The sequence below is a fragment of the Dendrobium catenatum genome, unplaced genomic scaffold (assembly GCF_001605985.2).
Source record: "Dendrobium catenatum unplaced genomic scaffold, ASM160598v2 fragScaff_scaffold_629, whole genome shotgun sequence".
Taxonomy (NCBI): domain Eukaryota; kingdom Viridiplantae; phylum Streptophyta; class Magnoliopsida; order Asparagales; family Orchidaceae; genus Dendrobium; species Dendrobium catenatum.
This window is the reverse complement of record NW_021319091.1, coordinates 353,497-425,585: the sequence shown is the minus strand read 5'-3', so window position 1 is coordinate 425,585 and position 72,089 is coordinate 353,497. Positions and strand designations below refer to the sequence as shown.

The 72,089-nt window shown below is 33.8% G+C and overlaps 3 protein-coding genes and 1 non-coding gene across 4 annotated transcripts in view; 1 reads left to right on the top strand and 3 right to left on the bottom strand.

Moving 5' to 3' along the window:
- Nucleotides 1–14,708: 14,708 nt before the first annotated feature.
- Nucleotides 14,709–32,715, bottom strand: LOC110094436 (transcriptional activator DEMETER-like). The gene is made up of 7 exons (XM_020819669.2): nucleotides 32,312–32,715; nucleotides 31,309–32,229; nucleotides 30,320–30,410; nucleotides 28,958–29,663; nucleotides 15,519–15,598; nucleotides 15,104–15,195; nucleotides 14,709–14,943 (listed from the first exon to the last, which is right to left on the bottom strand). Exons 2-6 carry the CDS (start codon nucleotides 31,592–31,594, stop codon nucleotides 15,171–15,173), a joined length of 1,188 nt encoding a protein of 395 aa, XP_020675328.1. The 5' UTR covers nucleotides 31,595–32,229; nucleotides 32,312–32,715; the 3' UTR covers nucleotides 14,709–14,943; nucleotides 15,104–15,170.
- A 9,221-nt stretch (nucleotides 32,716–41,936) lies between these two features.
- Nucleotides 41,937–42,043, bottom strand: LOC114579783. The gene has a single exon (XR_003700963.1). It is a non-coding gene; the product is annotated as a small nucleolar RNA R71 (small nucleolar RNA).
- A 28,044-nt stretch (nucleotides 42,044–70,087) lies between these two features.
- Nucleotides 70,088–71,220, top strand: LOC110094476 (trihelix transcription factor ASR3-like). The gene is made up of 2 exons (XM_020819728.2): nucleotides 70,088–70,860; nucleotides 71,066–71,220. The coding sequence occupies exons 1-2, from the start codon at nucleotides 70,251–70,253 to the stop codon at nucleotides 71,125–71,127; spliced, it is 672 nt and encodes a 223-aa protein (XP_020675387.1). The 5' UTR covers nucleotides 70,088–70,250; the 3' UTR covers nucleotides 71,128–71,220.
- Nucleotides 71,221–71,629: 409 nt separating this feature from the next.
- The window catches only part of LOC110094447 (trihelix transcription factor ASR3-like), an 892-nt gene continuing 432 nt past the window's right edge, over nucleotides 71,630–72,089 (bottom strand). Inside the window, exons 1-2 of the mRNA XM_020819687.2 lie at nucleotides 72,029–72,089; nucleotides 71,630–71,823 (exon numbers count right to left, since the gene is read on the bottom strand). The exon at nucleotides 72,029–72,089 is cut by the window's right edge and continues 432 nt beyond it. Coding sequence (XP_020675346.1) covers nucleotides 71,762–71,823; nucleotides 72,029–72,089 — 123 coding nt within the window. The 3' untranslated portion in view covers nucleotides 71,630–71,761. The remainder of the gene's footprint in view (nucleotides 71,824–72,028) is intronic.

Here is a 72,089-nt window from a genome sequence, read left to right as displayed (position 1 = left end):
TAGGGAGCTTATCTCCTCTATCCCTTTCATTCAATCTTGTTCCAAGTGACTCTTTTGGGAAAAATCAGCTCATGCTTTTTTAAAGTTTTTTATTTGGAATTTTTTAAGGTTGATGCAAATTTTTATTGGCATTGACTTGTTTGGCATAAGCAACATTCATTGAGGTATTCAGTATTTTCTTGTTTGGCTATTCGTGGAAGTCTAAAAACTGTTGTTGCTCTAATTAGAAGGAACATTGAGGTGGGAGATAGTACATGCTCTCTTTGTTATAACTATTTTGAAAGTCATACTCGCCTATTTTTTCAATGTGACTATTTGTTTTTTATTTCGGTTGGTATAATTTATGTGGTATAGGAATTCTTTTTTAGGCCAAATGTTGTGCAAGCCTTAGATTTCATTAGAGGCATTACCTGTGAGTTAACTAATCTAAAAACCCTTTACTTACCATCTTTGGCATGAAAGGAATGAGAAAAAGTTTAGTTCTTCTGTTGGTTGTGTTGTCTATTTGTGTCATAAAATCGAAAGTGCTATTATATTGAAGATCTCTAAATGGAAAAATAGGGAACTATTGAGGGAGAAAGCCAATTTTTGAGCTTGTTTGGTGCTCTAGCCTATGTTAGTTTTTGTTTGGTGCTGCTTTATTGTGCCTTACCTTGTAGCTATCCTCATATGATACACTTTATTAGTAAATAGTATTTTCTTAGCTAGGATGTTCATTTTATCGATCTACCATGTTCTATGATACATCCAAGTTGCGTTTCAATCTTTGATCTAGCGGGTTTTATTGATTTGGGCCTTGGACGATGATGAAATCATTGTTATGAACCCTATTATTAGGTCATGGTTATGAACCCTATATATATAAGAGCAACCAATAATTATATGAACCTATTATATAGGTACTTTTGAAATAGAAACAAAAAGGAACAATCAATAAATATATGAACTTATTATACAGGAACCATATAAATATAGAAACAAAAAACAAAAAAGAAACAAAAGAACAGCCAATAAATATAGAAACCATATATATATATATATGTGGTTTCTATATTTATTGGCTGTTCTTTTGTTTCTTTTTTGTTTTTTGTTTCTATATATATGGTTCATACATAATAAGTTAAAATTATATATTTATGAAATATAAAAAATCCAAATTAAATATATTGATTTTTTATATTAAAATATTTGAAAGTGTGCATAAAATTATTTTTTTCTTTCTATTTTTGCTTATAAGACACAAGTAATCAATTGCATGTAATTACAGTGCTCCTACTGTTGAGATACACTTGTACATGTAACCTTTTTGAGTTTAATGAAATTGGGCTTTCGCCCTCGTCATTCCCAAAAAACGGTATTTCATGATTTTGGCTTGCGCTTAATAGACCACAAAAAATTCACCAAAACGATATCGGTAGATTGAATTGATGGGGAAGGATTAACTTATAGTAGACCTATGGTAATGTAACTATAAGACCATAAGTTGATCCAAAATAGTAAGTAGCTCAAAAATTCCTCATTATCTAGTTATTCTCCATTATTTTTCCCATTTCTTCTCTTTTCTGGCATTATTATATGCATATAAATATTTGTACTAAAAGGACAATTTTTCAGCCAATCTAGAATTATATTCAATTAGAATGAAGTTTATATTTGATTTATGGGCATTATGAGTCCTCTTTCTGTTTTTAGCCTTTCCTTTTTTTTGCTACTTTGGTGATTTTGTGTTTTTGAGCATTGCCCTTTCTTTCTACATGGATTAATTCTGCATGTTGAATCTCATTTCTTTCTATTTTATGAGTTGTAAATTGGGGGTTTCCCTTCTTGTGATTTCCATTATAATGAACAGATTTGGTTTGCTAAAGCAAATGGTAATAAGTGAAGAAAAATTAAACCTACAATAACAATAAGGGAAGAGAAGAAAAGCAACAAAAATTCATAGTATATTTTTCGACGTACATTGCTGTTTGAGCATACTGGTATAATTTTATTGGGCAGCTTAATCATTGTTTAATTTTCAGGCAACTAATATAACTTTATTTCACTACTATTTTTTTATTATTTTATTATTATTTCCTTGAAATTCTTATGATAAAAATTTATTTTTTATAACTACAATTATTAAAATTTTATTGGGTAAATAGAATAGTCAAAGTTGACATAACTAAGTCCTAACCCTTGAACACAACAAATTAATTAAATATTGCATAATTTCACAAATCATCTTAAATAAGAAATCTTAAGTAACCAAATAGTGCAATGTATCTCCAGTAGAGAGCAACTTTAACAATTCTATATATACACTAATAAAGATTTGTTGTTATAATTAAAAAGTAAATTTTTATCATAAATTTTTTTAAGAAAAATAATAATATTAAAATAAAAAATAGTAGTCAAATGAAATTATATTAGATGACTAAAAAATCTAACAACGATAAAGCTGCCCAATAATCCCTCAATCTTTTTATCAAAAGTTTGATGAGAACGTCCTTATTACCATTTGCTTAAATCATATTCATTCATTATAATGAAAATTACAAGAAGGGAAATCCAATTTACAACTCATAAAATAAAAATTAGTGAGCCTTAACACGCAGAATTCCATGTAGGAAACAAGGGCAATGCTCTAAAACACAGAATCAACAAAAAGGGCAGTGCTCAAGAACACAAAATCACAAAAGTAGGAAAAAAAAAGGAAAGGCTAAAAGTAGAAAAAATACTCATAATGCCCAAAAATCAAATATAAAATTCATTCTAATTAAATATAAGTCAAGATATTCTAACTCAAAAATTTTCAATTTAGGAGCATCACTATTCTTGGACAAAAGAGCAAAAATGCTCGAATAGTCGCAGACCAAGAACAAAAAAATGAGCACCACTCTAATTTGGGATAAGGGCACTTTCTCTCTGTCTTCTTAATTTATCTCTAGTCCTCCTGCTAACATTATACCTGGAGTGCACATCATACATGGATGCTGATACTATCTAATCAATCTTTATTAGTTTATCTCACTTAATCAACTAAAAAAACTCCTAAATCTACAACTGAACTTCCTGTTCAACCCTTGTTGAATTCTATAACACTTTTCTTCAATAGTAAGGATCAATTGAGAATCATACCTAACCAATCAAGTAAACTCTATTTTATGCTACATAACTGTCTTTCATCCCTATTGCAATCTGATGAAAGCTTCCTACATCTATCATCGAGCTGAAGGAGGTACATACCACATTTTGAACACCGTAGAGAATTCATTCTAAGTGATCACAACATTGATCTTTTCCTAAATTTTTTTTTTCTACTTACTCGCCTACCATCTATTTGCCTGTCATTCAAATAAAAAGTTTGCTAGTAACACTTTCCTATTATCTGGACAATATATTTTTGTCAAAGATATTATTTATATTCAATGGCTAATATTCTATAGCATAGGGTCAACAAATCCTTTGAATAAGGGAGGCTTTAGTTTATAAATTATTTATAAATATTTTTCACCCTATTCTTCCTTACTCCCAACTGACTTGCTCTATATATCCTCCATTACCTATGTTAATAAACTAGCTAATTGCATAACACTATCAGATGGTATTAGAGCTGCACTATGTTACTCATTTGACACATTTTACTCTAATAAATCTTTTTTAATTATGCACTTATACGATTCAGTATGATTTGAATAATTCAGACATGCATTCAATTATGTAAGTAGAACAATGCACCTTAATCTACCCCGTACTTATCTTAATTAATTCCTGCATATATATTTGGTAATAATTAAATTTTTAAAAAAACTATGCTCTAATATCAATTATAATGCTCTAAAATTATCTAGTTACCCTCTAAATTTAGATTTTAGATTTTAAATTTTTAAAAAATTGAATATGAATGTGCGTAGACTGAAGAGGTGTTTACAATCAAGACTTATACTTGCTTGAACTAATTTGTCGGCTAACAATCATAATACACAATCAATCGCCTTAGATGCAATGCATGATAGCCTAAGATCTATCCTAATAGATCAAAGGATGAATAAGACTCTAAAATACATTGCAAAAATAAAATGCATGCATGTATGCATACATATATAAAGTGGTTGGTATATATGATACCCATTACCGTATCGTCCGAGAACGAGTATACATGTTCCTACATAATTTGAAATATATACACTGAAAAAAAACATAGAAAAATTTCTACCCACTAATACAAACTACCACTTATATGAATATAATGAATTTAAAAAGTAATTTACTTATTTATTTATTTGATAATTTACAATATACTCAAATTATGCAAAAAAGAAAGGCAATCATGCTCCACCACGACAAACATGGATTTCTAATCCTACCATATATATATATATATAAATCTCATAAGGCTTTTATATTCCTTTTATAGGCTAGGTGGTCTGTCAGAACTTACAAATGGGGAGGTGCCTAACAATGAGGAGAATAATTTAATATGCATATATGTGAACTCTAGATGATCCCAAGCTTACTTCTTAAATTATTAGAATTTATTTGTGATCATAGATTTTTTTTTTTAATTTAAGTAGAAAAAAGTTTTTTAATCATACCCTCATAAGCCTCCTAATATTTTCAGGCTAAAACAAAAGCGGTATGCAAAAAAAAAAAAAACTAGAAAAATAGACATTTCTATTACACAAACAATTTAAACAATCTACCAATCAATTAAATAAATATAATATACATGTGGCAAGTGCTATTTAATTTATAACCAAGTCCTGCAGAAATTAAAAGTGGCAAGGTACCACTCACAACAACCCAAATTTTAATCCTAAAAATGACATAAGAAATTTTAAAAATGGGATATTCTTATTTTTTTCACTTCTTCTTCCTCCCTTCTACTCCTTCTGCAAGTTCCTTAGATTCATCAGGTACAGTCATACAAATGGAAAAGAACTCCTCCCCGAATGGGTATTTATTTTCTCTTTAGATTATTCAAATCATCCTAATTTGAATGTGTGTAGTAGGTTGTGTGACTTGGATATATTTTATTTTGGGTAATTTGTTAAAGTTGTCTAGTTTTTTTATTTATTAAAGGTCAAAGAAAAATTTTTATTTGAGTTTTTATATTAATAATTTGAAGTTGATTTTAAGATGTATTTCAAGTGTTAAATAATTATTATCTTTATTTACACCAGGGCTATGAAATTTATTTCACATTCCTTGGGACTAAGTTAATAGCTTTATACGCCCTGGTTATCCAAAACTAACCAGTATTGTTATGTTTATTTAATTGGTTGATGATTAAGGAAGTTGATAATTTTTAATTGAGTTGATTGATTTTTAATTTTTATTATTAATTAATGTCTTCTGAAATTTAAGTCAATTATTGACTTTTTTTAAAAATTTTGAATTATTTTAATTCATTAAATTAAGGGATCAAATTAATTTAAGTTTTTTCAATTGAGTTAAAATCTCCCTGGTTATCCAAAACTAACCAGTATTGTTATGTTTATTTAATTGGTTGATGATTAAGGAAGTTGATAATTTTTAATTGAGTTGATTGATTTTTAATTTTTATTATTAATTAATGTCTTCTGAAATTTAAGTCAATTATTGACTTTTTTTAAAAATTTTGAATTATTTTAATTCATTAAATTAAGGGAGGGATCAAATTTAAGTTTTTTCAATTGAGTTAAAATCTAGTTTTAATATGTTTTTTTTTTTTAAATATTAGAACCTAATATGAGTAATTAGATACTAAGTTTGTTGGATTTAGATTTTCTAGATTAAGTTATGATTTTTTTTTAGTTTTTATTTAAATTTGAACTACAATTGACTAAAATGTTGACATTTTAACTTTGACTGATTTCTGATGATTTGAAATTTTAAATAAATATTAGACCATTAATGGAGTCTAATGCCTTTGAGTTTGTTCAATTTGGAATTTTTTGAAATTTTTTTTATGAATTTTCAATCATGGTAGCATGATATTTTGATGTGTAGCAGTAATATGAGGCTCACTTAAGTGAGTCAGCGGTCAATTTAGACCGTTGGATCGACTACAAGTTAGATGGATAGCCTAGATGCAGCCACATCACCACTCGCGGTCTGGATTTAGATATGTTATTCAATTCATTAGGTAAGTTGTGACGTTCGATGCTTTCTGGATTGTTCGATCACATGTGTATCATGATTGGATGATTTTTCTCTGAATTGAGCATTTTAGATCATTTTGAACTAAAATTTCAAATGGCCGTAACTTAAAAAATTATTGTCCAAATTTGATGAAATTTGAAACATATGCTCATTGGGTCATTTTTTTTTTCATTGCCTGGAGTTTGGGGGCTCCATGCAATGAAATTATTATGCAATTTTAAATTAAAATTTAAAGTACAAGTTTAGTTTTCTCACCAACCAGTGGGTGGATGCTAGAGTACTTATGCTTATTGGAAAACTAGATGGATCCTTTTTAATTTCTTAGAAGACTCCAAGACTTTGTTCTGACTGGATTAAAAGTTGTGTTAAAAAGTCTCCTTTCTCTCTTGATCCACCTATCTTCACCAAAAAAAAGGTTTGGGGGCTTGGAAACAGTGGGGAAATGATGGGAGGAGGTAGAGAAGAGGATGGCGAAGCTTGGGGAAGAATTTAGAGGGATGGAGGTTGACGAAGGATTCAAAAAATGAGTGAATGAGGGTCCTAAATCTTCATTTAGACCTTTTTTTTCCAATTTAAATGTATTGGCCTATTTGGATGGCTAGGATTGATTTGTAAGGTTTCTAAGATTGTTACTAAGTTTCTCCGAAGTGGTTGGAGGCCTGTGCAAAGGAAAATAGAAACGACTATGACTTGGAAAGGCAATTTTATTCTTATATGATCATTTGGGACCCCTTGGCTTATTTAGAGCTAATCTGTGTTAATGCTCATTTAAGAGAGGTTTAGGAAGCTTCTAGAAGAGGTTTAAGCTATTGGAGTGATTTTGTTTGGAGTGAAATGGGTTTGATCAAGTGATTTGATCATTTATACCCTTATTTTGCTCTTTGTTGACTGAGTTGACCAGTAAACCATTAAAGTTGACTACTGAGGTAGTAGAGGAGAATGTGATTTGCTATTTGGGTGGATGACCAAGGGTTTGGAGCAATGATTTTGGAGTTTTTTATGAAATACGTGGAAATGGAGATGGGTTTTCACCCCTCCAATTTAGTTGACCAAGTCAAATCAAGAAGGATTTAACTTGGAAAAAAATTGTGCATCTGTAGGATGTCCAATTGAAGAATTTTAAAGTGTTAAATTGGTTTGAAATGGCTTGAGAGATTGAATTTGACAATGGTGTAAGTTAAGGGTTGATTTGGTCAACCAAGTCATACCATGTGTTGGGTTTTGGTCCAACAAGTACAAATGAGTGACTTGGGACCAATGGATATGGTCTCATGCAATGGAGTGGTCATTTGGATTTAAATGACCATTTGGACCCTTAAGGGGCAATTTGGTGAACATGAGTTGACTTAGTCAACCATGCATGACCAAGGCTTAGATTTGAGTCTAATGCACTGCTAATGATTTTTAGGATGTAATGGAGGAGGTTTTAAGGTTTGATTTTATTGGGCCTTATTGAGGTTTGGAGAAGTCAAATTTTTCCCTTAAAGATCATTTTGATAATTTGGACCCCTGGTAAACTAAGGGTCAAATTGGGCCAGCCAAAATAAAATTTAATGTTCAATATGTCATAACAAGAGTAATGGACATGATCAAGGGTTTTGTGAACTCAATGTTAAATCTTACCAAGTGAAAGGTCTAGTAGCATAGACTATAAATATTTGAAAGTTTTGTAGCCTTTAGATTTCAATTGAGTTTTTAGAGTTAGAGGCCTCAGAGGGTTGTCCCTATAGACATTCATAATAAATATTTAATTGATAAATCGTGAATCTAGGGTCATTTGATTGCGTTTTGAGGTGATTGAAAAATCGCCCATAAATGGTTATAGGATAAAGTCCCTTAACTTTTAATTTTGGCCTAGAATTTTTTATTTGAACTTAATTCTGGATTTGATTGATTAAATTTGAATTATTGATAATAATGATAATTAGTTATGTGACATTTAATGATTGAATAGGGGAAATCAAGTAGTGATCCCTTGGTGCCAGTGCACTAAGCAAGGCAATGTATTGAGTCACCTAGCTATAGTGTAGAGCTGCAACTTTAAGTGATCATAGGTTAATAAAGACTAAATGATTAAGATTGATTGAAGATTGATATGGATAATGGATTAAAATTTGATTGAAGACTAGACTGAAGTGTGATTAAAGATTGGATTGAAGTGTGATTGAATTCTAGATTGAAGTTTGGATTAAAGTTTGAATTGAAGTCTTGATTGAGGTTTGGATTGAAGTTTGTATTGAAGTATAGATTAAAGTCTAGAATTGAGGTCTGGATTAAAGTCTAGTTGAGTTCTAGATTAAATTCTTGATTGAGGTCTGGGTTGAGGTATGGATTGAGGCTTGGATTGAATATTAGTTTAAAGTTTTGATTGAGGACAAGATTGAAGTCATGATTGAAGTTTAAATAATGGTCTGGGTTTATGTCTGGATTGAAGTCTGGATTGAGGTCTAGGTTGAGGTATGGATTGAATTCTAGATTGAGTTCTAGATGATTGACAACTAGATGATTTTCAATCATCAGATTAACTTGCTAGAGTCTGGATGGATCCTAATGACCTCATACAAAAATGAGGTGAACAGTTTTATACTATCCTTTTTTCTTTAAAAATGCCTTACTTGAAGATTTTGTGAAGGAGAATATACTTAAAGAGCTAAAAAAATGAACAAATATGCCTAGTAGGATAACATTCAAGCTCTAAATATGGATCAAGAAAGAGTTCATGGCGCTATAGCATGCCAAATGACAGTGCCATAGTTTCCTCCACTAGTTGTAGTGTAAGATCTCCAAAAACCTTGCCACATTGATCTGGTCACCACAGTACCAAAATTTCCTGAGCGTCATTGCATAGCAGTTAATTTAGTTATAATATGAGAACAACTCATCGATTTAGTCAAAGCACTGCGATAGAGAAGAATATCAGCGTTATAGCTTTAGCTCAAATTGGGAATGTCACAGCACTACCATTATTAGGATTTTGGCACTATGGCAGTTATGGGTCATAAATTTAAATATCATGGTCAAACTTTTTTATGTTGGCTAGCATATTTTACTATTGTAAGCAATCTTAGGTAGAGTTTAGTGGAGTGGACAGTGTGCGTGTGTAAGCCAAGGAAAGTGGAGTTTGTGTAATGAGAGTTTGTTATAATAAGTGCTTGAAAGATATTCATAGTTATATCTATGCTTTATGTTCTCTTATAATTTTTGTTTGAATTATACTAAAGACTACTTTACTTGCTTTAATTAGAATGTATGACTAAAATATTTCTCAAGACATATGGTGGCTTGAAATCTTAGATCCTGAAGGAGATTGAAAAATCTTCGTGAAGTGTATCTTTATTAAAAACTCTAATGAGCTTGATAGAGATATGGAGTTTCTCATGCTTGATCCAAAGCAACAAAAATAAAATATCAATCTAAATGACCATGAATTCTTAACTAACATAAGTTCAGGGCTATCTTAATATATCATTTCTTCTAGATAGATTTAGTTGATAGCTTCCATTAGCACCATCTTTTAAATTTCATGGTCAGATAAATTAATTAAGCAATCCATAAGTGTAGTAATGAAGTAATTTTTATATCACAATTATCCTCATGGGAATGATACTTTACTCACTATTATTTTACTTGACATGGCATATGCACTTGAGAAGATTCTAGTGAACTCCCTTAATTGACATAGAGTGCTAGGGTTGTGAACACACATCAAGTTTTTTGCACCTTACTAGGGATAGTGATAATATCTCACTATATACTTTATATTACTTAAAGGATTTTTTATTTACTTGTTTCTTCATTCTTGTTTAGCCTTTTTTTGTTGTATGGTTATTTGCATTTGTTATACTAGTGTATTATTGCTTTGTTAGTTATAAATTGGGTTGTGATTTTCATTAGCATATAATGTTTATTGTTGTATGCACAGTAGAACCCAGTTAAGAAGTGTTTTCTAACCCATAAATAAAAGAAAAATCATTAAAAAAAGATTAAGCTAAAATATTAATAAAATTATTTAAAAACGGACAACTAATTAATAAGAATTATAGCCCAGACCTTTTAGGGATTTTGCTAACCCATTAGTAGATAAAATTTATCAGAGAATTTGTAGACCCAACATCCAAGCTAATAATTTTGAGCTTAAACTTGCAATCATTCAGATGGTACAAAACTTACAGTTTGGTGGAACCCTTGTAGAAGATCCAAACTTGCATATTACTAGTTTCTTTGTGATATATGTAAAATAACAAACTCTATGATGATGATGTTAGACTTAAACTGCTCCCATTTTCATAAAGAGACAAAGTAAAGATGTGGTTTAATTCCTTAACCCCAACTCCATTACCACCTGGAACAATTTGGTCCATAAGTTCCTAGTAAAATACTTACATTCATCTAACATAACTAAGCATAGGAATGATATCACATCTTTAACCAATTAGATGGAGAATATATTTATGAAGCTTAGTAAAGGTTTAAGAAGTTGCTTATGAAATGCCCATATTATGCTTTTCTTGATTGATTATTATCCTAATCTTTTATAATGGGTTAGTATGTTCCCTTAGGTCCATCATAGATGATGCTGTGGGAGGTTCTTTAATGTGCAAGCCTTTTTATGAAGCTTATGCTTTAATTAAAAAGATAACCACTAATAATTTTTAATGGCCTTTAGAGATAGCCAATATGAGACCTCCAAATTTAGAATTCTGATCAAATCGATCTGACCCAATTTGAAGTCAAGAAGCCTATTGAATAACTAGTATTTGAACCCATTTGCATGTGTTTAAAATTATTTTATTTCTTGAAAATGGTTGCATGTGTTCTAGAATAAGTCCTAAGGGTCTGGAGTGAATTTTGACAAAATCTGAGAAATGTTGCTATTTGAGTGCCCAAATGTTGAGTGTTTGGGCACCTCAGTGTTGTACCAACACCTAGGCACCAAAGAGTGAAATTACAATGTTGTAAGTTATGGAATTTAGATTTTTAAACTTGCACGTCAATGCTAAGTGGTAGCACCAAAGTGCTAAGTCATTAACAAAACTTTAAATATATTTTAAAATCACTAATTAATTCCATTTAATTGAGTGAGCCATCCAAATAGGGGAGAGAAAGAAATGAATTTGGAAGAGGAATAAGGGATTTTGAGCTAATTTGGGCTATTCCAAATTTGGAAATTTTTTTGGATTGAGGTACATCATATTATGCCAATCTTAATTTTCAAAAATATGATTTTTTTTTTGAAATTTTCAATTAAATTTCTATTTCCATTACCAAAAAATGAGGATAACCTTGTATTAGTAAAAATTTAGTGTATAACTTTTTATATGTTATAGAGATCGATATTATGTATATTTTAAGTATTTTCTGGAAAGCCATGTTATGGTGCCTACTACATATTTTGGTGCTACAAACTACTCTATTGTAAAACTTTTAGTTTATTAATATGTTCATAATTATTATTTAAATTATTAGATAACTACTGTGCTCTTATTAGTTTTTTATCAATCCCCAAGACAAGGGTATGAAGCATTATTAGGGTTAGAGGTGGTGTTTAGGGAGAAGGATATGCTGGAGGAGGAGAAACCTGAGGAAGCATTTGTATAACCCTCTAAATTGGTAGAATAACCTAAGTTAAAAGAGAGAAAAGAAGACTATAAAGAATGTTGTAGAGAGGCCACCACTAACCTTTCCTAAAAGATTTCTGATACAAAACCTATATAAAAAAATTATAGATTTCTAGAAATGTTTAAAAAATTGACCATTAATATTCCATTTGCAAAAGCCTTAGATCAAATACCTAGCTATGCCAAATTCATGAAGTTCATCATTATTAAAAAGAGAAACTTAGGAAACTATGAGATTGTTGCTCTTTCCAAGCAGTGTAGTGCTATTATATAAAAGAAACTCTTTTAAAAGCTTAAGGAACCTGATCATTTTACTATTTCTTGTGCTGGAGGGGATAGAATTTATAGGTGAGTACTTTGTTATTTGGGAGCTAACATCAATCTCATACCCCTATATATCTTTAAAATGCTTAACCTGGGAGAGATTAACCCACCACTATTACCCTTCAACTAGTAGATAGATGATTTATATATATTGAGGGTGATAAAGGATGTGTTAGTTAAAGTGGATGTAGAGGTAGGATTTAACCATGAGGGTGCAAGATCAAGTGGTAACTTTTAATTTTTTGAAGTCCATATACTTTCCAAAAGATTATAATGAGGATCTATGTTATATAGTTGATTTGGTGGATGATTGTGTGGAGTATTTTATGGATAAGATGTTGATTTATTATACAGTGGAGTTTTCATTGCTTGAGGATGACATAGGAGATATCAACAAATATACTATGCATATGGTTAGTGAGGCCCCCTAGAATTTTTTTGAAGAGGCATTGATGGGTGGTGTGGGCATGAACACAGATGAGCTTGGTGGGTATGATGTGTCTAGCTATTTTTACATTGGTGAATAGTGTATATATAAACATGAATATGCTTAAATTTTCTTTGATATTAAAATTGCCAACAATATACACAAGTATACATGTTGATCAAGTAAAAAATTGATTGAGGGAGTGTCAATCCAATGAGGAAATATTATGCTAAATTGCAATCAACTTGTACTATTTACTATAGATGCACAATTTATCCTACTAAACAAGAATAAAACATTTGAGTTTCTACCAATTACAAAGAATACAAATAGATGAGGTGATATTAATCTATAAATATGTTTTGGAGTAATACATGTAAATGAAAATATTTTCCCAATGATTCTCTTAACATTACATGTGGTTTAGAGCATACGCATCCCTATATTTCTATCATGATTATAGATTTGAAAAGGAACATTTAAGGCCTTCCTATAATTTTAACATCTCCATAGAACCTAGAATGTTAAGCATGTTATGCCTATATATGCTAACTTTCCATTCAATATTCCCATTTATTCAAATATTCCTCCATCGATGTAATATATCACACTAAATATTAAAACATCCATAATTTCATTCAAGGTACTAGAGTCTATATTAGTACTTGCATTATGTCTATATCATTAGCCAAAAACTCATAAATTAATAACATAGATAAATTTGAATGCGAACTAATTTTCATTTCTCCGTAGAAGAAAGGATACACAAGAACCAATAAGAAAAACTTCATCATGATAGTACAATTGACTTCTCAAAACTCTTTGCTCGCCTAATGGTAAAATTGCTTACACAAGATAAGCTAAGATCTTCAATAAAAGTATCTTATACTTAGCCTCACTTAAACTTTACTCTAAGAGTAAATTAAGGAACTAGACTAAATATTATAGGACTCTACTAAAAGTTACAAAACTCTCTAACAAGTGAACTAAAAAACTATTTGTAACAAGTGAAAAAATGGGCTCAAGCATTGCGACACTTGACACAGTGAAGCTGCAGCATTATAAAATGAACAAGAACCTTCATACTATTAAGCTTGCTCCGCTATGGCGCTGTATTGACTTAATGCATCTATTGGTTGTATCAGTATATTTGTTGGTTGAATTGATGGGGCTACATATTTTCTCAACTACTCCATTATCATGCTATAAAAGTTGAGATTAATGATGCTTGAATATTTAAATAAGCATTGTGGTGCTCGGATGATCAGCGCTATGGCATTCAAATTCTTGAGTCTCAAGTACTGCAGCATGAATTTTTATTGTTGCAGTGCTATGGAGTGTTGTGAAAATGACCTTGGCTCTTCTAGGGCACTGATTTGCCTTAAATTCTAGAGTGGCCAGCGTTGTAATGTTTGAATTAGGCGCTAGGGCCTTATAGATGATGACGTTGTGGCACGAAATTTACGGGCGCTAATGCACTCGTTCAACACTTGTGAATTTTTTTCTTGAACATTTCCTTTACAATGACAATTAAAATGTCACATTTTCATTGAATTTTAACATAATAAAAGGTACATAATTTACAATTAACATGTATGAGCTATTAGGTATATTATCTCTTAGGAGATTATTGAAACCTTCTATTTTTAAGGCACTAGTTCTTGAGGTTAAAGGCTTACATGCCCATTTCAAGTATGCATTTTCCAGATATGATTTAATCTTACTTGTTATCATTTCTTTTGAGTTGGAAGAATATCATAAAGAAGTTGATTAGGGTTCTTAAAACATATAAAAAAGTATTTGGTTCAATAATAGCTGATATTAAGGGGATTAGTTCATCATTATGCATACATAAGATTTTGATGGAGAAGACTCCCAACAAAAATCTAATTCATAATGAAGATTAATCCATGCCATGGAAGAGATTATAAAGAAATAAATACTTAAACGGTTTGATGCAAATATCATTTATCCCATTTTTATTGTACTTGGTTTAGCCCCATTCCTATTGTGCCGAAGAAGGGAGGTTTGACTATAGTGACCACCGAAAAGAATGAGTTAAAACCTACTAAGATGCTTAAGATGAAGGATATGTATAAACTAAAAGAGGCTAAATACCCTAGGATATGTAAAAACACCACAACTATAAAAGAATTACTAGCCATATTCCTGCCTTTTATAAGTTTATATCTTATTTGATTGGCACCGAAATTAATATACATAATTAACTTTATATAAGAAACTAATAGTCAAGAACCAATTAAAAAGAAAACAAAGTTTCTCAAAAAGAATTAAAAATCATTTTCTGAATCAATGTACTACAATAGAAGCATTTTTTGGAAATGAGTTTTTTTTTTTTTTTGCAGTAGGTTTCTGAAATTTGCAACTCCTGATGATCAAGCTTGCATAAACGTGGCCAAATATATTTCTGCACGCTATCCATTATACCTATTAAAATACCATGAAAGATTAGATTGATTGCAATGGACAATAAATTAATAATGTTTTCAAATTCATAATAACTTTTGGGATGGAATCTGGAGTCGGACCAAAAGATAATTAATAATCTCCAATAAAATATGTCATTAGGAAAGATTAGCACACTTACTGTTCTAAGAGATGTAGTTGAAGGAACTCTGGTAACGGCTTGAGTGGCAACCATCCTAATCTTACACTTATGCGGGCAACATTGGTATCAACCTTAATAGTAAAATGAAAAAGAACTTTATAATATTGAGTAAAACCCATATTTGAAATTAAATTGTTCTATTAAGACTTTGTTTGGGACGGCTTTTTAACTGCTTCTAGAAGCAACTTTTTAGTATAAAAATTAATTTTTTTGTACTGGAAAGCTGATTCAAGAAACAGTAAAAAAGCCATCCCAAACGAAGCCAAAATTTGAACCTTACCGGGGAAAGCCACATATGGCGCCCTTTGTTATAGAACAAAAATTTAGGATAGTAATTATAATAATCCATAATGTAGGTCATCTCAACATAAAATCAATAAGCAAATGGTCTTACTTGGCTTCATCAGGGCATACGTTTCTTAACAATTCAAGGTCAATGCTTCCATGGTCTCTAAACAAACGATTGAGGAAATCCTGCGAGGAATAAATTATTTATGCATTAGAAAGTATTTTCCACAAATTTGATACAAAAAAAAATTGTCAGATACTTCGATACAATTAAATAAAGTAATTTAAAAACTCTTTGTTAATGGTCTCTAACTCAAAACTCTAGAAGAATCCAAAAGGGTTGTATACATAAAGATGAATTAAATAAATCCCATTATTTATGAATGGAATTTATAGTCATATATCATGCTTAATTGGTTCAGTTTGGTTTATTTCAATTTTGCAAAACTAGCCTAAATCAAACTAAATTAGTTGGCAAAGAAAAAAAAATTTAGTCTTCAAACCAAACCAAATCAATAGGCTCAGTCAGTTTCTCTCAAATTTTCAGATTAACCTATTTTTTTGCACACATCATGTCATAGCTAATGTACAGACCCCGCACATTAGGGGAGATTGTCAATGCACATAAGAGTATTGGGCTTTGGTAATACATCTTGTGTACAAATACCAAGTGGTTGACACTCATCCATAATCTTAAACTTTGAATTGAATTAGTTTGATTTTTTATGTTTTAGGCCCAAGTTTGCAACTCCTGTTGCAGATCTGGACCCAAGTACTATGATTTTGATGGTAACAAACATTATTGTTCCTTGACTACTGTCATTCATGCATATATGTTTTATGTGCCTAGCTCACTAACTTTTTAGGTCCACAAGTTTGTTCAGAATGTCAATCAGCTCAAGATCATATAGACTAGGATTGAGTGAGTATGTAATTTCTATTTCAATGCATTTTTTACCTTTTCTTGAGTCTAATGTACTTTAGTGGATCCTGAAGCTAAGTAACCTTGCACACACACATTGAGGGAGAGAAATTTAGTGAGTTAGAGTTTTCTTGTTTTTGATCATATCGTACAGGACGATTTTATATCATCATGGATGATAAGTCAAAAACAAAACCCTAATTAGGGCATCTGGGTCATGTAAACTTGCTTAAGCAAATCATCATGGACGATACGCCTATCGTCCTGGACGATATGCTCAAATAAAAAATACTCAACGGCCAAACTCATTTAGGCAAGATTTTATTTTTAGAATTTTGTTCTAATCGTACAGGATGATCTCATATCGTCCTAGACGATTCATTACAATCCTGCCTAAATTAGTTAGGAAATTAAGGGAAGTAACTAAGGTTAAATTGATCGATCATATCGTCCTAGTCGATCGCATGATCGTCCTGGCTGATCACATGATCATCCTGGATAATCTGTGTGAAAAATCTTAGTTCTCTCCTGAATCTCATGGATGTCCTAAACAATCTGCTGGACGATAATCACTGATTTTGAACTAATCATACATGACGATCCAAGCATCATCTTAGACGATCAGTTATATTTTTATTTCATCCCAATTTATCTCTTGGACATCACGAACTATCTGCTATACGATATTGTATGATTTTGAATTAATCATACGAGACGATGAACAAATCGTACTAGACGATCAGAATAAATATTGTGTTCTAATCGTACAACAAACCCAGAACGTCCTGGTTGGAATGGTTGAAATACACTAATCATCTTGGATGATCTGTCGTTCGTCATGGATGATCTTTGATGGCAAGTTAAAAATTAGGGCAATTTTTAAGGCATTCTTTATAAGATCTTTCAATTTCTTATGATAATATCTTTTGTTGTTGTCTTGACCTAAGAAAGTTTAGAGAATGAGAACTTGGGAGAGAGAGAGAGAGAGAGAGAGAGAATCTTGCGAGGGAGAGTTTGTGACGTGTTCACAAAGGTTGCTCCAAATAAGAATTCAAGTCGTCTTCTCCAATCGTCATCCTTGACTCCTTTGTGGCTCTTGGGAGAAATTTGTCAGCACTAGATCAAGGTTCTCTGCCTGTTTCAGGAGGAAGCAAAAAGAGTTGGGGTTTTCTGCATGCTTCAAGAAAAAAGCAAAAAGAGTCTGGGTTCTCTGCCTTACCGAGGTCGGTGAAAATAATTATGTAAGGGCTTCTCTGCCTTGATGTGAGAGCAAAATGAGAGACATTATAATTTTAGTGCAATACTCAGAGGGTGCCTCCGGGAGTGGGACGTAGATCAAGTTGACCAAATCACTATAAAAATCTAGAGTATTCTTTCTGTTTTATTTATGCACTTTAATTTTCACATATTAATTTTCTATAGTTGATTATATGGTTTAAAATTCCTGATTGGTTTTGTTAATCCTATTTGTTATAAAATATTTAAAAAGGTTTCAAAAAGATTTTTCTTTTTGTTTAAGAATATTAAAACCACCAATTCACCCCCTCTTGGTTAGCCTCAGGCTTATTCACAAGGGCTTAATAATCCTAACAAACTTTCAAGTGATATCAGAGTGGGATTCATAAAATCAAGTTTTAGAAAACTTTTGAATTTTGATTCATAGCTAACTTTGATAATTGAAACACAACGAATGAGAATTCCATTACTCGACTACCCTTATTTGATAATATACATTTTGATTTCTAGAAAAATTGCATGTCCACTTTTTTTACAATCTATAAATTATCGCATGTTAATGCTTGTAAAAAATGTTATTCTGCACCAACACGTGAAATAAATGGCATCTGCACCAACACGTCAATTAAATGGCATCAAAACTGAACTTCCGTTTTCTGAATGGACTTTTGATGATAGGAACATACTATAACTTAATGCAAAATATTTAAACTGTTTTTTTGTGCACTAAAATCAGAAGATTACATGCGTGTTTCAACATGTGCAACTGGTAAAAAAATATGGGATAGATTATGCATTACTTATGAAGACACAAGTGAAGCTAAGCAATCTAAGTTAAATAATGTATTTCATGACTATGAACTTTTTTGCATGAAACCTACTGAGTTAATATCTGAAATGTATAATAGGTTTACACAAATAGTCACCTCCCTACATGCCTTGGGAAGAGAGCTAACTATGAGAAAGCCAACAAAATTTTGAGATGTTTACCTTCTTTTTTTGATACTAATATTACTGTTATTATTGAATTCCAAGATTTAAATGTTTACTCGATCGATAACTTACTTGGATCAGTAATAGCTTATGAGCAAGAAGTGAACCAAAGGCAGCTTGATGTAGATAAGAAAAAAAAAAGAAAAAACAGTAGGCTTGAAGGCTAATGAATCAGACACTAATTCTTCTGGTTTTAAAAGTGATGACGTTGCTTTAATTACTAGACAATTCAAGAGTTTATTAAGAAAAAAGCAAAAGCATCATCAGAAATAGAACAAATGTAAGAACCATAAGAATTCTAAAGTTTCTTCTAACGTTGTCTGTTTTGAATGCAAGAAGTCAGGGCATTTGAAGGCTGATTGCTTAACTCTGAAAGCTCATTTAAGCAAGGAGAAGGCTGAAGAAAATCCTAAGTTCATGAAGGACAAGAAACGGATCCAAAAAGCTTTCTAGGTGGATTCTACATTTGACTCCTTTGAAATTGAAGCTGAAGAGGAGACAACAAACTTATGTTTGATGGCGGATAATCATCTTGGCCACTCTGACCAAGAAGATGTATGTGAATTAATATACGATTAATCCCTTGATATTTCTGAAAAATTCATTCATCTTATAGAAAGCTTAAAAAATTCTATGCTAGCATGAAACTGAAATTTATGAACTTATAAAAAGAACATGAAGTTTTTATTAAAAATCATTTTACACTTGATAGCAATAACTTGATATTATTAGATGAATTTGATGCTTTGAACAAAAAGTATTCTGAATTGACTGAAGAGCATGATTCCTTAAAAAATTTACATATTGAGCTAGAAACTGTATAAAAGGAATTAGATACTCTTGCAACTGATTTAGATCGTAAAGAGCATACTTTGAAAATAGAAATTTCAATTTTTTGAAAATTCAAAGAAAATAAAAAACCACCTACAATGCTTGAGTTTCATAATCCATTAAATCAGCAAGCTCCATTCAAACCTAGGAAGAGCCACTATAACCTGAGTATATTAATAAATCATTTTCCTGATGTTAGATGTTTTTCATGTGGCATACTAGGACACTCCCACACATGCACCATTCATCATAAAACACATTTGATGTGAGACCCAAATTGCATGATTCATAGCATAATACATATTCATTACATTCTTCTTTCCATAAGAAGATATCCAAACTTGTTTGAGTTCCTAAATCTAATATTTGATGATTTTGTAGGTATGCTCTCACACAAGACCTCATGAGAGAAAATGGTGCTTGGACAGCGGATGCTCATGCCATATGACTGGAGATGCAAAGCAATTCAATTCACTGGAGGTCAGGGCTAGAGGCAAGGTCACTCTTGGAGACAACACCACCTGAAAGTAGTGGGCGCAAGTATAATAAAAAATTTCAAGAACCTTTTGATTGAAAATATTTTACTTGTTGATGGCTTGAAATATAACTTGCTTAGTATTAGTCAGCTCTGTGATAAAGGCTTCAACATAAAATTTTTATCAAACACCTATATTATAAGCTTAAATAATAATACTATTTTACAGGAAAAAATGATCAACAATGCCTACATGCTTGATTTAAATAATATTGAATGTGCTGCTTTATTTTACTTAAAAACTATTGCTGATGAGTCTTGATTGTGGCATAGGAGGTTATATCATGCTAGCATGAAAACACTTAAAAAAGTAACCTAAAAAGACTTACTAAAAGGAATCCCCAAGCTTGAATTCACTAAGGACCACATGTGTGATCCCTGTCAACTAGGAAAATAAGTCAAATCCTCTTTCCATTCTATTAAGGACATTAATACCTTTAAACCTTTAAAAATCCTATTTATTTGGACTCGTTAGCACTGCAAGCTTAAGGTGATAGGTCTTTGGAATTGTAATAGTCAATGACTACTTGAGGTTCACTTGTATTAGATTTCTGTCATATAAAGTGATTCATTTGATGAATTTAAATCATTCTTCACTTAGATTAAAAAAAAAAACTAGGTTGTGGATTATGACCATCCATAGTGATCATGGTGGAGAGTTTGAAAATGAGATATTTAGATTTTTCTGTGATGAGCAATGAATTAGTCACAACTTCTCAACTCCTATGAGCACTTAGTAGAATGGGTAGCTAAAAGGAAGAATAGGACCTTAGTGGAAGCCAATAGAGCCATGCTTGTTGAGTATTCACTTCTAAAATACTTTTGGACAAAAATGGTGAACACAACTTGTTATGTGTTAAATAGGGTGAATGTTAGATCCAAACTGAATAAGACACCCTATAAGACCACTCTGTCTTCATCTTAATTATTAAAATCACCAACATTAATTAAGCCCTTTCTGATAAATTCTGGATACAGGCTATGTAAGAGGAACTGAACCAATTTATTAGAAATGATATTTGGGAGCTAGTAGAAAGACCAAGGATTAAAATGTAGTAGGAATCAAATGGGTCTTTTAGAATAAAATGAATGATTTTAATGTGATGGTTAGAATAAGGCAAGATTTGTGGACAAGAGGTATAATTAAATAGAATGGATTAATTTTGAGAAAACTTTTACCCATGTAGCTAGATTGAAAGCGATTAGAGTGTTACTAGCCTTGCATGTTATAAGAGATTTAAGCTTTTTCAAATGGATATCAATATTGCCTTTTAAATGGGGTAATAAAAGAAGATATGTTTATAGAGCAACCCCAAGGCTATGAGAATTCTCAATTTTCAATTCATATTTTCAAATTAAAAAGACTTTATATGGATTAAAACAGATACTCAGGGCATGAAATGAGAGGCTTAGCACATTCCTAATGGAAAGGAAATTTGTTAAGGGGAGCGTAGACACCACCCTTTTTCTAAGAAGAGTAGGAGATGAATTACTTATTGTCCAGATCTATATTGATGATATACTTTTTGAAAATTTTGATAAAAATTTATATGATGATTTTTCTAAAATAATGAGTAAGAAATTTGATATAAGAATGACAAGAGAATTATCCTATTTTTTGTGATTTAGCATAAGGCAAATGAATGATATAACTTTTCTTAATCAATCACAATATATTAAGGACATCTTGAAGAAATATGAAATGGATAAAGTCAAGCCAATAAAAACTCCCATGAGCTCTAGTGATCAATTAGATAAAGACTCAAATGAAAAATCAGTTGATAAAAATAAATACAGAGAAATCATTAGATCGCTCCTTTATTTGACAGCTAGCAGATATGATATAATGTTTAGTGTGTGAATCTGAGCTAGATTTCAAGCTGATCTAAAGAAGTCCCACCTAACTATAGTTAAGAGAATCCTTAGATATCTCTTAAGAACTCAAAACTTAAGAATTTGATATTCTCAAGGCATAACACTTCTTTTGATATTATAGGATATTATGATTCAGCTTTGTAGGGTGTAGGGTGGATAGAAAGAATACCTCCAGAACGTGTCAATTTATAGGATAATTCTTAGTCTCATGATCCACTAGAAAATAAAACTCTGTTTTACTTTTAATTGCTGAAGTTGAGTACATAGCCTTAGGAAGTTATGTGACCCAGATCCTTTGGTTAAAGCAGCATATTCTAGATTTAGGATTACTTGTAGGCACAATGTCAATTATATGTGATAACACTAGTGTCATCTGCATTTCTAAAAATCTCATCCAACATTCAAACACATTGACATAAGACATCACTTTATTAGGGATCATGTTACTAAAGGAGACATTGAGCTACATAATGTAGAAATTGAAAACCAACTGACTAACATTTTTACTAAATCACTGTCCTTTGAAACTTTCAGCATCTTAAAGACCAGATTAGGTGTCATAGACATAAATGCATGAACTTAATGATTACTCACCTCTGAATTTTCTATTTTTTTATCTTTCTTCTATTTTTGTTTTCTTGTTTGTTTTTGTTTAAGTGAACTTGATGTTTATTGAACTCTGAATTATGTTTTCTAATCTTTCTTATGCTTTTGTTTAAGTGCTGCAGTATTCCATATTTTGTTTTTATGTTATTTTTCCCTTCAGTTTTTTTTTTTATTGGTCATTACTAGAATGACATTTTTGCCTTATTTTTGTTATTGAAAATTTATAAACAATGATTGACATCCCTAAATCAGTTAAAGGAAGAAACACTGTTGATTGTTTCTTTTCCTCTAACTCCTTTAGTGGCATAATTTTCTTTTCAAAGCAAAAATCTATTTCAAATTAACAACTGGACTTTAAAATTGAGATATTTTCTATCTTCCTAAAATAATCTATCTCATATGAAAAATGTTCAAAGTCATTAAATCACTTTCGAGCTTTCTTGATCAAGTTGTTATATTTATCAAATTAATATGATTCTGCTTTATAGCCTACTCCTTATATTCGAGAGTAAGTTTTTCTTCTCTTTTATCTGAAAGATGTACTCATAACTGAGAGTATTTAAAGGTTTCGAAAGGGAGCTAGTTCGTAAAAATAATAAGATGCATAAAATGAGCCCAAAAGAAAACTGAAAAGATACGCGATAATCACCAAAACTTAAAAAAAAATATACAAAGTGTATCAAAAATTAAAAGATGTGCAAAGTGCGTCAAATAATTGACAAGAGGAACAAAATGATCCCACAAGAAATCAAGCTTTCTTCTCTTTCAAACATTTAAATCTTAGAAGAAATTATGTATCAGTTGATATTTTCAAAGACATGATTGTAACTCATAATCGTGTGTAATTTCTTTGTTATATTATTGTATAAGATATTTTTCTGAAATGAAGTTTTAAACATATCGTTTTTCTTAGCTGATTTCTTTTCTGAATTAGATTTTTATTTTCAAAAGATTTTTACCCTGTAAAGAGTCTGAATTAGGACTAATAGGATTGATTATTCTGTCATTTTTTGGATTTCAGTGATATTAATTCATTTCTTATTAATTTTTAATTCAATCATATGAAAAATTTATCATCTTCTAGTATTGATTAAAAAAACTCAATTTTTTTTTGCTCTTTTTATTATTTTAATCGTCTTCTTATTGTGTTTTTTACTTATTTTTTATTAAGTTTTACTTTTTTTTTGGACCTCTTCTGATCATATTTATCCATTATCAAAATTTTTAATTTTCTATTCACATCGTCCTAAATGATTTACTATCGTCCTAAATGATATCATAAATTCACCATTCATCATCCATCTGACGAATTATCTGACTCTATTATTTGAGATCGTCCTGGATGATCCACATCATTCTGGACAATATAATTGAATTCTACCTCAATTATTGGTGATCTTCTTGGATGATCCACATGGCAAAATAATTGGATGTTTTAAATTCGGCCGGTAAGATCCATTATTGCCAATTGTCCTGGATGATCCACATGTTCATCCTGAATGATCTTTATAGTCAAAGATCGTACTGGCTGACTCCTTGGAACGATCGCTTGTCTCTAATCATCCTAGACAATGTCCGATCATCCTGGACGATAGGACCGCCTTTTTGACCAATCATCCTGAATGCTATTATTGCTCTTGATCATCCTGGATGTTCCACGATCATCCAAGATGATTTGTCCAACTCTTTATAAATAGCTGATTTGAACTATTTTCTTCACTCCAAAGCCCTTCAAATCCTTCTCCCTTTCAGTCAAGCTCTCAAAATGGCTGGTGGTAAGAGTTCTAGAATGCTTACTAGAAGCTCCTCGAGGGCAAATGTAGACCCTTGATTCACTGAGGCATCAGATCAGGCTGCTTATCTCTGGTACAAAACTGTATAGATTACATCCTCTAAGATTGTCAATCCTCGCACACTTATCCAGTGTTAGATATGTTTGCTCATACTTCCCTTACTTTCATTCTGACCCTCGCATTCTTTTTCCACTCTGAACTTTTATATGAATTATTTACCAATCTTTGGCTTAACTCTACCTACACTGCCCATCAATCTTATGTAAATAAAAGACTCGTAGAAATCACTTATCAGGGCTGTCAGGAACTTCTTCAACTCTCCACCACTGGTGACAAACTTCATATCTTAGCTTTATATCCTGATTTCAACTGGAGCCCTATCAATCAATATTTAAGACACACTAATGCCACTTTTCATGATGGTGCATCTAATTTATTAGTCAAAGATGTTATGACTATTCAACATGTCATTTGAACCTCTATAACCTAAAAGCTAGTGACTGTATTCACAATATTCCTCTACTCTCCCTCACCACCAAGTATATCATGGCCTGTAGGGATTTAAATGCTACTGATCTTCTTTTTCAATACATTGAACACTTGACTAGTATTAGAGATTCCGGACATAAGAGGAAGCCAAATATGACCCTATGACACATCATTACATATGTTCTTGAAACAAAGTACAATCTTCAGCATTCTACCCTACCAAACTACTAACCTGCCTTCTACACCAATAGCTCCTTCCATGTCATTCACAGCACTCACCTCCATTTGGAGCACGAGGAGGCTGAGGGAGCAGAGGAAAAGGCTATTCCTGAACCTATTCCTATCCTCTAGTAGTCACAGCTGGATCATTTGGTAGAGAGGTTTGACCAGTGAGAGGCCAGGTTTGACTCCTACATCATTGCACAGGAGCAGTAGCATGCAGCGCATGTTGATCGTTTCAATGCATATGAAGCCCAACAACAGCAACAGCACGACTAGGATATGGCCTGGTTTGGGGAGCAATTTGTTTCATTTACAGTGTTTTTTAGCCATCACCAACACCTCCTTCATCTGATCAGGGTCCTTCATAGTAAATTGCTTGTTATTTTTGTGTGATGTTTTGTACTTGTTTGTACTATGTTCTGTTTAGTGGTTTTTTTTTTTTGTTTACTCCTTTTGGTGATGTCAAAAGGGGTGTAATGTTAGTGTTGTAACGTTTGCTTGTTTTAGTAAAATTTGCTTTGTTTTGCTTATATTGTTCTCCTTTATTTTATATTTTATTTTTTGAAAAATAAATTAAAAAGAAAAATATATTTGTGATTTAAAATGTTCCAACAACAATGTTTGTCATCATAAAAAAAGGCAGATTATTGCAGATCTAGACCCAAGTACAATGATTTTGATGATAACAAATATTATTGTTCCTTGATTACTACCATTCATGCATATATGTTTTATGTGCCTAGCTCACTAATAAAAAATTCAGGCCCACAAGTTCGCTTGGAACATCAATCAGCTCAAGATCAGGTAAACTATGATTAAGTCAGTATGTAATTTCTATTTCAATGCATTTTTTATCTTTTCTTCAGTCAAATGTACCTTGGTGGATCCTGAAGCTAAATAACCTTGCACACACACACTCAGGGGGAGAAATTTAGTGAGTTGGAATTTTTTCTATTTTTAATCATATTGTACAGAACGATTTTATATTTCTTGGATGATCAATCAAAAATAGAAATCATAATTAGGGTATTTGGGTCATGCAAACTTGCTTAAGCAAATCGTCCTAAACGAGATGCCCATCGTCCTGGACGATATGCTCAAATTAAAAATACTCAGCCTCCAAACTCATTTAGGCAAGATTTTATTTTTAAAATTTTGTTCTAATTGTACAGGATGATCCCATATCGTCCTAGACTATTGATTACAATCATACCTAAATTAGTAAGGTGATTAAGAAAAGTAATTAAAGTTAGATTGATCAATCATATCGTCATGGCTGATCGCATGATCGTCCTGGATGATCTGTGTGAAAAACTTTAGTTCTCTCCAGAATCTCCTGAACGTCCCGAACTATATGCTGGACGATAATCATTGATTTTGAACTAATCATACAGGATGATCCAAGCATCATCTTGGACAATAAGTTATATTTTTATATCGTCTCGATTTATATCATGGAAGTCCCGAACTATCTATTGGACGATATTGTATGATTCTGAACTAATCGTACGGGACGATGACCAAATCGTCTTGGACGATCAGAATAAACATTGTGTTTTAATCGTACAGCAAACCCAGATTGTCCTAGTTGGAAGGGTTGAAATACACTGATCGTATAGGATAATTTGTCGATCATCATGAATGATCTTTGATGGCAAGTTGAAAATTAAAGCAATTTTAAGGCCTTCTTTATAATATCTCTCAATTGCTTATGATATAATATTTTGTTGTTGTCCTGACCTGAGAAAGCTTAGAGAAGGAGAAGGAGAGCTTGAGAGAGAAAGAGAGAATCTTGTGAGGGGAAGTTTGTGAGGTGCTCAGAAAGGTTGCTCTTAGGAGGTCTTCGTCAGCATTAGATCAAGATTCCCTGCCTGCTTCAGGAGGAAGCAAAAGAAGTGGGGTTCTCTACCTGATTCAGGAGGAAGCGAAAAGAGTCTGGGTTCTCTGCCTCACCGGGGTCGGTGAAAATGATTTTGTAAGGGCTTCTTTACCTTTTTGTGGGGGAAAAAGGAGAGACACTACTATTTTAGTGCAATATTCGAAGGGTGCCTCCGAGGAGTGGGCGTAGGTCAAGTTGATCGAACCACTATAAAAATATGATGTGTTCTTTCTGTTTTATTCCTGCACTTTATTTTCCACACTTTTATTTTCTATGGCTGATTATATGGTTTAAAATCTCTGATTGGTTTTGTTAATCTCTTTCGCATCAAGGGTTGATCCTGTTTGTTTTAAATTATTTGAAAAGGTTTCAAAAAGATTTTGCTTTTGTTTAAAAATATTTAAAACCATCAATTCACCGCCCTCTTAGTTAGTCTCGGGTTAGTTCATAAGGGCTTAACAACCCTTTTGAACTTACAACCCCCACCTAGGGGCATAAGAGAGCCAAGCCGGCTCGAGCTCGTGAGCCGAGCTTATTGAGCCATGAGCTTGTTTATTAAACAAGCTCTAGTTCGAGCTTGAAGAGGCTCGGCTCGTGAACTAGCGAGTCGGCTCAAATTACTAATAGTATTTTAAAATAATTATATCTAAGAGAAGCATAACATTAAGTTAAGTGTTGCTGAGATGAGGATGCTAAGGTGGATGAGTGGATTTACTCTTAGATAAGATATGAAATGAGCATATCCGTGAAAAGGTTGGAATAGCTCCAGTGACAGATAAGTTTAGAGAGAGTCGCCTTAGATGGTCTGGTCTTATAAAAAGGGTGGCCTTCTAATGACCATGTTAGGAGAGTAGATACATTAGATTTAATATATGTTAAGAAATGTAGAGGTAGATCTAAAAAAATTTAGTTAGAAAATATTAAAAATGATCTTTCTTTGTTAGATTTAAATGAGTGACTCTTAGCAAGACACAATGGAGAAAACGGATTCATGTAGCCGAGCCACGTAGTGGGATAAAGGATTGATATTGTTGTTATTGTTGTTGTTGAATATTTAAAAAAATAATAATTGTGAAAAAGATAAAAACCAACCGCAACTTTTAAAATATTAGAGTTAAACATTTAAAACTATATAAACTATTAATGTTATATTTCTAATCAGACAACTTTTATGTGGAAAAAAGAATTAAAAAACAATCATGTAGCTTTTTAATAAACGTGATGCAGTTTTTTTTTTTTAAATCAATTTTAAAATTAATAAAAACCAAACTTGTTGTAGAACCTTTGCTGTGCATGTGGAAGAGATCATGTTCGGGTGGGACAAGCCAACTACGAGCGTAAAATCTCTGGATCGAGAATGGCTCGTGAGCTCGTTTACATTGGGACGAGCTCGCCTTCTCGAGCCAACTTTCTAACTGACGAGCTGAGCTTGATAGTGTCATAACTCGACTCGTTTACACCCCTATCCCCTACCCCCCTCGCTGTATAATATATATGTCACCTAGTAATGTCAACTTATGCCCCAACCCAAAAATTCGACCCAAAAAATCCGGTTTAGGTTGGGTTCTAATTCCTAACCTATTTGAAAAATCAGGTTGGGTTCGGGTAAACCCAACAACCTGAAAAATGATCCGTGTGACCGCACCGCGTCCACATCTAGACTCAAGCCCATGTGATTGCACTGCATCTGTCCCCATGATCATGTCCGCTCCCACCCCGGCCAGCTTGACCGCGTCCTGCTCCTGCCCACATGAGGCATGACGACACCATCCTGCTCCCGCCCAGCCGCGCTCAACCTGTACTCTGCACTCGCCTGGGCCCGCATGTCAGGACACGTTGACTCAGATTTGAAGCGGGTCGGATCCGGGTTCAAATTTCTGACATGTTTGTGTAATCGGGTCGGGTTCGGGTCAGTGTAGTCGAGGGCGGGTTAGTTTCGGGTTGGACCCAAACCCGACCCAAAAACCCATTTTAACACTCCCAATGCCATCCAAAACTTTTTTATTTACGCATCTAATACCAAGCAAAAAAAAGGAACTAGCTCATGCAATTGCATGTATAATAAACAAATTATCGAGAATTTGATGAAAGCAAAAAACATGGGATGTAGTGTTGTTGTGCTCTTCAAGAGTTAGATATAATCAAATAAGCAAAAAGATTTTACCTTGATTCTATTTGCCAGTAAATTATTCATCCCTCGCTCTCGAATAGCTTCAGAAATTTTATTTGCATCTGCATTTCGCACTGCTTCCCAATCTACTGAGTCCAAACTCTCACGGCTCCTCTCTTTCTTACCACCTTCAAGATCAACTTTTCTCCTCAACCCCTCCCAGTCAATTTTTCCTTCATCAACAGAATTTGCTTTCTTTTCATTTGATGTGTTTTCCTCTAACCTGAAATGAGCTTCTAACTCGCTTGAAGGACTGATGATAGCTTCCTTTTCAGCATCCATTTTATAGACATGATAATTGTTCATGTTAGAGCATGTTACCAATCCAGAAAGAGCACGAAGACGATCTCTACATTCATTTTCTGCATTCTCACGAAAAGCTTTTGAAATGATTGCTACATGTATAGGAATGCATCCATCCACATCAAACACTATAGCATTTTCACTATCCATTCTACTGGAAACAAAAGAATTTTGAATGTAGTGAGATTGACTTGTCAAGTCCTCCAGCGGATGCCCATTTAACTGAATGTCCATAGGATCTTGAGCATCACAATTAGATAGACCAGGAATGTTGTCTAGAAATCCCATGGCATCAGTAAAGGTCTCTTCATGTTCTTCATCCAGTTTTCTCTCAGAACTTCCTCCCTCCCCTCTTCTGTGAAGAGGAAATTTTGCAGCAAGGGACATAAAGGCAGAACTGCATATAGTAGATAAAATGCTAATTTTATAAGACAAAATGGAATAGGGAAAAGGACCAAAATAATCCTTTGACTCTTTATAAAGAACTAAAATGATCCTCATCTATATTAAATGATCATTTTTACTCTCTCAAGTCCTTAACAATGAATCAAAATCATCTCATTGTGGGACTATTTTGATTCCTCTTTAAAAAGCTGAGAGACCAAAATGATCATTTAATATAATTGATAACTATTTTGATCCATCATAAAGAGTCAATAGACTATTTTGATCCTTTTCTCAAATGGAATACAAACTAACTTTCATTTGGAATAGGTATCTACAAAAATCCAATAAAGAACTTCAAAAATTTACACATTAATAGATCCAAAAGCTTAGAGAAGATCTGGCATAGGCCAACTTGAACAGAGGGTAATGAGGTACAATTGGTAGAGTAATTATTCCCATCCCAAATAATCCTGTTGAGAAATACATGCATAGCCTCCCATTAACGGTTAACTAATCTCTCAGACTTATGTCCACGTAAGTGAATAGCAGCCATTGCAAGGAAATATATGCATATATTATAGCACGTAAGGGTACATTTTCAAATACCACATATGGTTACGAAGAACTAAATAATTTTGTATTAGACTCATATAATAAGATTGCTACCTTGACAAATGATCTGATACATTTTGGGTAAGAAAAACGCCAACCACAGAGTCCACAATTGAACCTTTCCAAGGAGAGAACCTCCTGCCGCCTGTAGAAAGATAAAGCAGTTAAGTATGCAGCTATTTATGCTCCTTTTCAACAAATATCATCGACTTGGTGATAGCAAAATAAATGAACCATAATTGGATCTATTCAAATGTAGCTTTTGTAAACAATAATCATGTACTTCTAACATTGTTTCAACTGATTACTGTACAAACTTAATTCAACATATTCTAACATTTGAATAGTTCATTTTCTGAATGTACTAAGTTAAGAGTTTACTTATCTAAGAAAAATTTGCATTTTATCATTGTATAATTATCAAAACAAATTACGAAAGCCCAAGAAATTCCATTAAAATAGTCTAATTTTTCAGCCTAAATAAGAAAATGAAACACATTAGATATTATGTTGAGAATAATGTACAAGGGAAATGATTAAACACATAAAATGAGAATCATGCGGGCAGTGAAAGTATAAGGCACAATTTGAAAGTTAGATTGGATAGCGGGCATAGACAATTTTTTAGCTGGAGCCTTTGTCTCCCTTGATCCACTAATTTTCCTCTTGCTCCTACCACCTTGCCTGTTATTAAACATATACCCTGAAGCTGTTGACTGATCATTTTTCAAAAGAAGAGATGGAAGCCATTTCTTTAGCACATATATAGAGTCTTCCAATATTTTGTTTGTTGAATGATATAGACCCTCCTGGGCTTATAGCCTGTTTTAGTCTATATTTCCTCTCGCTTAGAATAACAAAATAGAGAAGGCAGGGGGTTCTAATTTTATCAACAATATAACTCAGGGTATCTACAGGGCATTCAATATTAAGTTGCAATAATTCTGCTTTAAGTAGTAGAGGTGAAAATGATTTCATGGGTAGTTTAGCAAGCTCTTGCAACAACTCATCAATTCTAATATTAACATCTCTTGAACAATTACTAGATCCTGCTGGCAAATTCTCTGTAATCACTCCATCCACAAGGTTCCACATTTTTTTTTCAGCAGCATAATCATCTTCATCGAATTGGATTATGTTAGAAGGATGAATTGCCTCATCAGCAGAAGTAGGCTTGGGTTGATCACTAGGTTCTTCCCATTCATCATCATCTTCTAAATAAATTTCAAACAACCTTTTCTTTGCAAAAGTCTTCCCTCCAATCACTTTGCCCTTTTTCTTCCCCGGAGATTTCTGACTGAGTGTTTGAGGAGCCTTTGGAGTCTCCATCTTAGACTTACTTTCCGTTTTGTCAATTTCGACCACCTTGGGCCTGTACTTCTTTCACTTCTTTTTAATCTTCCACTCATCTGAATCTGCTCCGAGCTTTCCACGATCAACATGCACGCTATTTCCAGATTTATCCAAAACTAAAGCCTCTAAAAATTCACCGCCAGAGCAATCAGCTGAGCGAATCCTTGTAAAAGCAGCAGAAATAAGAGATTTCTGTTTGGTGTTTGAGGAGGCATTGGAATTCCCATCTTAGGTTTCCTTTCTGTCATCTCAATTTCAACCACTTTGGGCCTTTGCTTCGTTCTCTTCCCTTTCTTCTCCGCTGCTTTGGATCTGATCCCATCTTTGCCCCATCATCATGCATACTATTTCCAGGTTTGTCGGAAACTAAGGCATCTAAGAATTCATTGCCAGAGCAAGCAGTCGACTGAGTGCCTTCAAAACAATAGAGATTAGGGATAAAGAAATAGGAGAGCTCCATTTGCAGAACCTTCTCCACTGTAGTTCATGCTTAATTGGGGTAAGACCTTTACTTGAAACGCGCACTGCCTGCGACTCATCGCCACTTGAGCTAACCACGGCTTTGAGAATCTCTATCGACGAACTGAGGTTGGAAATCACTACGGAGGTAGCTATAATCCTGACAAAAAAGCCTGAGTTTATTTGTGCTGTAAGTGAAGAGATAAAAAGTTCATCATGTATATGATCTCGTACCTCCATGACAACGCTTTCGCTGGCCTTCCCAGCTGAAGTATCCATGCTGATTCTTCAGAACAACAATGCAGGCTGAAATATTCTCGCCGTCGTTCACATCGCTCGGCCTCTTCATTGCTAGGTATTAGGTATTGACAGCCGGACCAGCTGGTGATGCACCAAAATTCTGAGATTTTGGAGAGAAAAGGTCCCCGAGACCGGAGAACGGTGGTTGTTGGAGAACAAATCGATTATTTTTTTTGCATTTTTTAATTATTTTGTATTTCTTTAGCTGGTCCGGCTGTCAATACCGAGGGCGAGGGATGTGGATGAAGACTAGACTAGAATATTTTGGTCTGCATTGTTGTTTTGAAGAATCAGCATGCATACTTTGGCTGGGAGGGCCAGCGAAAGCGTTGTCATGGAAGTACAAGATCATATACATGATGAACTATTTATCTCGATCTTCACTTATAGCACAAATAAACTCAAGCTTTTTTGTCGGGATTATAGCTACCTCCGTAGTGATTTCCGACCTCAATTCGTCGACAAAGATTCTCAAAGCCGTGGTTAGTTCGGTTAGTTCAAGTGGCGATGTGTGGCAGGCAGTGCGTGTTTCAAGTAAAGGTCTTACCCCAATTAAGCGTGAACTACAGTGGAGAAGGTTCCGCAAATGGAGCTCTCCTTTTACTTCACTACGGAGGTAGCTATAATCCCGACAAAAAAGCCTGAGTTTATTTGTGCTATAAGTGAAATCGAGATAAATAGTTCATCATGTATATGATCTTGTACTTCCATGACAACGCTTTCGCTGGCCTTCCCAGCTGAAGTATCCATGCTGATTCTTCAGAACAACAATGCAGGCTGAAATATTCTCGCCGTCGTTCACATCGCTCGGCCTCTTCATTGCTAGGTATTAGGTATTGACAGCCGGACCAGCTGGTGATGCACCAAAATTCTGAGATTTTGGAGAGAAAAGGTCCCCGAGACCGGAGAACGGTGGTTGTTGGAGAACAAATCGATTATTTTTTTTGCATTTTTTAATTATTTTGTATTTCTTTAGCTGGTCCGGCTGTCAATACCCAGCAATAAAGAGGGCGAGGGATGTGGATGAAGACTAGAATATTTTGGTCTACATTGTTGTTCTGAAGAATCAGCATGCATACTTTGGCTGGGAAGGCCAGCGAAAGCGTTGTCATGGAAGTACAAGATCATATACATGATGAACTATTTATCTCGATTTCACTTATAGCACAAATAAACTCAGGCTTTTTTGTCGGGATTATAGCTACCTCCGTAGTGATTTCCGACCTCAATTTGTCGACAAAGATTCTCAAAGTCGTGGTTAGTTCAAGTGGCGATGTGCCGCAGGCAGTGCGCGTTTCAAGTAAAGGTCTTACCCCAATTAAGCGTGAACTACAGTGGAGAAGGTTCCGCAAATAGAGCTCTCCTTTTACTTTATCCCTAATCTCTATTGTTTTGAAGGCACTCAGTCGACTGCTTGCTCTGGCAATGAATTCTTAGATGCCTTAGTTTCTGACAAACCTGAAAATAGTATGCATGATGATGGGGGAAAGATGGGATCAGATCCAAAGCAGCGGAGAAGAAAGGGAAGAGAACGAAGCAAAGGCCCAAAGTAGTTGAAATTGAGATGACAGAAAGGAAACCTACGATGGGAATTCCAATGCGCAACTTTTAATATGTTATCATATTGATTATTCTAGATATTTTGACTGGAACATTCATGAATTTCACAGATAAAATAGAAGTTGTTGTTTCTTCTACAGTTTGCACTAAATAGTAGTTTGAGTGATTTTATTTAAGCATATTTTTTATACAAGCATTGTGAATGAAAATTGGTATGTGATTAGGTGATAGCAAGATGCTATTACAGTTATAATACTATGATAATAATATGTGTGGGGACAAGTAAAAAGCTAGTTTTACTAATGTTGGTTGTAGACTAACTAGCTTATATAGGATGGGGGATCATTGGACTTTCTTTTAAATATTTTGATTTGGTATTATCTGAAAGTGCTCTGATGGCACAAGAAAGTTCGTTATGGATGTTAAGCCCTATAAAACTGGCTCAAGGCTAACAAAGAGAGAGGTGAATTGGATAATTTTAAAACCAAAGATAAAACTCAAACCAAAATCACCACATAAATCAAAGTGCGGAAGAAAATAATGCGGAAGCAATAACAAGAAAATAACACACCGAATTTATAGTGGTTCGGTCAAACCTTGACCTACGTCCACTCCTTGAAGGCACCCTCCAAGTATTGCACTAAACAAGTGTCTCTCCTTTAGCCCCGACAGCTAGGCGGAGAAGCCCTTACAAAATCACTTCCACCTTCCCCGGTGCGGCGGAGTCGTCGGGTCCTTTGACACCAAAGAGATCTTGTTCTTTGTTGAACTTCCCTCGATACAAGCCTTGAATCCGACGATATTAAGGTGCAAGCCTGTCGGAGCAACCTTGTGGAATCCCCCTCCACACTCCCTTGAGTCCCCCCTCACAAGATCTTCTCCGGCCCACTCTCAGACTTCACCCGTTCCTCACTCCCTTTCAAGCTTTCTCTTCAAGATTCCCCCACAAGAACGAAGCTACATTGGCTTCCAAAGACACTAACAAAGTGCCTTGTCATCTCTTAAATAGAAAAGCTCAAAACGAGCTCATTAATGCAAGTTGCCGACATTATCGTCCAGAACGATAGGTATATCGTCCTGGTCGATCAGTACAAATTCAGCTCATCAGCCCGGGACGATTTGGGACGATCAGAAGAAAATTGGTTACATCGTCCTGGCCGATATCACGATCGTCCAGGCCGATTAGTTTAAAAATGATTTCAATCGTCCTGATCATCGCCATAAATTTGAGGTTTCCAATGTAGATCGTCCAGGACATCGTACCGGCCGATCCGGAGATCGTCCCGGACGATGTGATCATACTAATCAACCATTAATGCTTTTCGAATATACCATATCAATTTAGGCATAATTGAGTTAGATCGTCCTAGACGATAGGAATATCGTCCTAGCCGATTTCCTAAAACAAAGAATACCTAAACTAATTATGGCGGCTGATTCTTTCTGAATTGAGTATATCATCCTAGTTGATACAGGTATCGTCCAGGCCGATCCGCTAATGACGACTGCCTTAATGAGGATGTCCTAATTAGGGTTTCTGTTTTTAGACAGATCATCCAGGATGATATAAATATCGTCCCGGATGATATTACCAAAACTAGAACTCTTTTAGGGAACAATAGTGAATCTACCAAGTAACAAATCATCCGGTGCCACACCAAATACAATAGACTCAAGAAAGAAAAAATAGTACAAACTGACTCAGATCTAGTCTACCCAATCTTGAAGTGGTTCCAAATTACAGTCTGATCGTGTGAACCTGAAATATCAGTACATAAGGCTGTCGTAGAGAAATAAGAATGTTTGATATCATCAAAATCATAAATCATTGATCTGCAACAATCTACCCCTTTTTTATGATGGCAAACAATCCAATTTGAATTTAAAAAAAAAATCTCATAATCTCCCCCTCACTAGAATAAACCCTTTTAAAAAATAGGGGAAATAAAAAATGTTTTTGTTGTTTTTAATTTTTTGAAAAGAAAAAAAAGTATACAAATTCAACATTACGTTACAATTCAACATTACGTTCTCCCCCTTTGACATTATCAAAAAGAGAGGATGCATAAAAAACAAAATGACCAAAAGAAAAAAAAAACATTCCCTGATCTAGTGAAAAACAAATATTTTTAAAATGAGAAAGTTACCTCTTGATTTTAATCAAAAACTTAGTAAGGAATGGGTTGACAATGCATAATCCAGAAAAAAGTAAGAAATTCATAAATTGTTAATTCAAACTCAAGTTTTTTAAAAAGACTCAAAAACTTTTTAATCTAATATCCATATCAAGAAATAAATAAGAAAAAGAAACATTAATTTTTCAAAACTCCTTTCATAAAATATACTAATAGAAGATTAATGCAAGAATTATTGAATCAGGAATCATGTTTTTCAAAATGAAGTATCGAAATTATCAAGGATTTTTTTAAGCTTTTAAGAAGTACAATAATGGTAAGCATTAAATTTTGTGGGCTCATTTTATGCCTCTTGTCAATTTGAATGACGCTCTTTGCGCATCTTTTGATTTTTGATACACTTTTGCATATATTTTTCAATTTGACGTCATTGCGCATCTTTTATTTTTGGCATCATTGGCCATTTTTTTTTAATATTCTACCTTTCTGAAATCTTAAAAAAAGAAAGTAAATCCATCCTATTGATAAAGCGAATTCTTGATTAAGAAAATTATGAGTTAGATTCAACAACTTGTAAAAGATTTCTATGAGATAAATAAAATGTAAGGAGATAAAAAATTTAATTTTAAAAACTAATTTAAAAGATGAAAAAGATTTTAAATCAAAAGTAGAATAACCTCTTTTAGGAAATAGAGATTGAGAATAAAAAACATGAGTTTCCTTCCTTTGACTGTTTTAGAGAAGTCAAACACAACTTACCAAAGATTTTAAGAAAAACAGAAAGTAGATTTTTCATTTTTTGAAAAATGAATGTGTGTGTTGATCACAGAAAAACTTTCATAAAAACAAAAATTTTAAAGAATAAACAAAACTAAAACAAAAAAAAAGAAAAACATAAAAACACGAAAGGCTTTTAACCATTCTCTCTCCTGGTCCGATGCTTCAGAAAGCTGATCTGCCCATGAGATTTTTTGCCTTTTATTATTTTCCCAGTTTAAATTTTGCTTCGCCTTGCACTTTTTTTTTGTTAGGAAGAATTTTTAAATTAGGGCACTGATTTTTCATTTGTCTAGGCTTCCTACATCGAAAGCAAATAACGTTAGGAGGGATATGAATATCCTTACCATTTTTACATTTTTTTCCACTTTTGCTTATGTTTTGGTAAGCTTTGTGATTTGCTTGACAATTCATTGCATTTGTTACCAACTAAGCTATCTCTTTCTATATCTTCAGCTTTTAGAACAATCGTTTTACATGCATCCTAAAGTCTTTGACCCGAACCTTACTCGTAAGCAATGAGTGAGCCAATCAAATTATCAATAGAATAATCATTCAAATCTTTTGATTCATAAATAACAACAACTTTGGCACCAAAATTTTCAAGTAAATAGCTAAGAATTTTGTTAACTTTTTCAAAATTTGAAAATTCTTTTCCTAAGCCATGTAATGATGTTACAATTTTAATGAACATGGTATACATGTCTAAGATCGTTTCAAAAGGTTTCATGGAAAACAGTTCAAAATCATGCATTAACATATTCAACTTGGATTGCTTGATTTCAATAGTACTTTCGTATATGATGTGTAGTTTATCCCAAACTTCCTTACTAGTAGTACACGTGAAAACTAACATAAAATCTTCAGAATTTAAAGCACACAGAAAAAGTAGTTTAAAGATTTTGTATTCAATTGAGTATTTACTTGTTCTTCCCTATTCCATTGATTAAAAGGAATATCAGTTTAACTCCATTAACAATACGTGACGGTGATGAATAATCAGTTAAAATCATATGCCACATGTGAAAATTAATCGATTGCAAGAAAATAGACATGCGAGTTTTTCAAAAATCAAAAGACATATTTTCAAATAAAGGAGGTCTGGTGATTGAATAACCTTCTGCAATATTACGATTCAAAAAATTAGCCATGGATCAAAATTCAAAATTTTTTAAAAACTTATTTTAGGAAACCGGCTCTGATACCACTTGAAATTGCTATGATGGCACTAGAAAGTTTGTTAGGGATGTTAAGCCCTATAAAATTGGCAAAATGCTAACAAAGAGAGAGGTGAATTGGATAACTTTAAAACCAAAGATAAAACTCAAACCAAAATCACCATAGAAATCAAAGTGCGGAAGAAAATAATGCTGAAGCAATAATAAGAAAATAACACACCGGATTTATAATGGTTCGGTCAAACCTTGACCTACGTCCACTCCTCGGAGGCACCCTCCAAGTATTACACTAAATAAGTGTCTCTCATTTAGCCCCCACAGCTAGGTGGAGAAGCCCTTACAAAATCACTTCCACCTTCCCCGGTGTGGCAGAGTCGCCGGGTCCTTTGACACCAAAGAGATCTTCTTCTTTGGTGAACTTCCCTCGAGACAAGCCTTGAATCTGACAGTATTAAGGTGCAAGCCTGCCGGAGCAACCGTGTGGAATCCCCCTCCACACTCCCTTGAGTCCCCCCATACAGGATCTTCTCCCTCTCGAAGACTTCACCCATTGCTCACTCCCTTTTAAGCTTTCTCTTCAAATTTCCCCCACAAGAACGAAGCTACATTGGCTGCTAAAGATACTTACAAAGTGCCTTGTCATCTCTTAAATAGAAAAGCTCAAAACGAGCTCATTAATGCAAGTTGCCGACATTATCGTCTAGGACGATAGGTATATTGTCCTGGCCGATCAGTACAAATTCAACTAATCAGCCCGGGATGATTTGAGACAATTAGAAGAAATTTGGTTACATTGTCCTGACCGATATCACAATCATCCAGGCCGATTAGTTTAAAACTAATTTCAATCGTCCTGTTCATCAGCCTGAATTTGAGCTGTCCAATGTAGATCGTCCAGGACATCATCCCGGCTGATCCGGAGATCGTCCCGGACGATGTGATCGTATCAATCAACCATTAATGCTTTTCAAATATTCCAGATCAATTTTATGCATAATTGAGTTAGATCCTCCTAGACGATAGGAATATCGTCCTAGCCGATTTCCTAAAATAAAGAATACCTAAACTGATTATGGCTACTGATTCTTTCTAAATTGAGTCTATCGTCCTGGACGATACAGGTATCATCTAGGCCGATCCTCTAATGACGGTTGCCTTAATGAGGATGCCCTAATTAGGGTTTCTGTTTTTGGACAGATCGTCTAGGATGATATAAATATCATCCCGGACGATATTACCAAAACTAGAACTCTTTTAGGGAACAATAGTGAATATACCAAGTTACAAATCATCGGGTGCCACTCCAAGTACAACAGACTCAAGAAAGGAAAAATAGTAGAAACTGACTCAGACCTAGTGTACCCATTCTTGAGCTGGTTCCAAATTGTAGTCTGATCGTGTGAACCTGAAATGTCAGTACATAAGGCAGTCGTAGAGAAATAAGAATGTTTGTTATCATCAAAATCATAAACATTGATCCGCAACATTATCCTCTACTAATTCACTTGATTTATTAATTGTGAATTATAAAGAGTTATTGTTGTGCTGACGGGCAAGAAGTGGTGACTCTTTTTATTGAGCCAACAATTACTAACAACCAACTTACAACTAGAAAAACATTACTTTGCCATAACTATTTTATTGTTTAGTGTGATTATTAGATTGCATGTTATTGATTCATTATTATTGTATGACCTTACTGTCATTATTATTGTATTACTTTATTGTTACAATCACCGACACTACTAATATTGATATTGACTTATTAATACTATTATTTTTTATTGATTCATTGTTACTAATTATGTGATATAATAAACATATGATTATGGTAATGATACTGATTTAATGCTGATATAAAGTAATTGGATAATATATGTATACTATTACATGATTTTACTATATTGATATGGTTTCGACGGTCTTCATCGAGGCTTTGGTTCTACTAATTAACATTATTTTCTTATTATTTTAATTCCATTACAATGATGATTTTTTTATTGATTTGACATCCATGCTAGTTTACTAGCTTTCGAATCGTATTGTTGAACTATTTCATAAATTTTATTGTTAATACATATGTTTACTATTTATGCACAAATTTTTGATCATAATGATTACTATTAGCATCATGAAAAATGCCAGCACCACAGTGCTATCCAGTAGCTATAGAATAAGATCTCCACCAATGACACCATACTAATCCTTGCCTCATAGTGCCAAATCACCAGAGTGCTGTGATGTAGCAATTAATTCAATTAAAAATAGGAGAATGGCATGTCAATTCAATCACTGTATGATAGAGAATAGCTTCAATGTTTTGGCATTAGTTTAAATTGGGACCACCAGAGTGCTATCATTACCATTACCATAGTGCTAGTGGTAGCTATGGGTCATAAATATAAATAGCATGATTGAAATTTTTATGGGGGCTGACATATTTTACTCTTATAAGTAGTCTTAGGCAGAGTCTAATGGAGTGGATAATGTTTGTGTAAGGCAAGGAAAGTGGAGTAAGGTGCAAGGAGAGTACACAATCAATTTTTGGAAGACATTATACCTACATTTTACCTTCTCTTATAATTTTTGTTTAAATTGTAATGAAGACTTATGTTTATTTGAGAATCATGCTTGCATATATTTGATCTCAAAATTGTTATGTATGCAACACTATTTCTAATTCTTCCATGCTTCATTTAGATTATGTATAGGCCTTACACAACTTTAAATTTTAGTTTGATCATGCCCTCAATGAAGGCACAGTGTAATTAATTAAGAGAATTTGAATAGATTTCTCTCATACATAGATATATGGTGGATGGAGATCTAGGAACCTTAAGGAGATAAAAAAACCATAGCGAAGTGAAACTTTGTTAAGAACTCCAACGAGCTCGACAAAGATTAGGAGTTTCTTATACTTTAATCTACAACAACAAAAATAAGAGATCAATCTATATGAGCATGAATTCTTAACTAACATAAGTTTAGGGCCTTATTACCATACATTTTCTTCTAGATGGACTTAATTGATAGATTTAACTAGGACCACCTTTTAATTTTAACAGTAGGATAAATAAAGTAATTCATAAAGATAGTAATAAAGTAATTTTGAGATCATAATTATCCCCATGGGAATGAGCTCAGTATTATATTAGTTGACACGACACATTCACTTAATTGACATAGAGTTCTGGGGTTGTGAACACACATCAAGTTTTTGCGTTGTTTCCAAGGATAGTGGTATTATCATATTATTTACTCTATATTACGTGAAGGATTGTTGATTTACTCTTATCTTTTTTCTTATTCAACATGTTTTGTATTTTATGGTTGTTTGCTTCTATTGTACTAGTGCATTTTTGCTTTTGTGAGTTGTTAAATTATGTTGTGATTTTTATTTTAATATGTGTTTGTTGTTGCATGTATTGTAGAACCTAATTAAGAGAAAAATTTTTTGACTAAAAACATAAAACAACCATAAAAAATTAGAATGACTACAAAAAAAGATTTAGAAATGGCCAACCCATTTCATGAGAATGACTAGCCTAGACCTTTAGAGATTATGTAAACCTATTAGAAGATGGCATTCATTAGAGAATTAGTAGACTCAACATCCAAGCTAATAATTTTGAGCTTAAACATGTAATCATCTAGATATTAAAAAACTTATAGTTTTGGAGAACAACTATTAAGGATTCAAACTTATATATTACTAATTTCTTAAATATGTGTACATCATTTAAATATAATGGAGTCTTTGATGATCCTATTAGATGTAGACTGTTCCCATTTTTATAAAGTAACAAAGCAAACATGTGTTTAAATTCCTTACACATAGGTTCCATTATCACTTGGAAGGATTTGGCCCATAAATTCCTAACAAAATACTTACCTCCATTTAAAATAACTAACCATAGGAATAAAATCACATCTTTCACCCAATTAGATGGAGAGTCTATCTGTGAAGCTTAGTAAAGATTTAAGGAGTTGCTTATGAGGTGCCCACATCATACATTACTTAATTAGTTGATTGTGCATATATTTGACAATGGGTTAATAGGATATCTTTGGTCCATCCTAAATGTTGTAGCGAGAGGTTCATTAATGTCAAAGCCCTTCAATGAACATAATGCTTTAATTAAAGAGATGAGCACTAATAACTTACAATGGCCTTTAGTAGGAGTCAATCCTAAAAAAGTAGCCAATGTCTAAAAGTACTCAAATAGTTTTCATATCTAAGATATTAGATCATCTTGGAGTTAGTACAACTCATGGAGCACCTATGATAGTAGATGAGAGCCTTTTTGGACTATCTAATGACCACAATCCTTAGAAGTAGAATCTTTAAATGCTATCAAGAATAATAAGTAGAATAGTCAGTACTCTAACACACACAAACATGGTTTAAACCACCCTAGTTTTCACTGGAATAATAGTCAAAATGGGGGTAATAATTATAATAATAGTTAACCAAACCATGTAGAGATCTAGAACAATCCTCAATAAAACTTTGGAAATCCTATGCCTAACTATCCTCAAGGATTTAATTCAAATAATCAATAAGCCTTCCTTAGAAGACTTAGTGTTTTAGATGAGGACCCAACTTCAGAGTTAAATCACTTCCATTAGAAATATTAAAATATAACTAGGGTAGATGGCTATTTCTATAAATATTTAACCACAAGGAATCCTACCAAGTAATACTAAGGTTAGTTCCAATGATAAGGGAAATGAGAAATGTAAAGCCATCAGATAAATGAGTGGTAAGGAGTTAGAGGTGGTGGTTAGGGACAAGGATAAGTTTGAGGAGAAGAAATATGGGGAACCATCTATAAAATCCACCAAAATAGTAGAATAACCTATATTATAGGTGAAAGAAGATAACCCCATAAGAAATATTATAGAAAGACCACCACTACCATCCTTTCCTCAAAACCTTTTGAAATAAAACCAAGATATGCAATTCTCTAGATTCTAGAAGTGTTTAAAAGTTAACCATCAATATTCCATTTATAGAAGCCTTAGAGTTAATGCCTAGCTATACCAAATTCATGAAGAACATCCTTAGTAAGAAGAGAAATTTAGGAGACTTTCAACCGAACGGATGTCCTATGACAATAAGCCAATGAAGGTGTTCTGGAGGCTTTTGGGTGGCGAGGGTTGTTTGGCTGTGATGCTTGGGTGGAGCTATGGGATTTTAGCCTTAGAGCTCATTTGAAACTTCAGCCCAAGGTCCCAACCTCATCCAAATTTCTACTTTATGTAAAGAGTGGGGGTCTATTAAGAGATTTTTGGGAGTGGTATTCCTTATAATTATAGAGAAATTTTGGAGCAATTTTGGAGTGTTGCATTAGACGAACCATATTGATTCGATCAATCATGGAGTGTTTGTTCAGCATTTAAGTGCTTTTATGATTTCAAAATTAAGCAATCATGGGCTCGTTAGATTCCTCTCATCGAGCAGCTCAATTCAACTAGAAGCAAGCCTTGTTTGGACATAATTTTGTCATTCAATTAATGTTTTGAAGTTTCCAATTATGCTTCGGCGCCTTGATTTGGGCTCGTTGGGGCTTAGATTGGACCAATTTTAGTATCTTTTCATCCGTATTGTCTAAACGTCCAATTTGATTATAATTTTGCTGAAATTTAAGCTTGGATAATCCTAATTTTAAAATTTAAAGTTTCTAACTTGAATATGCCTCAAGATTTAAAGCTCAATGCAATTTTTGGCGACGTTTCAAATTATTTATTTAAGTTTGTATATATTTATATACCGTCAGGCCTGTTTAGGACACGATAGGCCTGTTTAGGATTTGCTTTTTCTTTTTCTCAAAGTACTCCGTCAACGTTTGGTTCTTGCCCGCTTATTTCTTCGTTGTTCGGCATTCGCCTGTATAGCCCGAAGTAGAGTTTTGATAGAGTCGCTTCTTGGCCTCATTCGACGACGTTCTTTTCCTGTGGGATTGGACTTCACACAGTTCGATTTGCTGCAAGTTTTTGATTTTCTGGACAGTTGGCGGGATTTCGGTAATAAGGAAAAACATTTCTGTTTTTTTACTGTTGCTGTTTTTATCTATCATTTATGGAGAGAAAGAAATTACCGGAGGTTTTCTAATACCTGGAGAAGTCCTAAGGAGCTTAATGATGTTATTACTCATGCTATTCGTGCTAAGGTAAAGAGGTGGAAAAATTTTGACGTTCTTAAAGATAGATTTGCTCATATTCTGCTTTGACGGGTTCCATGCGGGTGAATTCCTGGTTTGGTTTTCTCTCTGTGTGGTTGGTGTTCTACTGGAGCATCTGTTCTCTGTTTTGCTCTTTTTGGTTTGTTGCAGCGTATGCTATCATCTTGCTGAGGATTGGACTTTTTGGCGGCTGGAGCTGGATTTTTGGAATTCTTTCTTCTGCAAATCCTTTCTTGGGTTCCAATTCTCATTCTATATAGTTTTTGGGACGATGATGAGCCATGGTCTGCATCGATCCAGCTCCCTTGGATGGCCTTTGGCAACCAGGTTTCGCGTTGGTGTTTTTCGGACGCTGCGAGGGCCTGCAGTCTTTATCCAGGCAACTGGCGTCTATTGGCTGGATTCTGGATAGCTCATGTGCTGGGCTTTGTTTTTGCTTACTGATGTAGACCTATTTCTGAGTCCAAATATTTTCTTTCTTATAAATGTTGTTCTTTTCTTTCTGGTTCTGGGTGGTATAGGATTCTATACTTACTTGTAACTATTTTGATTTGTTTGTGTAACCTTCTTCTTTAATACATGGGCTTTGGCCCCAAATTTTCCCAAAAAAAAATTTATACTGTAATAACATAAAGGAAAATAAAGCAGCAAATCAGTAGTACTGGGAGTGAATTCTTTTGATACTAAATGGGAATATATACCGTCAGGCCTGTTTAGGACACGATAGGCCTGTTTAGGATTTGCTTTTTCTTTTTCTCAAAGTACTCCGTCAACGTTTGGTCCTTGCCCGCTTATTTCTTCGTTGTTCGGCATTCGCCTGTATCGCCCGAAGTAGAGTTTTGATAGAGTCGCTTCTTCGCTTCATTCGACGACGTTCTTTTCCTATGGGATTGGACTTCACATAGTTCGACGACATTCTTCTGGGCTTGCTTGCTGCGGAGGTGACCATGGGGCTAAGGGGTTTGAATAATTTGGGCAATACTTGCTTCATGAACTCTGTATTGCAGGCTTTGTTGCATACAACGCCATTGAGGAACTACTTCTTGGGTGATCACCACAAGCGGGAGGTTTGCCGAAAGAGGAGAAGGAGGAGAGGGGCTTTGGCGGTGGCTGGTGGGGGAGAAGGGCCATGCTTGGCTTGTGTTGTAGAGGGAGTGTTCTTGGATGTGTTTTCTGGCGACCGGAAGCCATATAGCTCTACGAGGTTTTTTTTAAAGGTTAGAGGTTGATTGATTTTGGGTTGTGGATAGAATGCTGATGGGATTGTGCTTATTGTCATGTTAAAAAGTTGGAAATAAGGTTTTTTGGAATTTTAAATAGATGATTGATTTTGTTTGTTAGTGAGGTTAAAGTTTTTATTTTGTTCATTCCTGCAACGCAATTTCTAAAGATCTAAAAGCAATTTTATGATGCCTCATTAACAAACACATCCAAGAACACTCCCTCTACGACACAAGCCAAGCACGGGCCTTCTCCCCCACTAGCCACCGCCAAAACCCCTCTCCTCCTCCTCCTCTGTCGGCAAACCTCCCGCTTGTGGTGATCACCCAGGAAGGTGTTTCACAATGGCGGTGTATGCAACAAAGGCTAGAATACAGAGTTCATGAAGCAAGTATTGCTCAAATTATTCAAACCCCTCAGCCCCCATGGGTACCTTTTGTTCCACTCAAAATGAATAAAACAACTTAATTTAGCAAATACGTGTAACTTTACCCACGTAATACTGTATACCAAACAACCCCTAAATCTAATGATTTTGAAATACCCCAAGATTGAACTAAATGGTAACTCTAAAGAGTTTAAATTTTTTACTTCCTACCAAAGATCAATATTAAAAAAATTCCTATTTTTTAATTACTTTAACACTCTTGTTACTTCAAATAAAAAAACCCACTTAAAGAAAAAAACTTTTTGATATCTTTTGATATAACTAGCAAGTGTTTGATGGGAGCTTTCCTATAAGTAATCAAAATCTTTTAAAACATTTATTTTCTCAACCAAATGAGTAATCAATATTTTTTTTTTCAATAACTTTTGGTTAAGAAAACAAATGTAACAAAAATATTGATCTTTCATTTGGTTAAGAAAATAAATGTATCAAAAAGTATTGATTACTCATTGAATGGTGCCATCAAAGCACTTGTTAGTTATATCAAAATGCATCGAAAATTCTTTTGCTGGCTTTTCTTCATGAGATTTTCATACTAATCAGTCCAATATTAACTAATTGCAAACCGTCGAATTCGAATCATTAGCGCAGTTTTCTAAGCTATACCACTAACTTTTTAATAGACAGTTTTAGATGCCTTCTCTAACTGTGTTTAAACCTAGCTAAGTTAATAACTAGAAGATTAAGTGTTTATTTTCGATGAGAAAAGCAGTTACAAAAATGGTTAATTCCTGGCAGCAAAACATATTTAGCAACTATTAAGGCTATCACTGCACCGATAGATATGTTGGTCATAGCTAATAGACTTTTTGTCATGAAATTTGTCACAATATTTTGCATTTGATAGCTCTTCAATATCAGACATGTGCTTGTCTATCATATGTGCTCAACAAGTAGCCTTCATTTAATTGATCTATATTATACAAATAAAATTAAAAGAATAACCAATACTTTTTTTTTATTGAGAAAATAGAAGAATATCTTGAGCCAATTTTTGTTCAAGAGTTGAAATATTTCTTGAACCATAAAACTGTCAAGATAAGAATTTTTTTTTTAAATGGATATATATATAACCGATTACAGTTTTGGTAGGCAAAAAAGAAAGCTAAAAAATAAAACGGAAGATTACAATCAAAAAAGCGGGCTCAGTAAGCGACCAGGGCTTCCAGTGTCCCTGAAGCCTCGCACGGACCATCCAATAAGGTGGGTAACGTCCAACTGACCGACCCGAGAAGCCACACCAAAGGTTGCCACCATCTAAACAAACAGGGATGCGAGCCCCAAACCACATTATTGCTCATATCCCGTTGCATCATCCAATAGAACAGAACAAACTCATTTGAAACCCGAGAGACAGACAAGGAGAAATCAACAGAGAAAGAAAAACTTTAGCGTCTACGCCGGCCTCTACCGCGAAATCTTCCCCGGGAAGCAACAGATAAACTAGGTCTAGTACGAACCAGGGTGAAATCGTTACCAGGGTCCAAACCCCCACAAAACTCTGGGGAAGCCAAGCCACCTTCTGAAAATTCGGATTCAGATTCACAATCTGACGATCCATTCAACCAATTAATGTGGTTCCTAATGTCCAAACCAGAAGAATCACCTAACATATTTTCCATAGCATTCGACTCCACCAAATTTACAGGAACTTCAATAAAACTATTGATAACTGGGTTACAAGCAGCTCTAGCACCAGACAAAGGATCCACATCTTCAACCTGAGCAGTAACTAAAGGGGCATCATTAACAGTATCCGTCGAGTTAATCGGCAAAGGATTCAAACTCGAAGGCTCTAAAATAGGAGGAAAGAAAGGAATAGCATTTGGGGAAAGACCAAACATAGCAGCATCGGAACCAATACTGCAAGCCGCCAGCCCACCAGAAACCTCCCTAGCTACATTCGACTCCACCAGATCAGACACAAACTCATTTAAGTCATTCTGAGCTATATTAATAGAAACAGGAATGGGTTCAGCAGTTATAGGAACAACAGAAGACTCCAGAGCAGCCGTATTAGGAGGAAATACACCCTCAGCCGGACAAATAGCACCATTAAAAACTTCCAACGAGACAGAGTTTCCCCCACAAGCAGGGGTAGCAGACGGCTCAACAGCAGGGATAATCTCAGGAATTAAAACATTATTCATCATCTCACCCTCCAGAACAGTTTGAGTAACACCCTCATCGACGTTACAAACATCTAAAGTCGTTAAAGCGGGGTTGGGAGATTTTTGAGTCACAGGAGCAACAGGACGACAATTGCCTTGAGCATGCCCGATACATTTACAACCGGCACAAAATTGAGGAAACTCATCAAATACAACCTCTTGAGTATAACCTAATGATTCCGAACCTAACCAAACTTGTTTATGATAGGTTTTAGTTATATCAAGTTCAACTAACACTCGAGCAATGGAAGGACGGGAGCCAACAGCAGTCGCTTCGTCAATTTTCAAGGGCTTTCCAAACAAGCCGCCAAGTCCAAACAAAATGCGAGGGGAAATGAAATGAGGGCACAACCGAGAGAACGAAATCCATATTGGAATTACAGGCGATTCAACAGCAATATCCAAAGTTGGCGACCATTTCGTCAATTTCATATAGCAATTAAACACTAGATAAGAACGGTGACAGAACACCCTACAGTAGTCAAGATCATTGGCAAGCTTGATCAGAATGTGAGAAGAATCCAAAACCGTGACAGAGACCTCATTTTACAACTTCAAATTGAAAAAAAAAATTGCGAATAGACTCAAGAGGGGGTCTTTTAGAAGGAAAAAATCCAACTAGAGAAAACTGAAAAGGGGCGGCGAGCTATTGGATTTCCTGGTCGGAAATCCGTAAAGACGGTAATCCACGAAAGGTAGAAGCATACAAATCCGGAAAAGAGGGTTTAGAACCAGCTAGAGCTTCAATAAAAGAACGCGAATGGGAAACCCCTCCAAAAAAATCGGGGTCCCTAAGTTTTACAGCCGCCATGCCGGCACAGCCGGCAAAAAAGAGAAGAAACCAGAACAAAAAAGTAATCACGCTGATAAGAAGAGGCAGAGAAGGAGAAACTTCCCTGAAAATGGAAGATCACCGGAGAGCAGGCTCCCGCCGAGCGGGAGGAGACACCCGGAGCCACGAACCCTAGGAGAGCGGCTAGGGAGAAAAAGCTTGAGGAGTGATGTTTTGATATTCAATGACTGTCAAGATAATAATTAAAATGGCTATAAATAATTTTTTAATGATAAAAATATTATGGTGCATAATTTCTAGTTCATGTTTACCATATGAAGTTCGTTAGTAAATTTTCAATGTTTTTGTTAATTAATGAATCAAATCTCAATTTTTTTTAAATTAAACTAATTTGAATTAAATAAGTTCTCTGATTCATATTTTACAACTAATAGAACTTTATCTTGTGTATAGCTTTTTTATAGCTATAGGTATGGTCTCATTATTGTATTTTGTTTTTTCTCTTTATTAAGAGCATGTGGGACAAAAATGAGAAAGGAATGTATGAATTGAGAGTTAGGAGCAAGAGCATGAGATTGAGGAAGAGAAGGTGGGTGAATGTGCGAGATTGAGAGCTTCTACCTCATTTCTCTTTGGATTTCCTGTGAAATCAAGAGGGAAGAGCTTATATTTGATCCTGGTGGCGAGAGCTAAGGTTCTTGTCACTGTTATTATAGCTTTGAGGCTGCTCACATGTGACATCGATGGTAAAATTGAAGCTCTGGTATCGATTGGTTCTACAATTTTGCAAGAAATAGTAGGAAAAAGATTCCAATTTCCTAAAATTAGCTCATTTTCTTGTTTACATGGTGAAATTTATAAAAAAAAGTTAAAATGTCAAGTAATCTTGTATCTATAACACACAAAAAGTGAAACGGTGAATGATTAATGGATATAAAGTTATCCACGCTATAAATTTATAATTTTACAAAAAAAAAATCTAAAAATTCTAGCAATATTAAAATTGAGATAAGCAAAATGTAGCATAGCTCGATCCGAACAACTTTCAAACAGATCCGATAGTATAAAAAAGATTGAAATCACCCGAAACTAGCTTTCTCTCTCTAAAATCTGCCCTTCCCCTTCTCTAAATGAGAAGCTTAAATGAGATTTTGATTTTTGCTTAAATAGAAGTGAAAAGAAAGTTAATATTTTTTATAAAAAAATTGACCTAATATTGTGTCATTCTAAACAATGGCACTCTGTACTGGCGTTATTCATACTAAAATGGACAAGCCCAAGAATCCTAATGCTGCAATAGCCCCAAACCCAGTGCCAAAGCACTCCTAAGAAAATTTTTTAGACTTCATGTTTCATGCATACATAGCCTCGGGACATGTTTCAGAATAGAGTTCAAGCATTCACATGCGTACGGATCATTATCAAACTCATACAGAATTAAAAATATAGATGTTCCATCACACAAGACTCATCGGGAAAGGTCAGATTGGGTGTAACAATATTGTATTAGGTATTAAAATCCTCTCTTAAAAAAAATATCAACCTTATTATATTAACAGTCAAGTCATGAAAAAAAATTAGGGTGCATCTATCTCATCTCAAATTCTTTTTCCCATGTAGCTTTTCTTTCAGGTTTGTTCTTTCCAAACACCTTCACAATTAGAATCTTTTTATTTCTCAGTTTTCAGACATCATATGAAAATTTTTTTATGGTTCTTCTCTATAGCTCAGATATTTATATACCTCATTGTCATCAATAGACACTCAATTTCTTGAGTAGGACATCAATTTCCGTAATTAATATTCTCCTCCATGTTCACTTAATTAATTAATTATTTTTTATTCCAAAATTAGCATTAATTTTCCAAAATTACATGTATGATTTTCAAACAGTCCATTAATCTATATTGTTCAACGAATATAAAATTGGGGAAAATATATTTGAATATATTGTTGAAAAATCATTTCCAAATTTTTTAAAATCAATTTTAGAATACTTTAATTTATGCACTATTTTTGAAAATAAGGCTTAAATTGTTGATTTTTTTTCTTTGGCTAGCTTTAAATTTATACTAAATCAATGAATTATAATAATTCCTAAAATGCTCGTTGTACAATAACAATGAATCTTCTGCTCTTATATATTTTCCGTAATTGTTCACCCTTCCAAAGCTTATAAGATATTTATACGAGACACTTGATCAAATAAATTGTGAGTAAATTCCCTTAGAAACTAAATTGTTGTGAACATTTAATGAGTTTCAAATTGAAATAGAGAAAAAATTAGTAAGAACTTTTATTGAGTTTCTCCCAATTATAATTTTAGTTGGTTGATGTGTTATGCATTTTAAATATGACATTTATATTAGGCTTTTTTCTATAGAGCCTTATTCAATTAACCCTAAACATTTTATTGTGGAATGATTTTCATTAATCTTATTTTCATGTAACATTATATCGCTTGGGTACATAATAATAATCTATGTTTGTCAATGCATTTGTTCAGAAAAAAACATTCATACAAAATGCCAATCCTCTAATGTAGACTATGTAGTAATATTGAGGTATTCAAATAAATAATTATTAAACTCTTATCAATAAAATTTTCGTTGATTAACACAGATGGATGGCGAGATCAGTAGCAATTTTGTGTTAACATGCCATAATCAATTCAATGTTCTTTATAACAAACAAAATGACTTCAATGTAGAGTGTGTACCTTTTAAACATACACACACACATATAAAAAATATAGACTTTGTACCCTTCTATTTACTTTTGATATCTTCTAATTCAATATATGAGGGAATAAGAAGTGGTTGCTCTTGTTGAATTTGATTATGGTCTCTTAGCTCAAGTTATTATTCAATCATCTCTACATGAAAGGATTTAGAAAGCCTTGAAGTCAGATAGAGACCAGTATCCAAAACTAATTGACCAAATTAGGTTTATTAAAAAATACAAACTGTGATTATCTGATTTTAGAGTCATCTTTAGCAAGGACAAGCTGTGGGTTCCTAATTTTTGATATTTAAGGTGAGAGATTTTACACAAAGCACATTAATTAAACTATATGATATATTCAAGGTGCAACAATATGTACATTGACCTCAAGGGTATGGTCTAGTGGCATAGATTAAGGAAAAATGATACAGATTTTGTTTCGATATATGAAGTCCATTATTTTGTGAAAGCCGAAAATCAAAGACTAAGAGGCCTTTTACAACTGTTATGAATTGCAGAGTCAAATTGGAAAGAAGTGATGATGCATTTAGTGTGGGATTTCTTAGGAACCTGAAAGGAACCTAGAAGAAGAAACATTCTCTTCACTAATAAATGTGTTAATTATAGTAGTTTAAGTGCAAGATATGTTTTTCTTAAGCATTAACATAATTTCTTCTAAAACTTATATTTCAAGACACTTTGATTGAACCTAAAAGTTTAATTAAACTCTAAAAAGCCAACATGATTAACCACTAAAAGAAGCATTCTATATCACTCTAGCTATTCAAGTTGATGGTTGCTTCTCCTCTTATAGCATTCTTCTCCCCAAACTTTTCATGACTGTTTATTATTGTTGACTTCCATAATCTTTTCTTCCATCACTGCCATTATTCCAGACTCTATCGCTTTATTTATGCATTATTTTGTGATCAAATGTTTCAGTATTAATTTTTTTTTTGTGATTTGGTATGTGACTTTTGAGGCTTTTTTAGACATTTTTGGTAGCTCTCTATTGCAATGTTTGATGATTCGTAGTACTAGCCTTCTATAGCTTCTATTATTAAAATTTATTTGTTAAAATTGCTTATACAATAGCAAATTCCATTATATTATTATTATTATTATTATTATTATTATTATTATTATTATTATTGCATACTAGAACTTTCACGATTGTAGAGAGATTGAAAATTTAATGCCCGCACACAAATAAGAGAAGAGGTTGTTGGAGTTATAATATAGACTATAGTTTTTACGTAGAAAACCCTAAAAAAGGGAAAACTCATGGGGTCTTGCCTAGTTAAGTAATTTCACACAAGTTGTTTCTATTGATTACAAATGATGCCCTTACTCAGGGAATGACATTGGCACAATGTATAAATAAACATCTTTTAGGGCACATCACATTTTTAGAGTTAGAGGAATAAAATTGCATGAGAGCTATTCTTATGAGATCATTGGACAATATATTTGGTCGGTAGGACTATACATGAGCAATGGTGGTCGGAGTGACTATTCTCGAGCAATGGTGGTTGAAGGGTCTATATTAATGTGACATAGATCGAAGGAATCAAGTTGGATGACGCTAATTTGAGGGATCAAAGACAGACAACTGAGGTTATAATAAGTATAATTGGTCATGGTGGTTTGGAGATCGTAGTCAAATAATAATAGTTCGTTGATTATAGTTGGGGGACACCAGTGATTGGAAGGACCATGGTTATTGGTTGTGTCTAGAGGGATCGTTGTCAAGACAAAAAGGTTGGGGATAGTAGTTGAGCATTGGTCATTAGAGGACTAAAATAAGTGGGAGACCAAAGTCAGGAAGATCGTTGTTGGGAGACGGTGGTCTAAAACCATAGTCGATCGACTGTGGTCTGTGGATCATAATCGATGGGAGATGGAGGTATAAGCGACTATAGCCAATTGATAGAAGTCCAAGGGACTGTAGTCGATCAGATATGATGGTTTGAGGGACCATAGTTGGGTGGCAGAGAGATGACTTTTTACAAAATTGCCAAATAGTTACGTGGAAATATATTCACAGTTGTAAAAGATGAAGAGTTAAATTTTTTAGCTTTGTACGAAGATCAAATAAACACACAAATAAGAGAGAGAGAGAGGTGTAAGAATTATAAGTGACACAAAAATGCTTATGTGAAAAAACCTAAAGAAGGGAAAACCATGGGCCTAACCTAGTTGAAATGATTTCACTAGTGTTTGTCATTGATTACAAATGATGATAATCGTGGGATCTTCTTACCCGCAAAACACGTGTCATGCATGCAGGTAGGCATTAATGATGCCATCTGTGACAAATAGCGGCTGTCCGAGCAGCTTGTCAAATTGGTTCGATTCATACATTTTCATGGTTCCGACGATAATTTTTATTTTTTATTTTTATTTTGTGAACTTTATGTTTGCATTTTTCAGAGCTCAATTGAACATCTACAGTCAATTTCAAGCCATTATAAAAGATTTGGAGTCAAATGTACACATTTCTTTTTCACAAATCGATGTCTGATTTCATAAAAAGTTAAAATTATTATTAAAGATATTTTATATGGTTATGGGCCCCCGAGCGAAGGTCCACGTTTATATCAAAGGAGAAGTCACACCTCATAATTCTCCAAAAATTATAATTTTGCTTCACCAACTATTTCAAATGTAAATAAACATATTTTCAAACTTTATGAGCTTCAATGTTTAAAAATTAGGCGGCAACTAATATGTAACATAAAATTTCCTTTACCAAGTACAAAACTTGAAGCATATTCATGTTGGTAAATTTCAAAATTAAATTTAGGACCATCAAAACTCTAATTTCAACAAAATTATAATCAAAATTAAAGTATCAGTGAGTCAAACCCAGCGACACGAAAATCAATCCAATTTGAGCGCAAATGGGCTCAAATCAAGGGGTTATAGCATGTTTAGAAACTTCAAAGTATTAATTAAATGATATCCAAATATGACATGTTTATAATCAAATCGAGCGGCTCAATGAGACAAATCCAACAAGTTAAAGATCTCTCAATTCTGACTTCATTAAGACAATTAACTACTAAACAAGTACTCCTTGATATAATGAGTCGACTGATGGAACACTTCGAATTTATCTTAGATCTTCTTCATATTTATATGGCATGACACACCTATAATCTATAAATATACTCTCTCATCTCACATGAAAATTAGCAAAGACCTTTTGATGCTTAGACCTTGGGTTAGAGACCCATGAGAACTATGAGGCTTGATGAATGTTAGAACTCTACTCCAGTACAACCATTGGTGAACTCACTCCATGAGACCATCGTTGTTGGACCTCTACTCGTCCAGCATCGCTGGTCCTTTGCCTGGCAGCCATCGACGGGCCTTCTTAAGACCATCAACGCCCGCCTACTATGATCCCTACAATCATCATCAGCCGCTCGACAATGGTCCCTTTGACCACCATTTGCCATAAACTTTGGTCCCTCCAATCACAGATGCCTTTCGACTACGGTCCCTACAACTACCATTATCCACTAACTATAATCCCTCTGGCCATCATCACATGACAACTACGTTCTCTTCGACTATTGTCGCTCACCTACTAGGGTTCTTTCTTTCGACCACCATCACCACCAAATAAAATCACTTTGACTACATCGCCCAACGACAACAGTCCCTTCAATCCTTGTCTCCCGCAAACTACGGACTCTCTAACCTCTTTTGCTCATCGATTATGGTCTCTATGACATTTATCACTAGATAATAGTTCCCTCCACCTAAGTAACCTGACTACGGTCTTTGTGACCATTGTCGCCCGACTATGATCCCTACGTCGACCTTCACCTGTCGACTATGGTCCCATTGACCTATGTCACCAGATAACGGTCTCCTTGATCTCAGTAGCTCGATTATGGTCCCTATAACAGTTGCACCCAACTAAAGTCCATACTTCCTCCATCGCCCATCCATTATGGTCACTCCGACCTTTGTTGCCTGCTGACTATAATCCCTCTAATCTTTATCGCCCTCCAAGTATACTCCCTCTATCCACTGTCAACCACCAACTATGGTACCCCATATCTCTATCACCTGATAATGGTCCCTTATACCTCTGTCACCCAACTACGTTCCCTCTGACCTTCCATCACTCCACTAAAGTACTATTAATCGAATCAACTTGCCAATGTTCTCTTAAGAATAAGTCTCATATCCCTAGATTTTTCCAAGTCTAACTATATAATGTGCTTTGTATGATGAATATTTGTTACATTGAGTTTTAGACCTTCATTAAAGGAAGAGCAACATTTGTAATTAACTATAAATACTAGTATAGTCATTTTAACTAGGACAAATCTCATGATTTTTTTTCTTTTTAGTGTTTTTTCATGTAAAAAACTTGTTGTCTCATTTAACACTTGCACCTCTCTCTCTTATCTGTGAGTGTTGGTCTTTCGTTCAAACCTAAGATGTAAAGTTTTTATCTCTCTACCACCGTGAAGATTTCGCAAGCTACAATACTTAATACAAGTACTTTTAAAATAATTTTTTTACTTACAATTATAGCTTTCTTTTTTTGATACATATATATGTACTGTGTTTGTGTGTGTATATGTATATAATTTAATTACTTAAATGCATACAGTCGTAATATGTAAATAACAGTAAAAAGATAAATTTATAGCAATCATTAAGTAATAGATTTAGTTTTAATGTACTTATACTAAGAATATTACAACTTAAAATACCCTAAATGAACATTTTGAAAAGATTTAACATATATGCTAAATTTTCATTGAAAAGTTATAATAAATTAATTAAAGCATATATTTTCGGGATTATCTATTTGTAAATAAACAGTAACAAAAAAAAAATTAATTATAATCCAAACGAGGCCTTAATTAGCTTTCTAATTAAACGAATTAGATTAAGCGAATCTTTCTAACGTCGGATTGCTACACTTAAAAAAACATGCGAGCATCCCGTCTTGCTTGAAAGAATATGCGGTTCGTTGGCAAGTAGGAATATATTTGTTACTGATTTAATGCGCAGTATTAAAATTACTAAATTTGGAAAAAAATCATTTAAAATGATAATTATATATAAAGGTATAATATTTGTATAAGTCAACAAAAATGAAACAAAATTTAATAGGTATTATAATTATATATAGATTACACGGATAATATTTTTAGCTTGGATTTTTATTCTATAATTGGAAAAAAGCTTTTCCACTCTGATTAAACTAAAATCTTTGAATGGAATTTTTTTCTAAAATTTAGAAGACATGTAACCGTACTCCTTCAAGGATTTTAGTTTAAACAGTGTGGAAAAGCATTTTCCAATTAGAGAAAATAAATCTAAGTTTTGTTATTTGATTGAATATATATAGAAATAAAATTAAGTTCAAAATTACTTTATTCAAATATAGATTTTCATTTCAAGAGTCGTGTTATCATTCTTTACAACTAAGCTATTAAATATTTTTTGGGAAATTTTCCTAAGCTATTAAATACTATTACAAAAGTTAAAGATATATATAATTAAATAATTAAATATTTATTTGTATAATAAAAATAAATTAATTTTGTGATAATTTAGTTATATTTATCTTTTAACACTAGCTTTAGAGATCATTTTCTAACTAATGGAGGAAAAGCAAACTGCTGGCCATTAACAAATATATAAATAAATAAATAAAACATTAAATTAAGTTAAGTGTTTTAAAGATGAGGATGCTTAGGTGGATAAGTGCCTTGTGAAATAAGTAATATATATGTGAAAGGTTGGAGTAGCTCCTCTGACAGATGTGATTAAAGTTGCCTTAAGTTTGGTCATATAAAACATTGGCCTTCAAATGACCTAACTAGGAGAGTATATTTATCAGATTTGACCTATGTTAAGAAACGTAGAAGTAGATCTAATAAGACTTGCAATTAGAAAGTATTGGAAGTGGTTTTTTTTTTATGATTTGAATGAGAATTTGACTCTTAATAGAGCATAATGGAGACAAAAACAGGCTTTTAAATCAAAACCTGACCATCCGGTTTGATAGATGAACCAGTTCCGACTCTCCTAAACGTAACCTACCTCAACCTCCCACTCCTTTTTCTTTTCTGTAGATGATAGCTCAAGAGAGAATTTGATTTTAGCCAAAATAGAAATGATGTGAAAATTAGTATTTTCATAAAAAATTTGACCTAATGTGTGGTGCTCTGTGCCGACACTATTCATATTAAAATGTGAAAGACCAAGAGGGAACTCCCATAAGTCCAGTGCCAAAGCACTCCCAAGGAAAAATTTAACATCAGGTTTTATGCATAAAAACCCTCGAGACATGCTTCATAATAGAGTTCAGGCTTTCACATGCATTTAGATCATTCTCAAACTCAAACAAAATGAAAAGATTATAGTTCTATCACACAAGACTTATCAAGCTCGGTTAGAATGGATGTAACACTATGGTAGTGGGTATTAAAATCCTCTCTCCTAAAAAATATCATCTTTGTTATTTTAACACTCAAGTCAAGTAAACATATTACGGTACATCAATCTCATCTCAAATTTTTTCTCGCACGTTGGTTCTCTTTGAGTTTTGTGCTTGCACTACACCTTTACTATTAGGATTTGTTTATTTCTCAATTTCCTGACATCATATGACAAACTTATTTATGGTTCTTCTCTATAACCTAGATCTTCATATGCCTCAACTTCATATGCATACACTCAATTTCTAGAGTCGAATATTCATTTCCTCAATTAATATTCTCCTCCTAGCTAGTTCACTTTATTACTAATTAGTATGTTCTTTCAAAATTAACTTTAATTGATTTTCCAAAATTACATGTATAGCTTTTTAACAGCCCAATAATCTATATTTTTTAGTGAATATACATTGTTTAATTTTAGTTTTAAAATTGGGGAAATTATATTTGAATATAATGTTATCAAATCATTTCCAAATTTTCTTTAATCATTTTTTAGAATACTTTAAATTATGCACAATTATTTAGAACGAAAGCTTAAATTGTTATATTTTCTTTTGGTAGCTTTAATTATGTACTAAACCGATGAATTAAAAATAATTCCTAAAATGCTCATTGTATAATAACAATGAATCTTCTGGTCTTATGTATTTTTTGTAAATGTTATCCCTTCGAAAGATTATATGATATTTTATGAGACACTTGATCATATAAATTATTTGTAGGTTCTCTCAGAAACTAGATTGTTGTGATCTTTTAATGAGTTTCAGATTGAAATAAAGAAAAACCATAATGATACCAAAACACTTATTTCTTCCATTTATCATTTTAGATGGTTGATGCATTATCCATTTTAAATGTCTCATTTATTTTAGGCTCTTTCCTATAGAGTCTAATTTATTTTATCCTAAACATTTTATTGTGGAATATTTTTCACTAATCTAATTTTTATATAACTGATACATCACCAAAAATCTTCTTGATCATGCACGAATCTCAAGGCATATTAAAATTGGAAACTTTCAAATTTAAATTTAGGATCATCTGAATTCCAATTTCAGCAAACTTATAGTCAAACTGAACATCTCAAAAAGGCGAACCCAACGACACAAAAATCGGTACAACATAAGCCCAAATGGGACCAAATCGGTGGCCCGAACCACATTTTGAAGGATCAAATGTTTATTTGGATGAAAAATGGTATCCAAAATATAGCATGTTTATAATCAAATTGAGTAGCTCGGCGAGACGAATCGAACGAGCCCAAGATCGCTAGATTCCGACATCGTTAAGGCACTTAATTAATTGAAAAACTCTCTATGATTGGGGGAATCAATACGAGACAACTTATGTAGCACTCCAAACATGCCCCAAATATTATCTATATTTACGAGGCTGCAATTCATGAAAATCTATAAATAGACCCCACTTATATACATGAGGGAACCTCTAGGCTATAGATTGGAGAGAGCTCTAAGGCTTCAAGAGCTCCAGCACCACTGTTAGCGAATCCATGTAAGAAGGCAAGAGAGAGATCAGAGATCACTCTTGCCCCTTAGCTCCTCCTGGACCACTGTCTGAAGTTCCGCTAGAGCACCACCTGATAGGGGAGTTTGGCCAGACCACCACATGATATTGGAGATCCGCCGGACCACAACCTCATGCTGGTGTTCTACCAGACCACCACCTAATGTCTGAATTCCGTCGGACCACCACTCGGCTGCAGCCCGCCGCTGGACTTCAGCCTTACCATTATCCGACGACTGCCCAGTCACCGAGCTCCATCATACTTGTACCCTGCCGCCAACTGTCACTGGATTTCGACCTGACACCAGACTTCTACCTATCGGCGGACTTCCACTAGTTGCCAGACTTCTGCCCATCACCGGACTTATGCTCGTCGTTGGACTTTTGTTGGACTTCTACCCGAAGCCAAATTTCCATCCATCGAAGGACTTCTACCGGATGCCAGACTTTTGCCTGTCTCCAGATTTATTCCCAACGTATGACTTCCACCCATCTCTCGACTTCTGCCAGTCGCTAGACTTTCGTTGAACTTTTATCTGACACCAGACTTCCATCCATCGCCAGATTCTACTCAACGTAGGACTTTCGCTTGTCGCCCAATTTTTGCTCGTCACTGACTTTTGTCTGAATTCTTCTCAGAATTGAACTACCGCCCTTCACTAAACTTCTAACCTCCGTCGCTAGCTGATTATGCATGGTCCTTGGAATCTCCTTTACCAGACAACAGTCTTTCTGGCTATTGTCGCCCATTGGCTCGGTACTTTTGACATGCATCACCAATTCACCATATAATGATCTTTCCGGTCACTATCACCCACCAAATACGGTCCTTATGACCTATGTCACTAGATTACATTACATCCTTCACTAGACAAAAATATTTTCTGGCCAGTGTCATCCAACTACTATGGTCCCTCCGACCACCATCACAAGACTATGATCTTTTCGACCTTCATTTCCCGTCGACTACAAACATTCCAACCTCTATTGCTTATTGACTTTGGTCCTTATGACCTCCTCGACTGACTATGGTCCCTCCAACCACCGTTACCAGACTACATTCTTTCCAACATGTGTTGCCTGATGACTATGATCCTTCCAACCTCAGTTGCCTACCGACTACAATTCTTCAAACCTCTTTCATCGATTATGGTCCCTCCTACCACCATCACCAGAACATGGTCTTTCCGAGCTCCGTCGCCCGCCGACTATGGTCCTTCCAACCTCTGTCGCTTACCGACTACAATTCTTTTGACCTCCTTTGGCGACTACGATCCTTCCAAGCTTCATCGCCAGATAACGATCTTTTTGACTTCCATTGTCATACTACGATCTTTCTGACCTCTGTTGTCCACTGACTATTGTCCCACTGACTAACGAACATTTCAATACTAATTCTTCAAATTCCCACCATGTAATATGATGTACATTTTCTACATCAACCTAGGGCCTTCCCCCAAGGAAGGGCCTCATTTGTAATTGACTGTAAATAATAGTGGATTCATTCAAATTGGGTCAGGCCACATGGTTTTCCCCTTTTTCAGGGGTTTCCACATAAAAACTCTAGTGTCTCTTATGAATCCCACACCCTCTCTTTTATAAGCATGTGTGCTGGATCTTCATACAAAGTTAAGAAATAAAACTTAATATTTCTCTACCACCGTGAATATTCTAGGATTCAACAATAATAACATGTCCCTTGGATACATAACAATATTCTATTTTTGTCAATGCATTTATTCAGGAAAAACATTCATATAAAATGCTGATCCTCTAATGCAGTAATATTAAGTTTTTTTTTTAATTGCACTTTTATCAATAGAAAATTTTTAGATTAACATAGATGAGGGGCAAGATCAAAGAAAATTTTGTGTTAACAAACCATAATCAATTCTGTGTTTTTCATAACAAGCAAAGTGACTTCAATGTGTTGCTAATCAAAATCTTAGAGTTTAATGAAACATGATAGACTTAATTAATTAAATTGTACCAAAGAGCTCGGTATCCATTATTTTAAAATTAATACTTAAACATTGTATGTTCATTACTTATTAATATCTAGAAAACTAGACACCTGGTCAGATTAAATAGTTTGTGAAAAATGACTCAAGTGTCATATCACTCTTCTTGAACTCAGCCAAGTTAAACTCATTGAACTAGGTAGACTCATCCTCTAACAAAAAATTATTTTTTTGCCTGAAATAAAAAGAACACAATTTTATCATTTTGAGCTTGTCGTGTCATAAGATCTTTTTGCGCCCAACTATGATTATTCAAGGAACTCTTTTGTAGTATGCTATAAAGTTGCAATCTAATGTGGGTACACTAGCTTCTTTATATAAAATAATTATTTAGACATAACCATTTAGAGGTACTACTTATGCATAAATCCTTACAAAAGACACACAAACATAAAGTGTCATTTCTTCTATTCACTTTTAATGATCTTCTAATTCTGTATATGAAGAAGTTTGAGTTAGAAGTGATTGCTCATGTTGAATGTGATTATGGTGACTTGGCTCAAATTATTATTCAACTATCTCTACAAACACAAGGATTCAGAAAGCTTTAAAGTCAGATAAATAGTTTCTAAAACTAATTGGTCAAATCAAGCATAGTAAGAAATAATAATTCTGATAATCTAATTTTTTAGTTATCTTTGGCGAGGACAAGTTGCAGGTTCTTAGTTTTGGATATTTAAGTTGCGAGATTTTACAAAAAGCACATTATTTAGGTTCTATGATGTATTCGAGGAGCAACAAGAGGTATAGTGATCTCCATGGTATATTCTGGTGGTTTGGATTGAAGAGAAATGATGTAGATTTTGTTTCGAAATCTAAAGCCAAATAGTTAGTGAAAGTAGAGTATCAGTGACTAGGTGATCTTCTACAATCTTTATATATTCCATAATCAAAATGGGAAGAAGTGATGATGGATTATACTATTTGATTTCTTAGATCAAGGTAGATATATGATGATATTTGGGCTATAGTAGATCATTTGATGAAGTCTATAGATTTTATTTTGTTCCAACATGTTGATTTAAGTGATTGTAAGAGAGATTGTCTGACTGCATGGAGTACCAAAATTTATATTCTCTGATAGAGAAGATACATTTATCTCTATGCTATGAAGCATTCAATAAGGTCTAGGTATTAAATTATATTTCTATATGACTTTTCATCTGTAGATCAATAAGCAATTTGAGAGGATTATTCAGGTTTTAAAATATCTTTTGAGATTATGAGTTATGGACTTTGGGACTATCTAGTAAATTCATTTCTCTCGGATTGAATTTACCTACAATATATAATAGTATTCAGTCAAGTACAGGGGCGGAGCCAGAATTTTTTTCATGTGGGGGCACAAATTATTGAATTTAAAAAATCCTCAATTTTTTCTTTCGGGCTTAGGACCGGCATAATTGATTTTAATATGCTTTTTTAAATCATCAGACTCAACATAAAATGATAGAATATATGATAAAAGAAAAAATTACAATTGAGAACTTTAAATCGTGATATTTTTCTTACATATTATCTATAATTTCTCACGCCAAATTTTTTTTAAGTTGAATGAAAATATAATTAGCAAAATTATAATATTGAAAGATATAATAGTGTCAAAAAGACCATAAAGTCTTAACTTGTATTGAAAAAATTCTAACTCCGCTAGTGATCTTAAGTTACTTGTCTCAAAACTTTCAAATCTTATCAAGAATTTATACGACTCTAATTTATTGAAGTAAATAAACTGTGATAATCCGACAAAATAATTTACAAATATTAAGAAAAAGTAGAAATTAAATTTTGTTACAAGCACGTTGAGTTACAAATTAAATAAAGAATAATTATTTAATTTCTTTTACTATTAGTAAACCTTTAAAAAAATCTAAATTTAAAATTTTATCTTAGATATATTAAGACTATATCCCATATGAAAACCATCTAAAACTTTTTGAACTAACGATTCACTATGCTGTATCAAAGAAAAAATATGCCTTACTAATGCTGTTGCACAACCATTCGAACCCCTACCCAGCAAGTCTTTAATTTCTTTTAATATTAGTAAATATGCGTTATAATTTTTTATAGATAAAAAATAAACAGGTAATTTAGAAATTGAAGATGCGCGAATAATCAAATGGCTACAGTTTGTAGCCATTCATTTTTTTCCTTGGGAATAGGTACACGACAGAGAAAACAGAATGATTTTTTTTTTTTTTTTGAGAAAAATAGCAGAATCTTCTCTTTTGGAGAGTGAGTGAGCTTGATTGAAAAAAATGAGAATTGAGGAGAAGCACAGGTGAGCGTAAGAAGGCATAGCTTTTTCTATTTAATGAAGGATTATCATAAGCCATTTTTCTTGGAAAGAGTAATTAGTCTTAATTAGATACCAATTAACTGGCCAGTGGGGGCCCGTGCCCCCATGGCCCCCATGCTAAATCCGCCCATGGTCAAGTATATGTATAGCCCCTTATAAAGCTTTATACGGTAGGAAGTGTAGAACCCTAATGTCTTAGACAGAAGTGAGTAAGATGAGTATAATTAGGCAAGTATTAGTTGATGAACCTACTAAAAAATCCATCTAATCTGAGATAGATGAGCAATAGTGCTGGATAGACAAAAATATCATCATAATTTAAAGCTTTGAGCTATGGAGTTCTAAAGAGGGGATTTTTTATATGAGAAGATCAAATAGATGAAGGGAGTAAGTAGGTTTGGAAAGATTTGAGTCCAAAGTATGTCATACCAATTGAGATAATTGAAAGGACTAGAAATTCTACTTACAAGTAATAGTTATTAGAGAACATGTATTATATTCATAATATATTTTATGTGACGTCTCAAAGGAAATGAGTGTCTAATTTTCAGAACCGAGTTTCTAAAGATTAGGTTTATGTACATCTAAATTTGAGTTACATATATGAACCAAAAAGAATTATGCCACACAATTTTAAAAATTTGAGGAATAAACATTTCTCAATGGTCAAGCTCCAGTGAAAGAACAAAATAGAAAGAGAAGCTACTTTAGAAAAGATATCCAAGATTTGACAGTTATATCATGATATGATTTATTGTTATGAGTTTTGATATATCCAATATGATATTTTTCTAAGATGGGGAGGATTATAATACCCAATGAAGCAGTGCTTAGTTTCACCTGTTCGGATCCACTATGATAAAATTAATCTACTAATTTTTTTGTATTTACACCTCTTACATTTGTTTGTAATTTTTTTTAAGCATTTTATAGTTTGAATCTTTTCTAAACCAGGTCTTGGGGGTCTATGTGTATGAATGGAAAATTTTAAAATTTTTCCATGGGAGTTTCCAAGCACCAAGTTAGGCACATTATGGGATTGAGCTCTCTATTATTTTGAAAAAAAAATAATTTTAAATGATGGTGCTAGGTCAGTGTTGTGTTTCATGCTCTCTAATAGAGAATGTTGTGGAACAGTAGGGTTAAGCACCATGTTCCAAATATTTTTATTTCATATCAAAATCCACTTCATTTTCATTTAATAAGAAGCCCATCCCCTTAGGCAACTAATGAGTGAGTGCGTGAGCGTGTGTGTATGTGTGTCTGAGAGAGAGAGAGAGAGAGAGAGAGAGAGAGAGAGAGAGAGAGAGGAAGAATTCTACAGAAAGAAAGCTAGGTTTTGGTTACTTTGATTCATTTTCTACTATTGGCTCAATTCTGAAAGATGTCTGGATCAAGATATGTTATATTATATTTATCTCGGTTATTAAAAATTCTGAAATTTTAGGATTTTATTTAATTAAATTATAATTTTATACCCTAAAACTGAGAATAAGTTCACACTATATATGATTCTTTGGAGCTATGATTTCATTTATTTGCTCTTTCAGGATTTGTAGTAATGTACTATAGTGTATCATTATATACACATCTTGATGATAAATGTAAAAAAATGGATGAGTTTATTTTTCTTCTTCCTAGAAGTTCATTAGAAGCTATTTAGTTTTATTTATTTTGAAGAAATCTGATAAAGTCTCAAAAATAGTAGTCTGTGTCCATTCTACACGATATGACATGTCCTATTTGTGGGTTATATCTACTTTGGTTTTCACTTAAGGGTAATGAACTGTTCAGTACAATTGATAACAGGCAAAACTTTAGACTTTTTTCTATAAAATAATAACTAAATGAAGGAGTAGAGACTTGAACTCATTACCTTAATGTTATCAATAAAAGTATGAACCACTAGATCTAGACATGCTAATTCATTATGAATTAACAGTTACATGCCTTTATTTGCTACCTTTAAATTTGGACCACACAGGTTTGTGTGTTTCTTCATAAACTAACATTAATTATGTTGTGTCTATTATTTTTGTAGTATTTATGCCTATTTTCTTATTCATATAGAGGATGCAACCCTGCACAAATTAGTTAAGGTTATCCAATAACAATCAATAATTGAAAATAAAATAGTTATCACTTGTTGTAATTAACAAATAATGAATTGCCCTTTTAGGTTAAGCAAGTGGCGGGATAAGCTCTAGTTGACTAATACACTTACTTGAAGAAGCAACATACATAAACAATATGTAATATAGTTACTTCTATTTTATAAGCTCTCTAGCTAATTTGTTCATCTGTTATGATGATGATATTGTTTTGATGATATTTTAAATAAATTTAAAATGGGAATTAGATTTTGTTTTTAAATTCACTTATTCATTTCTAAAATGACTTATTAAAAGGACAAGATAATTAGATAACAAAGCTTTTGCAATTTTTGATGACCTATGAATGGGATGATTTGCAAAAATTCTTAGCGTCATTAAGGGTGTGATTATTGCTTTTCCAATTCATTAAGAGAATTAGATAACTAGTCACTTATGTCTGCCTACTTCAAATTTGATTTTATTCTTAATGTCAGTGTCGCATTCGATCACAACATAATGCATAAGGGAGTTATATATTCATGAATTGTGACAACGATGAAGGAAGGAAAGTGTTAGGAAGTCAATAATAGCAAGCAATCATGAGATGTTGGGGAGAAGAATGCTATAAGAGGAGAAGCTATTGGTTGCATGAATAGGTGGAGTAATTTAGAAAGCTTCTTGAAGTGGTTCATCATGTTAGATTTTAAAAAAATAAAACACCTCCATGCCACATTGCAATGTCGCTTGTTTTCCCTTCACAAGCTGAAAAAACTGTCATTTGTATGAACTATCGTACTTTAATCCTTAACAAAAATGGAGTTCTTGGTTGTCAATTAAAAAAATCGATACTTAAATTTCCCCAAATGGATCCCCCTACTGAAAGTGGAGTGTATGAAAAGGTGTCTTTCCCATGTCTTTTATATGTTTGACATATAGAGCATCTCTTTGTAAATCTTGAGATGTCTCGATATAAATGGGTCCAATAAAATTGACACTGGATTTTTGCTAGTCTTCCCCAGCCAACAAGGGAAGCAAGTGAATTTCTTTTATTTATTATCGCATCGAAGAAGCTTGAGGAATACAAAGACCCTTAAATAAAAATCCATGGCACAGGTTATAATAGCTAGTTTGAGTCCTGACAAATCATAAGTTTCATAGTTCAACAAAGTTTGCATCGAAGTCATAAATTTTGTTCATTTCCTACAAGGTAGTGTTTCCATTTATAACTTTGTGAATAGAGTAGCACATAAACTAAGTACATCCTCCACACGATTCAATTTATCAGCCTTGTGTGGAACTTCTACATAAAGATGTCACATTTAATACATATCATGTTGATAGTTTTCTAGTTATTAATGTATTAAAGAGATTAGTAGTTGCTACATAGTAGAAAAAATTGATGAAGAAGATAGTGTTCTCAAGGATTTAGTGCTCGAATGATTGCAAATAACTTTTACTCTTATACATTTGATTTTTATCTCATGGAATTCAATCTTCATTGAAAATTCAACTGCCTTAATTTCTTGAGAAAAGATTGCTCCAATTCCTTACGAAAATGCATCTGTGTCTATGCAAAATATACTTGCTTTATGGTTTCAAAACTATGTTGTTGTTCTAAAGTCTACTTAAAGGAACTAGCTTTCAAACAATCAATGATTAGGGCCATTATAAGACTAAATTTTTAATAAAACATTAGTAGAAATTCACCAAACCATGGAAGGTGCATACACCAAATAAACTATGAGACATTAAACTTTTTTTCTTAGCAAAACCTTTCAAGGATTTATTCAAACACCTTCGTGAGATGAAACAAAACCCAATAAATGCATGATAGATGTTGAAAACTCACACTTGGGTAAATTAAGATAAAGTTTATGGTCGTAGAGGAACTCAAAGATATAATTTAAGTGGTGAACAAGTTTAACAATGATGGCACTATATATGAGGTTGTTGTCGAAATATGCAACACATCAGTTTGCCAAGAAAGGGTGAAGCACTTCATTTATATGTTGCATAAATGTTGAGGGTGTGTTATAAAGTCCAAAAGGTATCACCTTCTACTCATTTAATCATTCTAAGATCTTAAAAGGGTTGTCAACCATTAATCAACTGGCCCAGTTCGTATACAAATTTGGTGGCACCCACTTCACATGTCTAATTTAGAAAAAAAGAAGCCCATGCAAGTCTATCCAATAAATCAGCCACTCTTGGTATTGGAAAATTGTACTTAATAATAGTTATATTATTGCTCGATTATTAATTCACATTCTCCTTTATCCATCCTTATCTAGGAGAATTAGTGTGTGCGACTACCACACAGGGAATTAAATGAGATGAATTAATTATATTAGCTAAATTTTTTCAACCATTTCTTGTAGAATAGAGTTCTATTTATAACTCCATCAGTGATGTGGTAGGTTAGGTAGAGTAGCACTAAGAACAAACTAAATTTGGTGTTGTATGGTGTGTAGAGGAGGCAACTGAGATGCAAATTCAAAGGGAATAAGATGGAATATCCCAAACTCTTAACAATGAATTTATTGTTCCCTTTGTCCCAATGGCCTCATGATTTTTTTCTTGTTGATGTAAATTCCTAGGAGGTCACCATCTCATAATTGCTCCCACACGAGCATGATTAACTTTGAAGTTTATTAATGAATCTATAGCCATTACACCAAAAGGTTCCTTAATATTTAAGAGTTTTACTACTTTTTACTTAATTTATTTAGTAGTTATCTCCACTTAAACAATTAAAATCCTTATCCCAAAAATCATCCACTAGATAGATAAAAATTTTCAGATGGTCAGTATGATCTCAATTGGTGTTTCCTATCATATAGCACATTGTCCCATGTAATGTTCAAGAGGTGGACCACATGCCATAGCGTTTTATCTTGTATGTCACTTAATTTAAATTTTATTGTTGTTGTATTGCTTTGATAACATTTTTTAATTTCTCAAACTCTTAACAAAAAAGTTATTGTCTACTTTGGCCTACTTCCCTCTCTATTTTTTCCCGTTAATATAACTTCCCAGGAGTTAACCCATTTAAGGATTGCACTGCTAAGAGAAAAATTATATTTGGAGTTACTTAATAGAATTTCAATAATTACAGTACCAAGTGCCCCCTCATATTTCTAAATGGCTGGTTGACTAGATTGCATAAAGATGTAAAGTATTTCAAATGGATGTGTTTTGAAATTTTTGGTATTTGATTGGACGAAAAAGAAAAGTAAATTAAAGCAAAGTAAATATAGTATAAATAATTCTAGTTTATTTTTGAGGTAATAAAACTCATCCAATTTTAAGTGATAATGAATATGATGTAAGTGATAATGGTTTATAGTGTCCACCACTGCCGCCACCTGCCAGCCACCACCACTGCTAGCCGCCATCCTCTACCATCGTCGGCCGCCACTCACCATCATCGCCGCCAACATCGTCGTCGCCCTCCCATCCGCCGACACCCTCCTCTGCCTGTTGCCAGCCACCCGTCTGTCACTACCGTTGCCACCCACCTGCCACCATCATCACCACCACTCGCAGTCACCAACAACAACCAACAACCACCGCCAACCACCTCCATCATCTATCATTAGTAGTCATATTTAAACTTTATACTATATTTATTTTATTTTACACCAAATAAAAATATTCATATGAATTTATTTTATATATATTCAAACAATTTCAAAACATTAATTTTAGGTTGCATTTCTATTTTTTAACCAACTAAACATCCCCTAATAGCCAAGCCTTCTAATTTCCATAAGCCTACAACTTACTATTTATGATGGAACAAAAAAAGCTGAGAGGTAAGCTTACCTTAGTTGTATCCTATTCCATAAATAGGAAGTTGGCGGTGCCTTATCAATCCAATTGAATGAAAGGGATATCCCTTCACCTCTCCCTTATTCAATTGCACAAAAGAAGGTATGCAAATAGAGCCCTTCAAAAGGACATTCTAATCCATATCATCCAATCGAATATTAATATATATTTATTATGCAATTAGACTCTATACATTGCACAATTGGTGACCGTACCCTCCAAGTAATTAACACGCTTAGGTCTTCTTTAGTAGGTTAATTAAGGCCTAATTAAGTCCCCGACTTCCTCATCTGTTCGGCCTGCCCTCTGCTTTCTCCTCTCCCTCTCTCCTCTCCGCCTTGTTGTACGTTATGGTCGCCTTGCCTTACCTTCCCTACAGAAGGGCCGAGTAGCCCCTGCCGCCGTTAACTTTCCGTTAACTGATTGCTCGGATGGAAATTGCCGCGTTGACGTCGGCCGCTAACGGCGGCGAAGCTTGCCGGCCGCCGCGGCTTCCGCGGTGGACGCGGCAGGAGATCCTCGTTCTCATACAAGGTAAGAGGGTGGTGGAAAGCCGAGGGAGAGGGCGCGCGTCGACGTCGGCGGCGGCGGCGGAGCCGAAGTGGGCGGCAGTTTCGACTTACTGTCGGCGACATGGGGTGAATCGGGGGGCGGTTCAGTGCCGAAAGCGGTGGAGTAATCTCGCCGGAGATTACAAGAAGATAAAGGAGTGGGAGATCCGGCGAGAGATGAGAGGGGAGCCGGAGTCGTTCTGGGCGATGAGGAACGATTTGAGGAGGGAGAGAAAGTTGCCGGGGTTCTTTGATCGGGAGGTGTATGATATACTTGACGGCGTGTCGCCGGCGGCGGCATCGTCGGCGGCGCGGGCGGCTCCGGCGGTGGAGGAAGAGGGGGATGTAGAGGAGGTGGTGTTTGATAGTGGACGGAGCGCGGCGGATGATGGGCTTTTTTCGGATTTTGAGGAGGAGAAAGAGGCGGAGGAAGGGGACGAAAGCGAGATGGAGAGGCCGACGCCGCCCGTGGAGGTCGTTCCGATTTCTGGTAAGTTTGATTTCTAGGGTTTAGTAGGGCTGATTGGGGGAATTGATCAATCCATCAATAGATGATAATTGATGTTTGAGATTGATTGTTGATTGTGTTTAGCTCTTTTTATTTCTCTATTGGTTTATTTATATTTTGAAATTTAGGGGACCAGATTTCTTTTGTTGAGATTGATCATTTTGTTGGCTTTTTCGTTTGATTGCAGAGAAGAAGTTGGAATTAGTTCAAGAGGAGGAATCTACTCCAGGTTATGCTTTGTTTCATTGAGTTTTTTTTTTTCTTAATATATTTTTGCTGCTAATTTTACCATGAAATCGACTTTTGTTTTCAAGTTATCTTCTTGTTTATCATAAGATATTCATCTGAGTTCCAACTTTGGAGTAACAACAAATTGATCAATATTAACTGTCTTCGTTGAATCAAATTTTAGAAAAAATACATTTTAAGAAACGTCTCTATTAAGGATAAAAACTTGTTGTTATACTAATATTTGCTTTTCCTCCATGCTACGAAACAGCCCCTTCAATGTTAAAATAGTTGTACCTCATCATTACTCAATCAGACTACTTTTCACAAAAAAAAAAGGTGGAATTGTCACAGTAAGTTAAAGGAAATTCTGTCACCACGCTGCCTTTTCTTTAAAATGACATGAATCTTCGAAAAACTTTCACAGCTGCACATATCCAGAATAAACAAAAAACAATATTTAATAGAGACGTTTCTTAAAATGTATTTTTTCTAAAATTTGATTCAACGAAGACAGTTGATATTGATCAATTTGTTGTTACTCCAAAGTTGGAACTCAGATGAATATCTTATGATAAACAAGAAGATAACTTGAAAACAAAAGTCGATTTCATGGTAAAATTAGCAGCAAAAATATATTAAGAAAAAAAAAAACTCAATGAAACAAAGCATAACCTGGAGTAGATTCCTCCTCTTGAACTAATTCCAACTTCTTCTCTGCAATCAAACGAAAAAGCCAACAAAATGATCAATCTCAACAAAAGAAATCTGGTCCCCTAAATTTCAAAATATAAATAAACCAATAGAGAAATAAAAAGAGCTAAACACAATCAACAATCAATCTCAAACATCAATTATCATCTATTGATGGATTGATCAATTCCCCCAATCAGCCCTACTAAACCCTAGAAATCAAACTTACCAGAAATCGGAACGACCTCCACGGGCGGCGTCGGCCTCTCCATCTCGCTTTCGTCCCCTTC

What these genes read in the sequence shown, in the direction of transcription:
- LOC110094476 (XM_020819728.2), top strand. Translation starts at nt 70,251, where the DNA reads ATGGAAATTGCCGCGTTGACGTCGGCCGCTAACGGCGGCGAAGCTTGC. An exon ending in GGAGGTCGTTCCGATTTCTG is followed by an intron (nt 70,861 to 71,065) that starts GTAAGTTTGATT and finishes GTTTGATTGCAG; the next exon opens with AGAAGAAGTTGGAATTAGTT.
- LOC110094436 (XM_020819669.2), bottom strand. Translation starts at nt 31,594, where the DNA reads ATGGAGACTCCAAAGGCTCCTCAAACACTCAGTCAGAAATCTCCGGGG. An exon ending in TACTGGCAAATAGAATCAAG is followed by an intron (nt 15,599 to 28,957) that starts GTAAAATCTTTT and finishes TATTCCTCGCAG; the next exon opens with GATTTCCTCAATCGTTTGTT. An exon ending in GTATGCCCTGATGAAGCCAA is followed by an intron (nt 15,196 to 15,518) that starts GTAAGACCATTT and finishes TTTACTATTAAG; the next exon opens with GTTGATACCAATGTTGCCCG.